The sequence below is a fragment of the Cheilinus undulatus genome, linkage group 17 (assembly GCF_018320785.1).
Source record: "Cheilinus undulatus linkage group 17, ASM1832078v1, whole genome shotgun sequence".
Classification (NCBI taxonomy): domain Eukaryota; kingdom Metazoa; phylum Chordata; class Actinopteri; order Labriformes; family Labridae; genus Cheilinus; species Cheilinus undulatus.
This window is the reverse complement of record NC_054881.1, coordinates 21,407,944-21,468,114: the sequence shown is the minus strand read 5'-3', so window position 1 is coordinate 21,468,114 and position 60,171 is coordinate 21,407,944. Positions and strand designations below refer to the sequence as shown.

Here is a 60,171-nt window from a genome sequence, read left to right as displayed (position 1 = left end):
TAAGTCATACTTTCAAGAAAGGTTTATAAGATAAATTAAAGACAATCTTTTATTTTTCCATAATTCATCCGTGACTCTGACTATGTGTGCTAAAGAGTGTGTGATTTTATTTTTCATAGAAACTCTTTAATATTGCAAAGTGGGTAACAAAATTGAAAAAAAAATGTTGCATGCAATCCTTTAATAAATGCCTTAAATTACATACATATATAAAAATCACTAAGCTTTTATTTATGCAAATTCATGAAGCCATCAAATTATGTGTAATAAGGTAAAGTGTTTGAAAAATAAAAAACATTTTGCAACCCTTAAATGCACGTTTCTGTGAAATGACTGTTTTTCCTCTGCAGGCTTTATGATAGGTTATAAGACAGATTGAGACTAATATTTATTTTATAACTTAATAAATGTGAGCTCTTTAATTATATCTAGGTCAAAAGTGATCCGTCTCATCTTGATGTTTATTTTTATCGCTCAGCCACATATACAAAGGCGTTGTAATGATCTCTTCTTCTTTGAGCGGCGGACGCTTCTTTATTTTCATTGGGTAACGACGTCATGACGTCACACACCCCCCATCAGGCTGAGCGGTGCTGAAGCGGCGGCGTGGGGACCGCTGTGTTTGTCCGGACATCAGAGTCGGACTGGTCCTACATCAGCCGACACTACAGTTTAAATATGTCGGTATACTAACTGCATTGTCTCCGGTAATACGGCTGCAAATATTCCTTTTAAAATGTAGCTCTTTGCGTCAGAGCACGACGCGCTTTCGCTTCATTTATTTTGATATTCTGTTTGATATGATTTCGGACCCAAACACGTATTTAAAGAAGAGTAACCGGGAAAAAAAGGAAGGATATCACCTATGAGAGACGACTGTTTTCAAGTAAGTGTTCATATTTGTTTGTTTTAGCTAGTAGGGAACAATAGAAATGGCGTTTGTCATTATTATTCGCTTGAGCTACTTTGCTTTGTGGTCAATTATTCAGTTATGTCGCCATTGTAGCCTTTTTTATTTGTACTTTATTTGTGCTTTAAGAGTAATAGCCTGTCTGTACATGCTTAGTAGTGTTTGAAGATGCTACTTCTGTCATGGCTGGCTGTATTAGCATGTGTACTGCTTGTCTCTTGTTGTCTAACATGAAGTCCCACTTCAGCCTCTTTGAACATTTTATTTTGAAATCCAACAGCTCAATTATAAATGGCCCTCCCTTGTTCTTGTCATATTTCCTTTTAAGCATTTAAAACATCAAATCTGATTATAGAGCCCATACTGAAACTTTTCCTTACATTAGTTTACATAAATATATTAATGTCTCATTATACAGAGAAATCACTGATAGAAAGTTGCCTGTTTCAGAGCCTGGCATCAGCATCAGTGGACTCTTTGCCTCCACAGAACCACCACACAGTCCCATCTCTCATGTGAACTGGCTGACTTGACCTGACAGACATTTCCAGAGCGATGATTCACTTAATCACAAGCATCTCAGTGTGCTCCAGTACCCAGACCACAGACATGTTCAGCAGAGATTTTTGAGCAGCAAATTACAGGACGAGAGTCTTATCCGCTTCGCAGCAGGACTTTTCGTCCTCTGCAGACGAATAGTCAGTCACTGTGGCCTACTTTTCCCATGGTATTGAACTATCGAACTGTTGGCAACAGACAGAGACAGGATACATCCAGATTCAATACATAATATTCCCTACAAGTTTTGTACCATCATAATTATGAGACCATTGTCGTATCCATCAGCTGAAAAGATGTTGATGTTGTGTTAACAGCAGTATTATTATCTTTTGGTTGAAGATTGTTTATCAGGTTTCGTCCAGGAGCCCTCTGTCACATGTTTTTCTCACACCTACATGGATGTTGGGAGCAGTTGGGGACTCAGGTGTCGTGCTCAAGGACAAAAAAACAACCGTATGACTAAAGGCCTCCTGGCTCTACCTCCTGAGCCACAGCCACACAAAAAGAAGCACAAATTGGGCTTGTGAGTTATGCAACAAGGCACTGATGTGTATCTTTTTTATTTTCTAAAAATAGCTCTTTACACTCTAAATATTGTACTTTCATTCTATTGTATCAGATCATACTAGATCAGGAGGAGGCTGTGGGAACAATGGCTAGGAACAATCTCCATCATATAGAGAGTAGGTTTTTAGGAGTTGTCATCCTTAAAAAAAAACTTTTGATTTATAAGCATTTAAGACAATTTAACTGAAAAGACACCCTAACAACTTCAACCATAACCCAACGGCAAAAGAACCAAAAAAAGATTTTGTCTTTTGTGTAGTACAAATTTAATGTGGCATCTGGTACACCCAACTGCTGACTTGGAGAGGCTTTTTATCAGGAAGTGACCAAAACTCTTATCTGTTTGTGTTAAACTAAGAATAAAATGTCTTTTACCAAAAGAAATTATGAAAAAAAAAAAAAAAAACATCAGGGCATATCCAGCGAGGGACCCGAGGAGAGCGGGGAGAGACATGCAGGAAATGGTGCCACGGGCTGGATTCCTCAACCACTTGACCACCGGTGCACCCCAACTTTTTTTTTTTTTAACCCTTTAACTTCTTAATGGTCTTTTTGCAAGCTGCTCGCAGCTTCTTAAGGAGATAAATCATCTCTTTTAAGTCCACCAGGGACATTTCATCTGTATCAGAAACAATAGAAATAATTCAAAACAGTCACAATTGGAAATCTAAGTCATTTGCTTCAGTGGAGTGTAAATGGATGTGGATGTGTTTGAATGGGAGTAGCTTATACTGATGGACAATTCTCCATAGCAATCTCTGCCATTAGTTTGAATGTGGAGTAAATGGGTAGGTGTGAACAGCGGTGTAAAAGCGCTTTGAGTGGTAAGATGACTAGAAAAGTGCTCTACAAGCTCTACAAGCCCCATTTACCAAAGGCAAACACAGATTTACCACTTTCTTTACCATGTTGAGGAACTTAAGAATTAGCCAATCAGTGAACGGGACATGTAGGTACCACACTTCCACCCCAACATGTAATGTGGTAATTATCCAATTAGAGCCTTGAAAATATCTAAAGACCTGTGCTTGGCTAACCAACCTTCTTTACAGGGCACAAAGAGTGCCGTATCCATCACCAATTGTCTTACTATTATAGTTGGCAGTCTGTCTGTTTGTGTCAATTTGCACGCCACACCGTTGCTCCAGTTGCCTTTGATACCTCTCAGAAGACTTCTTACGTAGGTGTACTGGTTGGAAACTGGTGCCATAAAAAAATCATCAATATATGCATATTTTTGATAAAATCTTTAAAATGTCACCATTCAGGGACTTCCAATGTATAACTCATCCGTTCAGGCTGACGTGCTGTGGTACGGTTGATTGCTTCACTTCCTGTATGTACAGTTGCATCGTTGCTGTGTTTCTTGTAAATCTAAGGACAGAGGGACAGACAGTGGTCAAGGGCTTAAGAATTGAAGCTGTAGCGTTCCTATAAATTACATCCCCATTACCCATAACCGATAGAGGCACAGCTTTAACTATTCTCTTCCTACATGACAGTGGAAAGCTTGATTTAATTTCTGAACCATTTATGGTTGATATGTGAACATTCTCGTGACCAATGTTTCTGACTTTAGAGAGCAACAATTTTGGTTTTAGTTGAATTAAGTAGAAGTTTATGGTTAAGAGATTCAGCCGTACAATACAGTATAGTGCTGCCCACATAGAGATGGGCTTATGTTTGATGTAGACAAGTGTGTGTAGGCCCAGGTCACCTCAACATTTTGGTTGGGATAGTTATTTCCTGAATATAAGATGAATATAAAAGTTACTAGCAGCAGACTTTGATTTGTTTACCGTTTCCTGCCATAAAAAGGAAGTTGTTTGTTGTAGCGACGTGATGATAAAGAGGATTAAGTCTTTCTGGTCATCCGCAGCAGATGTTGTTTAGGTTTTTTACACATTGTGCCCAGAGACTAATACGGCAATCTGACCTCTATGAACTGATGGCTTCACGGAAGACGCAAACCCTAAACAACATCCAAAGATGGAGACTTATTTATCTCAGTGTTGCACAAGAAAAAGACACTGCTAAAATCAGACATCAGAAATGATGTACTAGTATGTGTATGTCTAAGAGACAAGTGATTACCAGTTATTTAAGTAGCTTATGAAATCATCCTTGTAGTTTCATCTTATGACAGGAAAATGATGATAATTATTCCACTTTTTAGATTTTTGTTTGTGTGTAAAATGTGAGAGCAGGTTAAAATTAACTGAACTGATGAGAAAATGTATTTACTCTTAGCAGCGCTGGTGGAGCATCTCTGCAGTGCAGCTGCCCTAGTTACAGAGCGGCTGAGCGACGGTGGTTGGCCCAGGCAGAGAGAGAGAGAGGGAGAGAGTAGGGGTTTGTTAATGGTTGACTGAATTTGGGGGGATGCTGAGGGCCAGAAGCAGACACCAGAGCAGGACTGTGGCTGGAGGACCAGCAGCAATATGATCTGAGGGAACAGACTCTGCCCCCAGATGTGCTTAATGTTTTTATCATTCTTTATTCTTTATGAACGCTTTAATCCAGAATTAAAGATGCATTTTATTCCTCTTAAATCTGTAATGAGGTCCCTTAGGCTTAAGTAATGACACAATTACAGCTTAGAGGGTGACAACAGTGGAACACTAATCAACAGATCAGCAGATAGCAACACAAACACTTCACATGCAAACAACAAATATCCAGGGTTCATAAATATGCAGCTTTAACTGTCTCTGTGGTTCTTCTTTGCAAAATAGTAAATATTTTAGTTTAAAAAGAAAGTGCATAAGTGTACCTTTGCTTTAAGGAAAAACCATCAGTTCAACTGTCATGGGACTTCATTCTCTCAATCCCTGATACAATCAAGCACAGCACTACTGTGTTTAACTTTATTATTACATGAACATTCCCATATTGTTGAAGGAGCCCCATAAGTGTGTTTTAACTGCAGCACTTGTGACTTATTTATCACATTTTTTTAAATCCCATGTGTCTTTGCTCTAAAAGTCAGTTTAATGCCTTCTCATTTCCCAAGATAAGCACACAGTGTTTGAAGTGAAAAAAGAGGAATTGTTTGTTTCATGTATTTTGTATATATATATATATATATATATATATATATATATATATAAAACAGTATCCAGCATTGTGAGCATAATTACATAAAATGGTAATGAACCACTGATGCATTCAAAGCAGATTTCTGAGTCTTAGTTTCTTTAGATTTTCTGAAACATTAGAAACCTGCACAATATGAGGGATACTGATTGATGTTAACACATCTCCAATGATATAATAATGAAATTGAATACAATAAATAAAATAGCGTATTAAATGGGGCTGCAGTAATCAGTTCTTTTTGTAATCGAGTACTCTATCGATTCTTCTGGTGATTAATCGAGTGCTCTAATAAAAAACATTGCATTTTTTTAATCAATCACTTTTGATTTTTAAGAAAAGTAGTACTAGACAAATGAGAAAAGAATATTGGCCCCTAAATGAACTACTTCTATATTAAAAATTAGTATTAACAGGTTCTCTGAAGAAAATATATTTTTAAGTGCAATGAAGTTCTGATGACAGTTTACATTTCTTAAAGTAGTTTATATTTATTTTCCAATTTGCCATTAAAGTAAAGGCACTCTTAATAATTTCAAAATCCTCTATGTATGAATGTAATATTTCACATTCTAGCAAGAATAAAGTTTCATCATTCATACAGTTATCTAATGATGTCTGAAAGCTGAGCCTTTAGATTGCATGAATACATTCTTATTTTTTGAAGGGTGTTCACTTTTAATTTTTTTGCATGTTTTTGTTTGTGAGTTTATCCACCTTAAAAATCTGACCTTTTAGGACCATCCATTGACATGGAGAACACATTTTAAGGGATAACGCTGCTTCTATGACCTGTTGAATCCTGACTGTATGATGATGAACTTTGACCTATTTGTTCTCTCTCTTAGTCACTGTCTGTGGCAATAGAGTGTTTATATTTTATTGGTGTCAATTCATTATCAATATAAGTCTTATCAAATTATTCAGAATGCTGAAACTTTTTGAAAAATACGCTGGAATCAAGACGCCAGTGTTTTTGAATCGAATCACTCGGATAATTCCAGCAATCATTTCAGCCCTAGTATTAATTAGGGATGCAAAAATATTGGATTTTGGTTAATATTTGATATGCTGAGATTTACTAATTCATTTTGACTAATACCAATATCCACAGTGAGAAGGTGGCAAAAAAAATATTCATCCCCATGGATGTTTTACTCTTTTATTAATTTTATAAATCAAACATGGCCAAGTTCATTTAAATTTTTTTTTTACTAAAAAGAATCGCAAATAAACCTCTGCATGTCAAGGTGAAAACAGATTTTTACAAAGTAATGTCAATAAAATGAAAATATGTAATGTAAAACAAGTGATTGCATTAATATTCACCCCTTTTAAAGTGTAAAGTGACTGACCAAATTCCATAGTGGTTCAGCAGTTTTTTCCATAACATATTTGTATTTGATTGACATTACTGTAGAAATCTGATCTGATATAATAGTTGTAAATATCACTGGAATTTCATATCTGCTAGTACAATAATTACATATATTATTTATTCTGCCAATTTGTGCCAATACTAATATCATATTAAAAGCTGATAATATAAAGCATACCTAATATTAACTACAGCTCACATTTTCTATCTGCTGTCTTTCATTTTTTTCATAATACTCAAAAAGAACCACCTGGAAATCTTTTAATTACCACTAAACTGTCATTCAGTAATCTAAGGATTAATCTAAGGAAAGCATGGCTCCTTTGCTGAAGACATTTTTCTTAGTCATTGCATTTAATGCGGGCATATTAATTTGTTTAGTGCAAATTCTCATATTTGAGTCAGTAGCTTTACAGTTTTCATTTAATTGTGAAGCCCCTATTATTTTCACTCCTTCTTTAAACAAACAGTTCATATTTTTAGATTTTAGCATAAGCAAATAGAGAACTCCACCATTAATAGCAGAAAAACCTACTTGCTATAGGTGGCAAATAAGGATTGCCTACATCTTGTTATCCTTGACAAACCCCTCGTTTTCACTCAGATATGTGACTGCTGTCCGTATATCAGTAAATATATGAATGGTGCCTCCTTGTGCAGCAAGGAAGTGTGCTTCTTTATAGATGGACAGAAACCTGATAGAAACTACCTGTAGCCACAGGGAGAGGGTAGTTTATGTGCCATTCAGTCATTTGGAATATGGGTTTGTAGAATTATAGAGACAAAAACACGACTAATATTGTATGTCAGGTACGCCAATATTTCAGAACCCTTTGTAGCCAATACGGATACAAAGAGAAGTTGAGTCAAAGTTAGCTGAGAGAGGAGTGAGGAAGCAGACCATCTGGCAGTTGTTTTACATTTGGGGCTTTATTCAAAATGTTTCTTATATCTGTGAATTCTGATATTCAACAGATGCACTGGACAACCCCTACTGGTATCTGAACTGGAACTGGTATCTGCATATTAGTTACTTTGGTATCTGTTTCATAACTTTTTTTTAATCCTTTCTCTTAGGATATAAATTCGGAAACATGGAGAGAGTTTCTATGGTCCATCCTCATCCAGCAGCATGATAGGAACCTCCAGTCTCTCAGGGGACACCCTGATTGCCTGCCATTATCCCGTGGTTCAGCTTCCCACTTGGCGACTTCCTGTCCAAGCTCTGTGCAGCTCCACCAAGAGACCTAGCCGGCTGTGCTCAGCAGGTCTGACTCGAGCCGTATCCCTCCCTGAACAAGACTCTCTGAACCAGGAACACACCTTTACTGGAGGGCGGAAACATTTCTCCAGCAGCTACAGCAGCCTGAATGAGGAGCGAGCAGAGGAGGAGGGGGGCAGTGATAGCAGCGGGAGGTACGACTCCACCTCATCACCGGAGGAAATAAGTTCCCTTTTGAAAAAGGAGAGCTCTGGAGCAAAAGGCAGTCTGAGGCTGCACAACTCATTCCTGCCAAACTCAGAACTAGACGAGGATGATGAAGATGATGATAGCGATGGAGGAAATCTGCACAGATATCATGAGGACTCGTCTTTTGTGCTGCATGGAAACTCAAACTGGCCTGTCAGTAATGGTGCCAGAGATTACACTATGTCACACCAGAACATGGACAGTGAATGGGGCAATGAAGGGACCATTTTGGAGTGCTTTCAAGTTGGCAGATCTGGTAGCATTGCGTATGGAGAGCAGGACTCAGACATATTGAAGGATAACATTTCTTGTTGCACACACAGCCAACAAAAATGTTCTCCAGAGCTGTTCACAAATGGTCACACAGAGTATGTCAGTGACTCCTCCTGTAACAGCTCTGATGGTGTTTTGGTAAACTTTTGCACCATCTACAACAGGAGCAACAACCCTGCCACTCCACATGACCTCAGCAGCCCTGCTCTCCACCCCTCGGAGTCAACTGAGGGATCTGTATTTCTCAATCTCCAGCCTGTTCCTAAGACTCCAGCCCAAGGCCTCCAACATGATCATTCAACACTTTACTCTCCCCTCAAAGAAAAACAGAACATAGAGACGAGTCCCTGGTCTCCTCAGGGCCTCGACTCTAACTGCAATCTTTACTCCCTGGAGCCCCTCCCCCCAGGTCTTTCCTCACTGGAGGTATCAGATCTGACTGCCTGTCTCCAAAGCCAAGCCACGCTGGCCATGGGGACCAACCAGAAGTACTACAAGCTTGTGACCTGTGACCTTTCCTCCCAGTCGCCCAGCCCAGCCTGGACCAGCCTCACCAGCTGCCCTGAGGGTCACAACTCCGAGAGGAGAAGTAGCCCTGCCCCTTCTTCTGAGACGCACTGTGTTGATCACAAGATGGAAGAACAACACAGAGAAAACAAGAAGGTAAGCTTGGAACAAGGTCAGCTCTTCTCTTTCAATCTAGATTTACAACTCATAAATGCTACCTAAATACACTTCACAGAGAGACTACGGGGTTATTAGACAACACTTTGCACTTCGTCCGTCATCCATACTGTGTAGTGACAAACATCTTCAGTGACGGCCTGATATCTGAACTCACTTGCCCTCCTCTTATGCAACATCCCAGACATCATGTCAGTGGCTCTCTTACTGTGGATTGGTATCCATTCAGTGAAGCCACTGCCAATACAAATGGACATGGGCAGATTAGCCACCAACTAGAGCCTCTCGTTTTGTCAAAAGATGTTTTTAAATGAAACAGTGATATAATAGTTAAAAAATAAATTGAGGGTTGTACTGGTTAAATTGAAATTACAAACCATTTCAAAACAGCGCTTGATAGGGGAGTCATGACATGTCATTTGTAAACCACCGGTTCTGTGAGTGAAGAGCTTTATGAAGAATGGAAGCCAGCTCCAGTTTGAGAAGGTGTTTCCCTTTATCCGTCATGTTTTTTGTTATAATGACATAAATACAAAATGGTACCGAATGAAGAGCTGTTCTTATTACTTATTTGAGACAAATAATATGGATCTCTAAACATGCCCCTACATGTTGCAAACCGATCCATCTTGGATTAAGGCATCCCAGACCACCTCTGTTGTCTGAGCTATTAGATATCAAATAGATTTTAGTTTGCAGTGAGTTGCATCCACATAAAGCATCTAGGGTTGCTGCTTGGTATCTGAATGTTCAAATTGAATCTAAATCCCTGTTAATGCATTGTATAAAATAATATATAGGTGACACAAAGAGGCCCAAATTCTGGGAGCATAATGTTCAAGAGGGGTAATACGGGGCAATATGAGCTCTATTCTTCTTTGCAGAACTGCAAAGGTTTTTCAGGTTGCACAGGGATTAGGTGTTAACATCCCTTTTCATGTTCTGTTTTAGATTGAGACATGGGATTTGACTCCAGAATATTCACCTTTTTGTCTTTAAACATTTCACAATAAATCTTCTCCCAAACCGTATTTCTCTTGCAGACTGAATAAGATTGTCCTTCAGGATTTCCTATAATTTGCTGCATTCATTTTACCCTCTACCTTTACGAGTCTTGCAGTGGCTTTCTCTTTGCCACTCAAGTAAAGCTTTGACTGGGGACTGGCATCATTTGTATACAGAGTGTCCCATCTCAGCTGCTGACGCTTGTAACTACTTCAGAGTAGTCATACGTAGGTGTCTTGGTGGCTTCTCTCACTCGTTTCCTTCTTGCATGGCCACTTAGTTTGTGAGGATGGTCTGATCTAGGCAGATTTACACATGTGCCATATTCCTTCCATTTCTTGATGATGGATTTAACTGAACTCTGGGGGATTTTCAGTTCCTTGGATTTTTTTTGTATCCATCCCCTGACTTATACTTTTTAATAACCTTTTCTGTGAGTTGCTTGGAGTGTTCTTTTGTCTTCATGGTGTAATGGCAGCCAGGAATACTGATTAACCAGTGACTGGATTCTCCAGGTAAAGGTGTCTTTATACTACAAAAATGGTACCTTACCAATAAACACATCATATTGACCTGTTCTAAGTCCCTGCTGCAGACTTAGGGTGCACTCACACTAGGCCATCCGTACCGTGCCTGGGCCCGTTTCAGCCTAAAGTCTGGTATGTTTGGCCAGGGTGAGTGCAATCATTCTATGCTTCTGTGCAGCACGCTTCGCGGCCCCGGCACGGAAGGACGAGGTGGGCCTAGGCACGGCACGAATGCAAATGAAGGAGCACAAGCGCAGGAATGTGATGTAACGTGAAGTAACAACAAAAAGACTCATTTGAAAATGCACAGTACACCAGGCAGCAGCTGCATGCTAGAGACAGCAGGTTTTTTTTCTAGAAAGATACAGAGAACTATATATTTTGTCTCATTGTATTTCAACAAGTTACAAAGATTTTATAAGGGCTGAAGAACTGAACTTCGCACAGCTCCACTATGACCTTGTTCTAATGAATCCCAGTCCAGTGCCCATTTCTGACCAGTTTCTGGCAAAGTCAGGCTTTAACAACTGTGAGTGGATTCTTGGTTTGTGAAATAAAGCTTCTTCCCTTGATTGAGCCTCAAACAGCATCTCACAGGATAACAAACACCTTTCATCCTCAGTGCATAAAGGAGAGTGCCAAATACACGGACAAGTGTGTGCAGGGGTTAATCACACAGCTGATTTAACCTCTCTTATTATAAAATGATAATACCATACTATCATCCACTGAATTAATTTACCTTTACTTCTATTTCATGTTAATAAGAAGTGGAATTGTGGTCTTGGTCACTGACGTTTGAAAGAAACATCGTTTATTAATCCTGTGGCGTATTCACCTCCAGCTCTCATCGGATGGTTAAAATTGCTCTTGTCGCGGTAAAAAAAACAAAACAAAAAAAAACTTAACTGAACATTTAATCCCGCTCTGGACACAGACTGTGACTGTGATTGCCCTATGACATTAGAGCTTGTTTGGTGCAGCACTGAAAGGCATCCAAAAATACGCTGAGAGACGGCACAGTTCATGGTGCATAAAGGAATACCAGGGGGATTCAGATAGTATAGGAACATGCAGAGGAATGACTGGAGTAGCTCGTACAAGTTATAAAGTCTGGGTTTCATTCTGTAGAAGTGCTTGGAACTCTGATCAGGCTCAAGATTATATGCTTTGAGGGATAACTCTCCGCTATGAACTGCTTTCTCTCTCTCTTCACTGGGCTCTCTATAGCTAACGTAGCTACTGATCCCAGGTCTGGTGAAATAACCCCGGTGTCAGATCAGATATCGTATAAATCTGTTGCTATTTCACAGCCAAACAACAACACTTATGTATACGGAGTCCTCAACTCATATAAGTTCATCAACAATGGAGGCTTCGTGTGATGACGTCGGCGTGTGACGTATCTGTGCCCAGGCCTGGATGCGTTGAGCATTGCGAGTGCGGGCCAAGTGGGGGACAGGGAGGGGGTCAAACGGGATTTAGCATGGTTGGAAAACAGCACGGTACAGATGGGCTAGTGTGAGTGCGCCATTAATGACTTTGGTGACCGCGGGGAATCCATGTGTATTTACAAATGCCCAAGAATAGATGTTGTGAACATGAAACCAGCATTCACAATTTAGCTAATGAATCACATTGTTAAGAGGTTTTGTGTTAGACAGCGACAGAACAATCTTGTATTATGATGCATGTGTTTTGATTATGTAATCATAGGCAGCTCTATTTTTTCTCACCAATAGGAGAAAGAGGATCAACAAAAAGAAAAGATGCTCTCCTCTGCACAGAGAAGCCTCGCCTCGCAGTTTCCGGCCTGTGATTACCAAGAAGCCAGCACCTCCACTGAACAAGCTCCCTGCATGAAAAGACACACAGACAGCATCCAAAACCTCTCCTACACAACCTGTTCAGTGTGCCCCAGCAAGTGTAGCCCACATAGCTGTAAATGCCAAGGAACCAGCTCTGCATCCACACTGCCATCTGTGATTCTGGACCAAGAGCACTGTGATACCAATGCTGCTGAAAAGGGTAATCACTGATTTAGTTTTCATGTATTTGTTGCTGTAGAAAGATAGACAACTTCTGTTTTTAGAGCTATGTGATGCTAACACCTGCCCCTCCTTTTTTTGTGTCCTTACAGGAGCATGTTCGATGGAAAATGCAGTTATTCGCTACAGTAAAGCCCAGAGACCAACCTCCCTGCCCATCCAGCCTTTTGTCCTGGTGCCAGCAGACAAACCCCAGACCCAGCACCTGGGCTGTCTTCTTGATCAGTACATAAACCAAAAGTCCAATGGTAGCACCCAATCAGGCTTTAAGTTTAAAGGCAAAAGGAGTCAGTGCTTCACTAACCTTCAGCTCTCACCCATGGGCAGTGCCTGTCCCGTCTTCCTAGAAGCTCCTTCAAGTTCAGATACCTGCTCCACCTGCACGCCGAGTCCTGAGTGCTTCAGCCGCAGACATACGTGGAGCCAGTCCAGCAGAGGCCAAGGACGCCAGAGTCCATGCACATCAAAAAGCAGCCTGGAGCCAACGTACACAAGTCCAAAGCCCAACCAGGGACAAGTGCGAGATAAAACAAGCCCAAACTCAGGCAAAACTCACTCTTTTCTCAAAGTGACCCCAACCCTAAATCAGTCTAGCCTTGCTAAAGTCCCCACCTACCAGGACCTTATCAACCTCACCCCAAAGCAGGGGCATGCCAACACTGAGGCAAAAAGTCCAATCAAGTCCAACTCCTCATACCATTCCGTTTTCTCCAACACACCACCCACTTTACCCCTAACCACTGACGCTCATCACCCTAACCGTCAGGTAACCCTGTCTCCCATCACAACCACACAACCTGAAAAGAGGGCAGCACCTGCTGCTGATTCTGGCTTTTTTCATGGTAGTTTCACAGCTGCTCTCTCCTCAGTCGCTCCTCTTTCCTCTTTAAGCTCTCTGCTCTCCTTGGCCGCTTCAGGGCTGTACTCACAGCAAAACTCGGACTCTGCTTTTCTCAACGGGAAGTCCAGTCAGAGCCAGCACAATGAATCTTTGATCTTGAGTGACAAGCCGCCAGCAGAGTTCTGCCTCTCACCTGATACGTCTTATGAGTCCATGTCCATCAGCCATCTGCAGAGGAGAGGTGAGGAACATTCACTGCATGTCTATAAAGGCCATTTTACTCTGATGTCACACCCAGGGGTAGAAGCTCAAATGCTGTAATAATGATCTGCTGTGTAAAAATTTTGGACTATAGTTTTGTCATACAACTACAATTCAAAAAAAGATGGGGCACTGTGTATGCAATGATTTGCAAATTTCATAAACCAAGATTTTATTTACAATAGAGCATGAACAACAGATGTTAAAACAGAAACATTTTATCATTTCATCATTTCATGAAAAATGGAAGCCCGTTTAGAATTTTTATGGTGGCAACACATCTCGAAAAAGTAGGGACAGGGCCACGTTTATCATTGTGTAGCATCCCCTGGACTTTAGTGGGAGGAATGTTGTCTCATTCTTGTCTGATATAGGATTCTAGCCCCTTAACAGTCTTGGGTATTTGCCAGGTTTTTTTGTTTTAAGATATGCCAAACTTTTTCTACTGGACAGTTTTCTATTTGGCCTCTGTCCATTTCAAATGAGCTCTGGCCAGGAGTTGACTGGCCTTTCTGGATCATGTTCATATAGCTATGAAATGGTAAAATGTCTCAGTTTTAACATCTGATATATTTTTTATGTTCTATGTGAACATGAGTGCATGAGGCTAGTGCCCTGCACCGGCCCCACAGTGGGTGTCATCCACTCCCGCCAGCAGGTGTGTCAGATCCCGTCTGCATCCTGCACAGATCCTGGCAATCTGTGTTAAATATCCAGAATTACAGACAGTGCGTTTTTGATCAGAGGCATTATTGATATGTTCACTTACGCACCACTCCATAAAACTGTAGCACACTTCCATCAGCTCTCACAGAAAATAGGCTAATCTTAACTCTATCTAAGTGGTGCTATTACTGCCATCAACATTAAATGCTTAATGCTATAAGGCCAATCTGCATGGAAAGGGGTGTTTTCTCAAATAACAACATAATGGCTCAGTGTCTCTGTGCACCGCTGCATGTGTGCAGTGATGAGCCAACAACACAATAAGGGGAGCATTAAAGCTGAGCCTTTTGAGTTATTCCAGACTTTTAGTGTATTTGTGTAGCTTTAACACAGCACCACACGACCGACCTAACATATAAGAGCTACCTGAGACAGACAGATAGACAGACACACTGCCAATTATAGTAAGATTTGCAAACAATTGCATTCTGTTTAAATGTACATTTAACAAAGTGACCCAACTTTTTTAGAACTGGGGTTGTCCAACAGAGGACTGTGCTATTGACAACTGGCCCAAGTTTCAGTAATATGAAAAAAATCTCACAGTGCGTGAAATTAAGTTTCAGAATAATGAGAAATTAAGCAATAGTCTCTGCTCTGGGTTGCTGTGAGCCGGTCTGTTAAATGTGCTGAAACCACAACCACTCATGGGAGAGTCGTGCCTCTTTCTTCGTCTGACTGCTCTGTTAGACCTGCCAAGCCAATGTCTGAGCCACCAAAGCCAGAATCAGATTTTGAACTCCTCTGACCTCCTCATCTTAATCAACTGAACAAGCTGTTCTTCAAATTCTGGCATTCTAGAAAGATGCACATGGGTAATGAAGACATTAGTTAGTTTGCTAAGCTGCAGTGTTGAAGTTACGGTAACTTGCAATCGAACAAGAGAACCAAAGATGGCAAAATGCTCAATGGTTTAACATCATTGTAGCTTTAATGGGATGCTTAGGAACCCCATTACATCTTAAAGCCTCCAATTTCCATCCTCCACCCCCACCCCAGAATAGAAAGAAACTAAAAAATGAAATAAAATACTTGAATGATGGAAAAACTTTTGTACAGTCCAAATCTACAACTCACTCAAACATCATTCTAAGTCTTTTCACATGTTTACAGCAACTTTTTTCCCAATGTATTCTCTGTAGTGAGAGACCAATTTCTGATTTTGCTTTGCATGAGCCTTAAAAAAGACAGAGATACAGACAAAGAACATAATTTCTTATTTTAGATATAGGGCTTAGATGAAAGGAAATACATGTTCAGTTATTTTTACCCACTCTAGGACAAAAGCTAACATACGTTTTTAAGCGCCCCAGCTTACATTGCTAACCATACCACAGTGTTAAGGCTGGGCAATATGACCTAAAAATAAAATCTCAAAATTTTGTGCTAAGTGTGAGCTGTAGCCTAATTGTGCCCCATGAAATTTCAGATGAGTATTAAGTATTAACATTGGCATGGGGGATAATATTGTATTTTATTATACAAATATAAAGTACAAAGTTTACCTTTGTTTTTGTGTTTTCCCTCTTCCCATACAAATGACAGGCATTCAGCAAAGAAGGTAGAATGGGGACAGCATGTTTGAGATAGTCAGCATTATCCTATTTATAAAAGGTAAACAATTTTATTATAAAGGTTAAAGGAAGACAACTTGAATGACTTCACACTTGACATAGATCATAATTCAGTCACCTGACTAACATCCTCCCAGTTTGTTGATCTGTCTCTCCATCTCAACCACCCCAGCACCCATATGAAGGCTCCACTGGAGGTTTACACCTCAAATTTTGCAGGTACATCTCAAAAAATTTGAATATCATGAAAAAGTTCAATATTTGATGTCACTTATTTCAGAAAGTGAAACCCATATATTACATAGACTCATTACACATAAAGTGAAATATTTAAAGCCTTAATTTCTTGAAGTGTTGGTGGTTATGGCTTACAAATAAGGAGAACCCAAAATTCAGTGTCTCAGAAAAATAGAATAACATAAAATCAATAAAAAAGGATATTTTAAACAGAAATGCCAGGCTTCTGAAAAGTATGTTCTTTTCTATGCCTTCAATACTTGGTTGGGCCTCCTTTCGCATGAATTACTGCATCAATGCGGCATGGCATGGAGGCGATCAGCCTGTGGCACTGCTCAGCTGTAATGGAAGCCCAGGTTGCTTTGATAGCGGCCTTCAGGTCATCTGCATTGTTGGGTCTGGTGTCTCATCTTCCTCTTGACAATAACCCATAGATTCTCTATGGGGTTCAGGTCAGGCCACTTTGGTGGCCAATCAAGTACAGTAACACCATGGTCATTGAACCAGCTTTTAGTACCTTTGGCAGTGTGGGCAGGTGTCGAGTCCTGCTGGAAAATGAAATCAGCATCTCCATACAGCTTGTCAGCAGAAGGAAGCATGAAGTGCTCTAAAATGTCCTGGTAGATGGCTGCGCTGACTGTGGACTTCAGAAAACACAGTGGACCAACACCAGCAGATGCCATGGCAGCCCAAATCATCACTGACTGTGGAAACTTCACACTGGACTTCAAGCAATGTGGATTCTGTGCCTCTCCACTCTTCCCCCAGACTCTGGGACCTTGCTTTCCAGATGACATGCAAAATTTACTTTCATCTGAAAAGAGGACTTTGGACCACTGAGCAACAGTCCAGTTCTTTTTCCACAGCCCAGGTAAGACACTTCTGACGTTGTCTCTGGTTCAGGAATGGCTTGACACGAGGAATGCCGTATTTGTAGCCCGTGTCTAGGATTCGTCTGTACGTACTGGCTCTTGATGCGCTGACTCCAGCCTCAGTCCACTCCTTGTGAAGCTCCCCCAAATTCTTGAATGGATTTTGCTTGACAATCCTCTCAAGGCTGCCGTTATCCCTTATTCTGCTGCACCTTTTCCTACCACACTTTTTCCTTCCACTCAACTTTCTCTGAATATGCTTGGATACAGCACTCTGTGAACAACCAGCTTCTTTAGTAATGACCTTTTGACTAAGAGAGCATTTAAAGGATCAGGAAACCTTTGCAGGGGTTTTGAGTTAATTAGCTGATTAGGGTGTGACACCATGACTTTCCAATATTGACCTTTTTCACAATATTCTAATTTTCTGAGACACTGAATTTTGGGTTTTTTATTATTTGTAAGCCATAATCATCAACATTTCAATAAATAAAGGCTTGAAATATTTCACTCTATGTGTAATGAGTCTTTATAATATATGGGTTTCACTTTCTTAAATGAGTGACAACAAATACTGAACTTTTTCATGACATTCTAATTTTTTTGAGATGTACCTGTACATGTAAAATTAACCTGCAAGGAGTGATGAGGTCAGGGCCTAGACACCAAACACAAACAAGTTTGCTGCATAAATGTTTTTGAACAGTTGCAATGGTGAGATGTCAGACCTAACTTATTTTAATGTTCGTTCATATTTGATTAGTCAGCGAGCCTGTGCAGAAATGACCCAAATGTCTCTCTTTCTGATGCGGTGTTCCAGACCACTCAGTCCCATGTTCAACCCGGCAAAGCTGTAGGAGAGCGGTGGAGGGAGCTGAAGAAAAAAATCTGGATTTAGATGAGATGCAACCATACCACTAGGCCATCTTCACTCACATTCCATGCAATTTCTAAACTGGATTTGAGAGGTTTTAAAAATTAAAGCATATGAGCTTCCACTGACTGTGAAGTCAGAAAAATGGCATAAGTATGAATATGGTCAATTGATGTGTGATAAGCTGTATCGCTTTGTATACATCATGATGTTACATACAGTATGTATGCCACACATTAAATCTGAATGGAGTCAAAAGTGTCCTAGTAACAGCGAAGACTGGTTTCCTCCTTGATTGGATTTTCCAACCAGTGATGAGCCGTGTAGAGCAGCAACATAAACTCAGTGTGCTGCAGCAATGTCTTCAATACCCTGAAGGGGCTTCCTCTCAAACATGACCTATTTTTATCTCTCCCTGCTCAGGATTGGCTGAGCCTTCTGCTCTGTAGCCTATGTGTGAGCGACTGCAAGCTCCAGCAGAGGAACATGAAGGAGAATGATGCAGTAGAAACAGTGCTAATGATTTACAACACAGCTAACCATTTTGTTTCAGTGCTGCCATATGGGCTGTATTTAATTATATAAATGTGAACCTTTTGCTGCGGATAATTAGAGATGGAGTCATTTGTAGGAGTGGTGAGCAGTCAGTGTGGTGCAGCACTGCAGGCAGCATCAACATGCATTAAGAATTTACTGTGACATTTGCAGAGGCGAGCCTGTGCGAAGAAAGAAAAGCAGGGGCAAAGCAAGTCAATGAGGATGATGCCAAAACGGAAACTGACTCTATCATCTTTATTTCACCTTCACATTTTTATTCCTGTGCTGTGATAATGAACCTTGAAAGCACTCTCTCATACTCCTCTGCATTGACCCAGTTAGTAAGATGAAAAACATCTATTGTGTCTTACACCCTTGGAAAAGAGGTAAAAATCTGCCAGTGTAGTTTATCATTTTCACCTTATTCTGAGCTTAACATCATGTTTAAAGAATGCTTTAGTAATGAGTCAGTATCTTCAGAAGTATGTTAGAAAAAGACACCTAAGAATGTAAGAATCAACCCACTTTCTGACAGATTTTAGGACTTGACATCAATTTTCAGTGATCAATAATACAGATATTACATAAGGTGAAGATAAGCAACCCATATTCTCATATTTTTAAAGTATAAATGCCTGTTTGTTTATAGGGTTGCTGAGAGCTGTGAGCAGAGCTGTGGATCTAATCATGGCTCATTTTGGCAGCAGCAGAGATCCTGAAGAAAAGGTATGAACAAGCAGAGCTCAGCAGATTGAAAGATGTGTCACAATGGAAAAGAGCCCAAATAATCAGAAGGAAAAATTCTGTACTACAGCGTCTCTTTTCTCACTCCACAGATGCGTCTTGGTAACAGCTCTCGCAGTCCGACTATAGCTGGGCTTGTCCTGGAACATTTGTGTCCTGCGATTCAGAACATTTTAGAGGATGGGCTCAGGGATCACAAACTGGATGTGATCATTGGGCAACGCCGCAACCATTCCTGGGGCGTAGTGGAAGTCTCGACGAGGATTGGTAAATGTTCATATGATATATTATGATACAATAACATTTGAAATGATATAATTAGATACAATATGACTCAATATGAAACTATAAAACATGATTAAAATAAATTCTTGTAATATAATACCATAAAACTCTAAGATTATAAGCAGAGGTGGCCTTATGGGTCTGAGCCCACTTGTTTGTCTGATTGGTCCAATCTAAATGATTGGGAGATAACAGACTTTACTTGTTCATACTTTTATTGATTTATATGGAAAATTACAGTTTCCCAGACTTCATAATTCAGCAGAATATTATAACCATACTCGTAATTTGTCCCCCTCATTTTAAGAAGCATATCCTGCAAAAGATAACTACCCTGTAGACATGTTAGACCATCTGCTTCATGGAGAAAGATCATTATGAAATTAACAGATTTAGCCATTTCCACTGGCTGGCAGACTAAAGGCTGAGACAACTACATGATGATGCATTTTTAATAAACTGACAGTGTTGGGGTTAATGTTTTCAAAACAATGCACCAGTGAATTTAGATTACTTTTTTGTTGCCTTGCCATCCTAGGAGAGGAGATTTAAAAGTGGGTACTGAAAACACAAGGGTATACTCCTACATATACCCTGCACTACAGTGCTGGTTATAATCAGTCATATCAGGCCATATCGCACTACCCAGCGCTCCTCCACTGAGGAGGAAGATTTTTCCCACTTCCTACTATCAATATCGACAAACAGTAATTAGTCTTAGCCAGCATGAGGAAAGGATTTCTTACGCTGTCATCAAAGAACGGTGCTCTGAAAATTGATTTAAGGGTCTTTACTAGAGCAGAAAATAAACAAGATCATATTTTTAAATTGGGGGATAAGAGCAGCCTGCTTTATTCGCTCCAGTTAATTAATTAGTCCATGACTCATGAGTAATCTGCATGCAAACAAAAGGCTGTCTCTATCACAAGCCAAATTATTTAGAGAAACTTATCCAGCAGTTTCTTAAAGAACACAGCAGCCAGTAAGGAGGGGAAACAGATAAAACTTTTGATATTAAAAGCCCCAGCCTGAGTATGATACAATTATATTATTGAATAATTACAATACAAGTGATGATACTTTACTTGTGGTAATAATACACTGTTATACAATACTTAGGATACCATGATATGATACAAAATGATCAGCTGTATTGTCTGACAGCAGCTCTGTTTGTTTCTTGCACTTGCATGAACTCTGCTCTGTCTCCAAGGTCCATCTACCAGGGTCCTACACAGCCTCGTCTCCAAAATCAGGCAATGTCCACAGCTTGGCAGCCACTGCATGAAACTGAGAGCGTTCATTATGGGCCTGCTAAAGTAAGGACAGTTATCCCCTTTTTATTTAAATAACTCCTAAGAATGAGAGTAAATTTACTGTTGGTTTATCTTAATGTAATGTTTGTTATTATTTTTCAGCTTGAGAGCTTTAGAGTTCTGGCTCAGTCACCTTCAGAGTCAAAAAGGTGAGTACACATTTGACTCATTGTCTTGCTGTAATAGCAATGTAGGATTGATGTGAGTAAATTGGTCTTTCACAGCAACTACTGAATAAGCTTCGAGTCCAGGGCTGGTGTTCTTAATTATTGTGTGTGTGTGAGATAGAGAGCTTTTGTCTTAAAAATTATGAACCAGAGAAATTTTTAACTAGATGCAACTTTTTTTACTCATGATTTTTTATGAAAACAGCTCTAGAACTTCATTGATTAATGGCTTTTGAACAATTTAAAGTAAGAAGATGTTAGATTAACATGCTGAACAAAAAGGTAAAACTTGCATTAAGTTTGAAAGTCAGTATCATAAACATGTTTGCATGTTGACACTAGCATTTAGCTTAAAGTCCCTGTAAAGTGATGAAAGAAAATCTTTATTTTTACTTTGTTGTATGATAGGCAGCTGTGCTTCAAAACACCAGGCCAAATTTCAGTCATGAATAACATCTCTGAATATATATAATTAATAGCCGTGTAAAGATAATCTGATATGGATCAGTTAACCCATCTTGACGTCAGCAGTCCGAGTGCATCGGTCTGTGAAGCCCTGGATCGGTAAAAATAAGGCACGAACCGATCTTTGGACCGGTTTTAATGTTTAAGATTGATTCACTTAGGTTCTTTGGCTTGTTTTCATAGCCTGTTCCATCATGCCCTGAGAAGTTTTCGGTTATCACCGTAACAACAGCCCCTTTATTTAACATGTTGTTGGGAGTGATTGATTTGGTGACATAATCAATACATCTGAGCCCGCTGATATGATATTAAACAGAGAGGACTTCACTGAGCTGGAGATCAGCTGTTCTCCAGTGAATTAATTCAAGAATGAAAACAATCAAGAATGGTCAGATGCACAGAGAAAGGAAATAACAATGTTTTTGCGACATGTAGACTGAATACTCACATTAAGAGGAATTATGAAAGGAAAAAAAATGTATAGAAAGCTGTTTAAATTTAACTGTTTTCTATATTATTTTAACCCCTGTAACTCTCCTGTACTAGCAGACACACAGAGCTCTGTCTATCCAAATCTCCTTGTGATTTTAAATTTGTTTTAATTTGTGCTTCTTGGGAAAATTTGATATTTGACATGTACCAGTAAAAAGTTATTTTAATATTTATCTCCCAACTTAATGTCAAAGTAAGACACCTGGGTGTGATGAAAACTTTCTTCAACATAATTTCAGAATGTTAGCACAGGAGGCCTGGCATTTAGTCTGTTTTATAAATAAGATCAAATAAACTTAGATTATTATGAAATCACCTTGTTTCAAAAATACAGATTATCCCTTTATCTTTTGTGAAATGAAACAAAAAAAGATACAAATCAAACATTGCATTAAAAGTCCAACTTAGTATAGCAACACAAAAGTTCTGGAAAAAGCCCAAACAAATGCATGAACAGCAGACAGACTGCAAATATGCAAACAAGGTAAAATCAAAAACACACAAAGCCAGAAGGTAACTGCAATAAAAGATGCTGAACACTGAGTCATCACAGAAGTGCTCCCACTAGTGCAGGAGAATAATTACAGTCCCACTCTCTAAACCCAAATTAGTTGAAATTACTAATAAGCATGAGTAATCCGATTGCCTTGCACCACTTTAGTTTTTACACAAGCTGATACTAAAGAGGTCAAATTATATAAACATAGAACCTTAATTTTATGCAGTAGGCATTTTAAGTGTATATTAGTAGTCTTTACTAAAAATTATTAGTTCACATAAATAAAGTCTAAGTTGAAATAACAATGCTAAGTTTAACTTACATAAAAATATATGAAACTAGAAAAGCCCTCAGAGAGCACAGACCTCCGCCATTAGCCCTATCTCCCAATAGTGAAGAATCCTTTAGAAACATTCCTGGATCCAGACAGTGATCCGGATCACTCCCAAAATCTAATTCGCTGATTACTCCCTCCCTGGTGGGGTGGAGACATGGTGAGGCAAAGCATTGGCTTCGCTACGTGTGAACTGTCATAGTGAAAGCATTGCCTGCCGGTGCCAACAGATGCACTGACAGTCTCACCCATAGATTTTTGAAATTTTGAAATAGCCCCTCCCCCCTCTTAAAGAACTAAACATACTAAGTTATCTCAGCTTAACATGATCATTGCATTGCATCTTTCAGCTGAATAATACAGATGACTAATTTGATTTAGTAATGTCAATGTTTTCTGACAAAAAATGAAAGAATAAGTAATGACTGCTAAAAAGTTTAATTTGAAACAAAATCTGGGTTTACAGTGCACAGAGCTGTACTCAGTATGTTTACCAACCTTTGAAGGCTAATTAAATTTTTTGCATGTGTCTGCAGATGTGGTGACAACATACTACCATTCTTGGGGCTTCCTCTGTATGTCTCTGGGTCGGTGTCGGCCCCTGTTTGAGGAGCTGCTCCTCCTACTGCAGCCGCTCTCCGTGCTGCCTTTTGATCTCAACCTGCTCCTGGAGCCTCGACTGCTACAGAACAGGCAGCTGTGTTTAGATGAGCCGGGGGATTCTCCACCTCAGCCGTGCTCGGCCCTTTTAGTGACCAGCTGGCCACTACTGCAAGCTGACAGACAGGTAGAAAACAGCTGCAGCATCAAGGGAACTAATACTTCACAAAAGTCAGATCTGCATCAACAACATTATCTCGGCTCCCAGAGTCTTAGCTGTAATAAGCAGGATGTAGGAGCAATCCAGGCCAGTAGGAGTCCGATGTTAGCTCCAATTCCAGAGTGGTGGCCCAAAGAGTCAGATCTGATGGACAGCATAGCTGACAGGGAAGACTGCAGCCTGAATAATGCAGATAATTGGTCTCAGATCAGTATGGACAGCAGGCAAGGGGAGAGGAGGGGAGAAAAAGACAATGAGACCCCAAATAGATCTGTGCAGGCTGAGAGTCCATGTCAGGGTGGACTGCGCTGGGCCAAACTGTTTGGAGCAGCTGATGTTCCCACCCGGACAGAGACGGTTTTTCAGAGTCACATTGGAGCTCAAACCAGAAGGTAACAAAGGTTTCAAGATTTTAAAACACAACATGACTCTCCTTCAAAAAGTAACATCTCTTTTTATTTCTTCTTAGGTACAAGCGACCATCACAGTGGCTACGTTTGGACCGGTCACAACTTGGGCTCTTGGCTCAATCCATCAGGTCACTGAAGATTGGAGGAGCTCCAACAGACAAAGACTGCTAAAAAGAAACACCCCTGTGGGTTTGCCTTTATATTGTACTAACAAGAAGAAGTCCTTAATGCATGAAAACTGTGCTCATCACTGATCAGAAAGCACATAAAATACAGGAGCAATGATGTTGGCCGTGGCTCGTAGTCATTGAACAAGCTTATCACTGAAGGCTTTTGCACACCAAGGAAGATGCGAATAAATGGCATGAAATTTTGAATAATTCAGAGTGGAATTTTTGAACTTGTTGTGCCCGTCTATTCACACCAGGAGCAACAAGATTTTCAATTCAAATTATGTACATTCTGCAAAACACTCCCGCCATGAAGGTCTGCACTGTTTACTGGTAAACAGAAATACATAAGAACAGCAAATAAATAAGAAGCATTTGTATTTTTTTCCTTCTGGTCCCTGTATAGCAGCAATGCTGGTGTAAAAGCTTGCATTGATAGAATACAGGTAAAAAAAAAAAAAAAAAAAAAACATATGTGCAAAACACGTCTGGTGTGGAAAGGCCTTAAGTGTTAAGGGCCCTTGCTTGCTTTCCATCATTCTAAATCAATTTTGCTACATCTATACCTTGACTTTTAAAGGATGAGGAGCATGATGAGTTTTTAACTCCTGTGAGGAGTTTTTAACTGCATACACAAAGACAGAAATTCATACCCATGCCTCTACATAACCTCTAAAACAAATAAGACCATCAGCAACATTTATAATCTCTCTGATGTTACTTCTAATGTCTGAAACAGCTGTCACAGGGTAGGAGTCAGATTAGGCAATAGCTTTATTTACATTTTCCATGGCACATAATCAATGTTAGTGAGACTTTTTACTGCAAAAAGAAAGTAGAAAAAGATTTTTAAAATGAGAAAACACTTCTTATTCTTGTACAGGACAAGATCAGCAAAGACATATCACTCTGTCCACAAGGGGCGCCATAAACCACACAAACTAAATGTTCCTAACAAGAGCTTTAAATGTCCAGAGAAAGAGAGAGAGGTGGGATGTCCTGGTTTAAACTAAAGCCTGAGTTCTGTACATCAAGACTGTGGTATCTTTGTTTGTCTTTCCAGTGATCTCAGTAACTATGGACGTTAAAAAGGAACCAGGTTGCAGCATAAAACTTAAGGAAAAGGCTGTTACATAGAAGGAAGGATCCGTAGCATCACATGCAGTAGCACAGCTGCCAAAGACAACTTAAAGTTCAGTGAAACTATTCAATCTAAGCATGTCTTAGTAAATATTTCTTATGCAAACATAAGGGGATCCATGTCCAGGGTTCTACATGTGTTTCAGAATGAACGAGGGTGGCTAATTAGCTGGTTTAAGCCTGAATCCCAAACTCCACACTTACAGGCCCGTGGATATTGAATTGCGATTCTTGGAAATGTGTGAATGCTGAGTGATGTCCCATTGTGAAATGATTAAGTCCATGAGTGCTCTAATGAAGATCTCAGTGGTATTTATGCACTTTTCATGAATCCATAAATCTCTAGACTTTCCTATGGACTTAACTAAAGCTTCTGATAACTTTGGTGATATGAAGGTGGTAATAATCCTTCAGATAGACCAGTCAAATGTAAACAAATATTTAGGCAGCACTAAATAAACACTGAAAAGTCATTTTCATTTAGGTTAAACAAGCACGTATTAAATGACAATATGCATATTTTTTTATTACTGTGTTGGTTCTTTAAGGTGAAATGCTAAAGGTGCATGGCCCTTCAAACAGAGATTTTCTAGAAACATCCCCAAACCAAGTGTCTACTATCCAAGTTCAAGGCACAAAAACTCCTAAAATATTGCAGCAAAAACTGGAATGGCAGTTTAAATGTTAGGCTTGCTGATTTTTTTTTCAGAAGCCTGGAAAAGGAGACAAGATACTTTGTTTAAATAGTGTTTAGTTTGCCTTCATTTTCCTCTTTTGTTCCAACAAACAGACCTTCTATGCACTCTGATTCTGGATAAGTGAAATGATTGGTGTTATGTAAGCCCATGCAGGCTAGCCATAGGATTATATGTATGACAAGATAGAAATACTTTAAAAATTCAGAGTATAAACACAAAAATGCTTTGCTAGCTTAGTCTAAGACATCTGCTGAAAACTATACCTTCTCTACTAACAAATTTAGCCACTACATAATTTCTCATGTATTGTATTAACTTGTATAGTGCCATGCAACCTGTCTGTATGTGTACAGCTGATGGAGGGGACAGGAATGTTTATCAGGCTAAAGTTACCATATGAAAAGTCTGCTAGAAATATCAAAAAGCAGTTGTTGATGATTCTACAGGTGACTACATCAGTCGGCCTGATTCAAGCTGCAATGGCGTCATTCCCTTTGCTTTAACTGTCCTCTGTGACGCTCTCAGTCTTGTAGCGTTGCAAATCCTTGGTCTGAACTGGACTTTAGTGTAAAATGAGCTGATATCTTGAATAACAAACCTTCATAGCTTGGCTTAATTTTAAATTTTGAACAGCTGCTGCAACCGGCTCCTAGTGTGTCTGAATCCTGATCTAAAAAATACCTCCTGGTTGTTGTTTGGTCTGTGTACTGTGGTAATTTGTGCTTAAAGCTCCTGTGGGTGTTTTTTTTACTGGTTATGAAACAGACTGAAATTAAAACTGATGCTGCTATATGACCTACCAAAGCCAACGAGACCATCCAGGACAAATCTAATGCTTTCTATAAAGTTTTAATGCTTGAAATTGATGCTGCAGTGTAGGTGTCAGAAAGACAGTTTACAGCTTGCTTTTTAAAGTAAAGATTCTCAATAAGTGATCCATTCACTGTTTAAAGCAGGGGTGTCAAAGTAAATCACAGCTGGGGCAAGATTCTAAAATCAGGTCTAACCTGAGGGCTGAACATGGTTAACATTTAATCCTAAACTATCAACCTCATTTTCATCAGTAATAATTAATGGGGAAAGAACAAAACTTAGCACTGATGTTAAATGATTTTGAGGGACGAAATAAGGCAAAATGATAAGTTTAAAGACTCAAAATCTGAGGTAAGAAGTCAAAATTATTAGTTAAAAACAGTTAAAAGTAAAACACTATTTTAAAAGTCAGGATAGTGTTTTTAAAAGGCATATATATATGATGTAAAGTAGAAATAATGCGTTTTAGGGTCAAATTATGAGATAAAACAAAATCATGAGTTTAAAAGGTTAAAAGATGAGTTAAAATTTTAAATTGTGAGTCTTAATGGTGAAAATATGGGATTAAAAGTCAAAATTAGGAGTTGAAATGGTCAAAACCTGGGATAAAATTTGAAGTAATTAGTCAAAATATGAAATAAAAAGGCGAAATCATACATTTAAGTTGTAATTGTAACATGCAAAATTGAAAATATGAAATTAAATTTAAATTACTTTCTTTCCCACATTCCTGATTTTTTATGTAATTATTTTTACTCTACTTTTTCACATTATTATGATTTAACCAGGATATTTTAAATCTTTCAGGTTCAGTTTGCATTTTTATACTGCAGGAATTCTGCAGATCTAATACTAGTAGGCCAGTTATCATGAAAATATGATGTGATCTTGCGGGCCGGGTTTAACTGTACCATGGGCCAACTTTTGACCCCTGGCCTTGAATTCGACACCCCTGGTTTAAGCATGATTAGCATTATTGTCATAATCTCCCTTTAAACATGTACAAAGTAAAAACAGCAAAGAGATAAGAAGTATACTTTGTCCACAGGGGGCGCCAGAGTCAACCAAACCCAAATGACCTCACAGGAGCTTTAAATCAGCTGAGATCAAGCTTTCTGAATGCATTCAGAAATAAACAGTTCTTGATCTCTTATCCAGTAGTTATCTCAATGCATCAGGACCAGTTTCTCCTCGTAACTTCACTCTGGAACAACCAAAAGTAAGGTGCTTTTATTACCTGTTCTCCTTTGTATTCCCTGTAGATGAAAGTCAACCTTAAAATGTGACCTGCTGTTGCCTGTTGGGACATTATTGTGGTGCAAACCCTTTCGTATCTCATGTCAATATCCACATAGCTGTACCTTTTAATGTTTGGACTGGAAAAAAGAAGCAATACACGTTTAACAGTGCCAAATATTCTGCACACCAGCCTTGTGGACTGTCAGTGACGTTTTATTGACAATTACTTGATTTCTTGAGAAAATTTGCAGCATGGATTTACTGTGGATGCATGAGTAAACAACAATACTGTAGTACTTTGTAGATCTTGTGATTTTTCTGTGAATGTTTTTATAGCGGTAGAGTTAGGTTTTGGTATATTTCTGAAACTGAAACAGAGTGTTTTATTGTTTGTTGAACTCAGTAGGATGTCTTCCAGTACAGTGAGGTTTTGCAGTTGCACAAATATAAGCCACCTGCTGGCTGTTTCAGGTATTTCAGTATGTGTCAGGTATATTTTGATAGACTGGTGTGTAGATGAGAAGGGAAAACAAACAAAAAGACGTTCTCTGCATTTGTGAAATAGAGAATTTTAATGTTCTGCAATAATGTGAAGTCTGTGAAATGATTCGACCTAGCATCATTTTCTCTGAACCCTTCCTCTAATGCCCGGTGACAATCAAAGTCTGTTAATAAAGACTTAACATACTTACATGTCTTGTTCTTGTTATTATCAAAGAAAGGTACAAAACATTTTTAAAAATGTGGGATATTGTGTCAAATATAAATACATCAGGATACAGTTATTTGCAAATTCTTTTCAACTATTTAACTGATAACAGTACAAAGCCCAGACAGCATGTTGTGAACCTTAAGATGTATATCAAACGAGAAAAGGAAATTTCCACTTTCAATACTTCAACAGTTAATGTTTTCAGACACTTGCAGAGTGCTAGAAGAAAATGTGATGAAACAGTGGTTAACATGCTCCTGTCCAAATATTTTGTCACATGTTGCAGGGATCAAATTCAGAATCTGTTTAGTGATTAAACATTAAGTATTTTGTTTTTGTGTTGTATTCGAATGAATATAGGTTGGGAAGGATTTGAAAATCAAGGTTTTATTCAAATTTTACACAATGTCCTAACTTTTTTGGAACTGGGGTTTCTAGGAATGTGTTTGAGCAAACTTTTAGTTTCATGAAAATGTATAATCTCTTGCTAGTAACAAGGCTTGAGTCACAACTAAATGTTGCCAGTAACAAACATTTTATTGATAATTTTATGATTTGTCCTTAAGGAGCCTCTTGATCCCACTCTTTTCCAGTGCATTCTGTGAAAGCTGGCCAAATGATTGTCCATACATGAACCTGTATCCTGTAAAAGGCATGAAGTTAGTTGAGCTCACAGTTAAGTCATTCAGAAGCCTTTATCAGACACTGATACACACCTGGAATGTGTCCTGTGAATGACGGTATCACCCCCCTGTCTGATGGATAGATGGTGGTCGTGGAACCGTCCTGTCTCTGGGATGTGCAGCCACTCCGCTGCTGTGCCCCAAACTGGATCAGTGCCTGGTTGGTTGTGACTGGGTAACCTTTACCCACAAGGAAGCGGGATTTCGGCACATGTCCCGTGAATCCTTTAGAAAAACATCACTCAGTTAGCTGCTGGAGTTCTCAAAGGAAAGGGTACAAAAATAAGCACAAGGATTCTCTCTATAATATTCTTAAAAAAAAAAAAAAAAAAAAAAAGATCATTAAAGGCCTTTTCAACCCTTTTTCTTGTATCATTTTCATATTTTTGTTTGCATTTCCAGCAAGTTGTCATTGTAGCTGCTGAACTTTAGAAATATGTCTCTAATAGGTGATGCCTTCCGAAAAAAAAAACAATATTTTTAAATGATTTCAGATTGTATATTTTAGCTAATTTTAAATAAAAATTTATGCATAAAATTACTTAGATGTAAAATAAGAACATGGTCATTCGGTGAGAATTTTGCTGAAATCGAAGTATTGTTTAAAAAAATCCTTTAAAGGTCACATATTATGCAAAATACACTTTTTTCAGGCATCCCCCCCGATGATCAGAAAAATCCATTCCCTCCCCACAGCTTTTGGCAACTGTGTGCTGAAACAAGCTGTTCGCAGATTTTCCCCTCATAGTGTCATGTGGGGAGTTAGCACCGCTCCCGGTTCTGTTGGTCCCCCCCACTTGGAAGAAAGTTCAGATCAGGAGAGCCACATCCATTAAGCCACATCCATTTACTGAGAGGGGCGGGGTCAGGGGCGGAGTCAGACAGCTTATTAAAGTTTAAAGCCACAGACACAGAAACAGCTCGTAGTAAGCAGGGCTGAAACAGAGGGGTGTTTAGACATGCAAAAATTCAATACTGGAGTGTTTTTCAGCAACAGACTTCACAGGCACGTTTTGAGGGCCTCTGAACTTGCCCTGGGTGAGCAGATGGTTGAGTGGTTTAAGGTGAGCACTACGTATGCGGGCGGCCCGGTTTCGAGTCCGGCCTATGGCCTTTTGTTGCATGTCTCTCCCCCCTCTCATCCCTGTTTCCAAGTCTATCCACTGTCCTCCGCTATCTAATAAAGGCCCCCAAAAAAAACAACTTTTCTTAAAAGTGTAAAATATGTGACCTTTAAACGTTAGTCTGCACACGACTATTCTTGAATTTGCAAGGCTATGTTCAACTATGCTTTAACCCCCTTTAGACCCCAATGGGGGTCTCTGGTCCTCTGCACCTTTATTATTATTAACATTTTTTAAATTTTCCTTTATGTTTGAGGTCGTTTGAGAACCCCTGCTCTAGCTGTTTTGAGTGAAGGTATTACTTTGAACATGTTTGTTTTTTAGTCAGTCCCTTTGCACAAAGTGTGGTTTTCATTCACAGCTCTCAAAACTGACATTAAAATAGTTGCTCAGTACTGACAGTGGCTATTGGCAGGTGAAAATTTGATTTTTTTAACATCTTAGTTGTAAGATATTTCCATCAGGAGCAGATGGGGACAAAAAGAGCTAGAAGCAGTGGAACACGTATGTACACAGTAGATATCTCAAAAGGAAACAAGTGTCATCAAAACTTACAAATACCAAACAACTTTACAATAATATGTCTAAATTAAAGTGGAAAGATCTCCTTTTTGATGTACCTGACATGAAGCACTTGTTCGGGTCATCATCATCCATTAAATAAGGTTGTCCGAGGGGGGCGAAGGGCTTCGATGGCTTGTAGGAGAAGACTTTGTCAGAGATTGGCGTAAAAGGCAGTCCTGGTCTCTGAAAAAAAATATATATATATTAAAGCTTACATGAAAAAGTTTCTCCAGAATAATTAAGGTGAATCTCAGAGATATCATGAGTAAATCTATAGTTGGTTCTGTGAAATCATATCACTTCTACCTCTCAGTCTTTCATTTAAGCTGTATTATATTACAGTGAACTGACACTACAGTCCCACCATGGATAATTAAACACGAGTGAAGCTATTCAGAGGAGCGTGTCAGCATGTCTAAATGAGAAAAAGAGGTTACAGCAAACTGTTGTCTGGGGTAGCTGACCACAGCTGGCAGGTCTGACGATCGTCGTTTGAGCTTTGCACATCTCTCCTGGTAAAACTCTGTCAGCGCTTTACGACATGTTTCAGAGTAACTGCTGGCAAAGTAGTTCTGTTGTTTTGGAATGAAGCCTGAAACAGCAATAAGTCACAAAATTAATGTTTTGATGCTCACAAAACATGACATTTAAAAAAAAAGTTTTACTCCTTTTACCATAGAGAACACGTTGAAGTGGTTTTAAATGTTTGCAATGACAATTTTATAGAAACAACCGGAACACTGTTGAAAGAGTATTAATGTTTGTGATCTTTAGCTTGTTCATTATGAGAAATTCATCCATGAAAGAAAAACAGTGGTTTACTGTTTAGAAGTTATGCCTTGTGGAGTAGTTTTTATTGAACAGAGTCTGCTATTTAAAATGAGAAGCAGACAGCTGAGGTGAGAAGAGCTCAGCAGCACAACTCATTACCTTTTGATCATTTGTTATCTTTTTGATTCGTTTCAGAATCAGCTTACTGTGTATTTAAACACACTTACATGTGTGTGAAAATCGACAGCAGTGATGTAAAATGGCTTCTCTGGCCTGTTATACTTAATTATTCAGTTGTGGAGATGGATTATTCTCATGTTTCCAGGGTCTCATGGTGCTATTGTAGAAGATGAAAACTCACACATTTAAAGGTTTAGTGCCAAATTTCAGTTATATCCATCATAACTTTAAATACACCCGATTTTGTTTCAGTGCTTTTCAGACTCCAGGGCAGAACTATTTTCCAGTGCAATGTTGAGCTCTTTTATTCACTCCACCTGTTTAAGAGAATGATGTCTACCTGTGTATCCTAGTATCATCTTTAGTGTCAGAGCACTGTCAGACTCTGGAGGTGGGTCATGACCCTCAGTGAGGACCCAACGTCCGGAGGGTTTCGCCTCAGGACTGCTAAGCAACTGGTGGGTAAGCCCGCCATAAGACTTCCCCATGTTGTACTTGAGCTGTGGGCAGTATCCTGTAAACCTGAAAACAACATAGAGGAACAGTAGCTGAAGAGCATTGCTTTTGAGTAGGTAGGGTGTATTTTTATGGTATACATCACTTTTTTATTAACTTACAGTGTTAGGTGGGCTAAGGTAAGTTTAGTTATGAAGCCATTCAAGGCATTGTGCAGGGTTAAAAAACAGAATAACAGAACTATTTATTTAAAGATAGTAAATGTTTACAGGTAACAGTATGCACCTTTAGGATGTGTCAAGGGCTAAGACAGCTGAGGTCTGTCTAATGAATTTAATTTTAGAGATTTAAAATAAAATCTGAGCAAAAAAAAAAGTTTGATGTAAGGAAGAAAAGATCATTTCTGCTCATTTTGATAACATATTATGGCAATGAAAGTTGCATTTTATTACTGTCTTTGTGTACAAATTAGAAGAACAGTGTTCTATAAAACTGCCCAGCAACAATAACACATGCAAACAACCCAAATATTTAAACAATCTCTGATATTCAGTCTTTTAGCATTTTTAATGACGATGTTTTCGTTTTAACACTTCATATTACGTATTTCGTGTCAATTTAGGCCACTGTAATGATTTAAATTCATCAGCAGTCGACATTAAACCTTGTGCAGCAATAATATTTGACAGTTATTTATGCATCTATCATTCATCAGAGATAGAGGAGACGTGAACTTACCCCGGGATGTAGTGTGGATCAGGTGTCATGAGAAGTGAGCTAAATTTCGTGGCGTATTTCTCCATGTTGACCCCGCTCAGGACAGATGACGGTCGACTTCCTGTGCTCGGTGTTTGCTGGTTGCTACAGAGAAAGAAACACAAACATAGAGATGGAATCAAGTGTTATTAAACTGACGTATATACCGAAACTTTCCTTCGAGTACAAACACACTTATGTAACTACAAACATAAGCTACTGATTAGGTTTTCACGTTCTGTAAAGGAAAGTTTAGGAGCGTTTCTGCTGTTTGACACAAACTACATCACCTCTAAACAAATCATTTTATATTTATTTAATATTTTATACATATTTAATACTTTAACTAATCATTTTAGCGTTAAGGGCAACGTAATCGAAACGTTTTTCTGTAATAAATGACACAAAAGAAGATAACAGAGACGGTGAGTACTTAAAACAAGTTTTCTGAACGTTTAAGAAAATACATGTTGAAATTTCAGAAAGGATGGGTAATGGCGCCCCCTGGTGGCTTCATGCGACTCATTTTGAAGGAAATAAGCCAATAGCAGACAGATGCCACCACTTTGCAGGCCCAGGATTTCAGAGAAGCTGAGGCCAAGTAAACATACAGCTAAAATAGCGGTTGTAAAAGGCTACAAATGTAGGAATAGCGTTGAACAAAACATAAAAAGAGTATTAATTACTTGGCTGTAAAGTCACTTTAACATATCAATGTGCTACACGTCTAACCACAAGTTGAACGTTTACACATCTATTATCATTTCTTTTTTCCATTGTATTAAATTATTGTATTTTTTACCTTTTATTCTTCTGATAAAAAAGAGAGTCAGGTTACATTTTACCAAGTTTTTCTAAGAGAAAAAAAACACACAAAAAAATACTACCAGATAGTGTTAATTTTGTTGAGTTAAACTATGGCTAAAAATGCTGTTCCACTACCTTTTTTCAATGATGAAGTCCAGACTGACAAAAACTAAGTTTCCTTTTTGTCAAAGAGACTGGACTGTTGAAATCCATGATATTGCATGTGTATGTAAGGTAAATCAGTATCTTCATCTGTGTATTTTAATAAAGTAAAGCGCTGATAGTGCATAAATATGAGTGTTTTACATTTATATTTATTTAACAATAAAGAAGTTAAAAGGAAATGAATGTTGGTACTAAAAGTAAAGACTAAAATTTAAGGACTTTTTTTTTTTTATAAAATCTTGATTAAAATGTTTTTGAGTTTTTGTCAACTAAAACTATGAAGAATATATTTTAATGTCCCTGCAGGGAAATTCCATCCCACAGTTACTAAATCAATAAATACATCAACACTAGCTCTAACTATAAACATTTCAGTCAAGACTAATATTACATTTAAATTATATTCCAAAATTAACACTTAAACACAAAAGAGGCATTTATTATTGTGGCAATATTCAATAGGCCAGATTATTTTTCTTATTCCAGTTACTGTTCAGTTTCATATCCTGTGATAATTTTTCCCTCTCAAAAGTCAAACTCTCTGAATGCCACTGTTGTGTGTGTGTGTGTGTGTGTGTATATATATATCTATATCTATCTATCTATCTATCTATCTATCTATCTATCTATATATATATATATATATATATATATATGCGTGTGTGTGTGTGTGTGTGTGTGTGTTAGAATATGGTGCTTATGTGTTAGTTAGAAATAAAACTAGTAGCTATAACACATAATACAAGAGGCCATTTAAGAGACCTAAACAGATGTGGGCAGACTCACTCCAGATACGTAGTTTTTGTCTTCGAGGATTGTGAGCCAGCTTTTGTGTTTTTAATCAGATGACCCATTTCGTCAGCTTTCACCTGGGGAATGTAGATCAAATCAGCAGACAGGACAGGAGCGGCCATTCTTCACATTCCTTCACCTACATAAATGTTGGTTTGTTGAAATGACGACAGCATTTAGTGTTTCAGACTCTTATTACAGCTCCTCCTTTCACACGTACACTGACACCTTATCACTGCAGATACAGAGAGGAATTTGAACATATACTACCTTTATTATATACTGACATTTAACTCTTTATGGCAGCTTGTTACTTTATCTTTGATAAGCAGTGATTAAATGGTAAATAAGCGGTAAATACAAAGTAATTAGAAGGTCAAGAAGTGGTCATGAGGGTCAATAGAAGGTCAAAAGGCAAAAATGACTGGAAAAATAGGTAAATAATTGGTAAACTAACTACTCTACATTTATTCTTCATTTTATCCCTACAGTTCTACACCAGTTTAATATACTATATGTATACTTTAACATGTAGCATATTATGAGAGTACTCTGTAACAGGTTCTAGGGATCTATTCAGATCCATTAATAATAAGAAAAACAGAAGGAACTGTGAACATGCATTTCGAGCACAGGCTGCCAGTTCTTTAAGAGGCATATGTGTACTACCAGAACTTGCTTACAGTCACGCCATCTTAGGTATACAACTGGTACATATGAGGTCAATAAGGTGTCGATTTAAGTTAGATAAGTTGTAAATAATTCATTAAAATATGCAGTAAATAATTGATTAATTAGCAGTAAGGGGTAAACTAGTAGTTAATAGTAGCAGTAAACAAGTGATAAATAACGAGTTTAAGTGGTAAATCAGGGCACTAGTTTAGCTCAGTTGTTACTATATATTGATGCAATCCAGTGAAATGTTTGTTCTTACACTTATGACCGTACCACCTAAAGTAAGCCTGATCTGCTCCGTGAAGCTGAGCAGTGTTGGGCCTGGTTAGTACTTGGACTTAGCACTGGGAAAACCAGTCCCAACAACGGGGGGGGGGGGGGTTAGGTTTTTGACAGCTCTTGAAAAATAAGTAGTGATCAAGCAGTCAATAAAGCGTCAAAAAGAACTGGAAAAATGTGAGCATACAAATAATAAGTTGGTTTTAAAGGATTTCAAACACCTTCAGAGACATTTCTGTGCATAAACCATATTAGTTAAATTTAGGCTGACTCATCCAATAGTGTGAGTTAGATTTAAGGCACAGCCATGAAGAAATAACCCTGACAAAATAGATATGCATAACTGAATAAATGAGCAAGGATTTAAAGGAGCTGTGTGCTCAAATCAGACACCTTGCACACATTATGCATTTGCAAGTGTTTCCAGCTTTTGTGCATGACATTTCTCTGCACTTTTACATCCTGAGAGGAGAAAACTGTTTTATGATTGCACAATTGTCCTGTGTTCCTGTACATGATTGTTTGCCTTAGATAAAAACATCTCATATGTGGGAGCTTCTTTCCTGCATGTCATTCCCCACTCTCTAATCCCTGTTTCCAACCCACTGTCTATCACTGTCTATAAAGGAATTAAATGCCCAGATATAAACCTTGCTTTCTTGATTTCTTACAGGTGTACAGACAAGCACAGCATTTCCCCTAACCCAGCAGATGAGTCACACTTTCCCAGTATTCAGTGACAGGAATGAGCGGGTATGAACACGCAGCTGTGACAGGACAGATGCTGCTCAGAGGCGTGGTGAAGCAGCAGAGGCGGATCAGAGAGATGTTTTGAATTCTATGCAGCCAGTTTACTTCAGCTAATGACTGCGTGGGTCGTCTGCACTGCGGCTCATTTTTCCTGTTGTAGCAGAGGTGTGAGGATGAATCTGTATAGGAGTTTTGGGAACCTTATGGAGTCCTGGGTGACTGAAGGAGGACCGGGTTTGGACTCAGAATGGCTGGGAATAAACAATGAAGACTCTCCCAATTCTTCCTCAAACCTGCGCTCAGAATCTGTGGACTCTGGAGTGGAGACAGCCAGCTCAGAGACATCTTTTCCTGCCACATCCCGCTCTGCTTCTACAGATAACACAGAAATAGACGCATCATCCTCTCAGTCTCCTGTCCTCTCCTCTCCTGTGCTCTCTTCTTCCTCCTCTTCCTCCCCTCATCTCCATTCCAGCAGGCCTCAGGGGGACTCCAATGCTTTTCACCAAAAATTGGAGCTCACACTAAAGAGGACTGATTCTAAATATCTAAAGGAGAACTCACAGATCCCTTCAGTGGATGAGGTGCTGAGGCGGCGACCCAAACGGCACACGTCTGATATAGTGAGAGCTCATAGGTCAGAGAGTTTTGGCCTAAGGACAGCCAACCCATCAGTTCCCACCAGGCACATGTCAGAAATATTCAGACGGCCATCGTCTCTGAGCTGTGACCCGCTGCAAGCTCAGGCAAGATCAGAGGTGAGATCATGCACAAACCAAACCTTGTTCAAATATTTGGCAGAGGAGATACAAACATTTGTGTGATTTGTGTTTGTTTCTATGTGAAACCACTTCCAGGATTACATAAGTTCAGCAGGAACATGTGTGGTCTTGCACAGCACCACCAGTGCATAAATGTGAAAGGAAAGAAAGTCCCACTGGTGTGACAGGGTCTCTACTTTTACTGTAGTTAGAGGGTTGCAACACAACTTGCTCTCACATTCAAAGTAGGACAGGCATGTCATTACTCATAACAGTATCTCTTTCATGCTCACAACCCGTCACGAGTCTGTCTGTGGTGCGAGGGATCATAAACCAGTCTGCCCAGGTGACTTAAAACCCACAGGTATGACAGGAATGGATGGAGACGTGAGGGAAGTGAAGCAGTCTGTGGGGCTTTTGTGTAAGAATGGAGGACTCTTCTTAAGTGGAGAAGAAAGCCTTGATTTGAAATTAAAATTTAAGCATTGAAAACTACCTAGCCATTAGACAGGTGGCTCTCAGCTGATCAGACATCAGGATCTAAATGTGACCTAAAAATGAAACTGAAACATTTTTCTTTAATAGAAAATGCATGATTAAACAGAGTCAGGACAACACAAACATGATTGAAAAGTGCGTAGGGACAGAAGGGCATGTTTGCATTTTACTTTTACTACATTTTCCGAAGATAAATGGACATTTTAGTAATTTCTTGAGGAAAACCACCTTTGTTTTCCAAGAAAAGAAGATAAATATATTTAAATCTTGTATAACTGATGGAAATATACTCATTATCACAGGTTAACTAAGTTGAATAAAAAAGATGGATTTCTGTCTGATCAGGGCTTCTGTACATCATAGACTTTTTGCTCCCATTTGCTGTGAGTTTGAGTGCTCATGGTGACCAACTAGGTAGCTCTTCAAGCTCACAATAGAGATGTTACAGCTGGATTAATAGTACCAGTGGTTTAAGTTTAAACAATAGTCTTTGGGTGTGTGAATTACTTTAAATATGTTCAGACTTTAAAAGGCTTAAGAGGAAGGCAACACTGAGAGGCCAATTGCAAATAGACAGTTATTAAGTTTTAAAGGCTTGACTTAGTTATGCCATCTAATTATACTTAGATTATCCTGTTTACCCTCCCTGTTCTCTCAGTCTGTTGTTATTCTCAAAGTTCAAACATAAAATGTTTGTGCACAATGATCATTTAAATAAGTAGAAGAGGTTATATGATGTGACGTGCTTTAATGTAATCCATATCCCAATTTCATTAACATTAGACCCCTAAAAGAAAAAACATATATACAATAAAACATATAAAACTGAGGAAACCATTACAGTTATTAGTACCTTTTAATTAGATACTAAGAATGGCAATTAGTTGTAGTATTGCCCTTTCATTAGTCATTATGAAGCACTTACTAATGTCCATTGCACTTAAGTAATATTACACAAGAGGAAGTGTGGTAGTACTGAAAATCAGCGCTGGCAATAAACAACATAAGACCCTTCTCCATTTAGCTACAAGCAATCATAGTGACTAAGACCCTTGGAACCCCAATCAAGTCTTTGCTAATTTTGGTTCGACTGCAAAATAAATGTAGATCTGAACCCTCTTATGCACAATAAAGTTACAGTCATCTATTTTTCAGGACAATCTGGACTATCAGAATATGTGTGCTACAAAGAAGTCAGATAAATGTATCAAAAGTTTTATGACTAGAAAGAGAAGGTAAAATAAAAAAAAATGTAAATTATATCTCATAGAATTTTATACAAATCACACCCAGAACAATAGTGAACAAGCTTTTTCACATCTGTATTTCGGTCAGGACCACGTTGTCAAGAAACACACATGATTTGCAGCCCAATTTTCTTCTCTTTGTCAGCAGTTATTAATTTTGCTCTTATAGCTGTAATTTATATTTCGCAGTGTGTCTGTTCTGGGATCCCCCTGCCCTTCCACGAGCCTATGTGAAAAGCATCAAGCAGAAACAGCACACGTTCCTGCCTTTCCTGTGCCTACAAGGATAGCCTGAGGCAGAGAGAGAAGCAGCAAAAAACCCAGAGCAGAGCAGGCATCAGTGACAACAGAATGACACTGATTAAGTCAGAAGTAGAATAAAGGAGGAGCTGGGGTGGAGGAGGGTTGCAAAAACTGGCTTGTAAAGAGGGAGCAGCAAAGCTTAGCCAGGCTAGAGCAGTTTAAATATGGCAGCAGGAGTTTGACTAGCCAAAAGCGTAGGGCAGATCAGCTGGTCATCAGCTGCTGAGGGCCTGTGTGGGATCAGCTCGTCTTAATTGTATCTCAGCGCTCGACTTCATGGCCTGCCCCAACTAATGCTTTATGCTCATATTTTTTACTACAGGCCTTGTCTTCAGGAAGTTGCTGTCTTTTACTTCCAGTGTCAAAATGGAGGACTGATAGCAACCCTGCTATGTTTTTATAGTGAAAAAAACTAATAGTCATATTATCATGGATTAAGCAATGTATATTTGTACTATCAGGGCTCTGAATAAACACCAGGCTATGTGCAAAAACATGCATGGTAATAAAGGGTTTTACCATTTTCAAATCTCCAATAATACAGTAGTCACCACTTACATTTCCCAAAATGCTTCTTAAAGCTGAGAAATATGTTTTTGACATTTAAATGTAATTCAAAAGAATTCAAATGATGATGTGAGGATTTCCTCATGTATTGATCTGTGCAGGTTCTTGGTGATGAGAAAAGGAAAGACCTAAGCCCTGGTCTCTGCTACCTGGAGCAGGTGTGCCAAATGTTGGAGGAAATAGCCAGACAGCAGATGCACAGCCGAGCCCTACAGATGGAGATGGATGCCCTGCGGGAGCATCAAGAGATGGAGGCGAGCCAGGTGAGCAAATTCACGTTTCGCTTCTTTGCAAAGCAATTAAGAAGCCGTCGTACTTCCTACACTACAATGGGTTCATAAATAGGACACTGGCTTGTCAAGCTGGGTGTGACAAGATGTTTTCGAACAGCTGGAGGGTTCATTAGAGTTAAACAGCACTGTCTTTCTCATTGCTTGGCTCCTTTTCAGCCTGCCGACACCTGTCAGAATGACTCCAAAGCTGCTGAAGAGGATCCCATGTGCAGTCAGAATCAAGGAAAAGCCAACAGCTTAGACTACAGACGGAAAAGTCATCCTTATGGGCATTTTAGACAAAGATCAGCCTCAGACACCACCATTGCATTAATGCATTTAAGTGAGTCACACTGCAGTTTTTATGTTTACTTCCTCTGGTCATGTATTCATATTAACACACCCAAATCTCCCCAGAGTTGGGACAAGGTGTAAAATATGAATTTGAAATAAGAATAAGTGACTTCCAAATCGTTTGAACCTGTATACAACTGAACTGAACTGATTGGATATATAAAGGACACTTCTGATAGGCTCAGTCTTTCACAATTAACAACAGTGCAAAGTTCTCCACTTTGTAAAAGACTGTGAGGGCAAAAAGTCAAACAGTTAATGAACAATGTTCCTCAATGTGCAGTCACAAGGAACTGAGAGATTCCGACATCTACAGTCCATAAAATCATCAAAAGATTCAGAGGAACGTCTGCACATAAGGGGCAAGGCCAAAAACCAATACTGAATGCCTGTGACCTTTGATCCCTCAGTATGTCAAACACAGTTTGTCTCTGCAAGCAAAAGCCCTACAGCAATAACATCCAGAAGCGATGTCAAAGGCGAAGGCGTCATTAATACTGAGAGGTACATACAGAGTTAAGAGCACATCCAGACAACGCATTTTTCACAGATTAACCTGTTTATCGCAGTAATGCTATGCTGAGCTAAGTCTGCTTGAGTTACAACAGCATGGCTTCACAATAAAAGAGTGTTGGTCTGGCCCATATACAGTCCAGACCTGTACCCTGTTTAAAATGTATGTTTCATTATGAAGCCCAAAATAGAATAATGGTGACCTTGCACTGTTGAGCAACTTAAAATGTACATAGTGCAAGAATGAAAAAGAATTCAACTTTAAATACTTCAAAAATTACAGTCCATAGTCTCCAGGTGCTTTCAGCAAGTTTATAGAAGAAAAGGTGACGTTAAGCATCAGTTAACATCCTCCTTTCCCAACTTTTTTGAAATGTGTTGCAAGTATCAATCTAGAATGTGTGTATATTTTGATAAAAACAACAAAGTTTATCTCTTTGAAAAAGAAATGTCTATTTTTTGCTGTGTTCAGTTAAACTTGGGTTTGAAAGAATTTGAAAATCACTGAATTCTTTTCTTTATTTACATTTTATACAGTGTCCCAACTTTTCTGGAATATGTATTTCAATTCATTTAGGTTTACGCTTAACCAGTTTGAAAAATAATCTTGTGTTTGGTGCTGTCATACTGTTTTCTTGCCACAGAAATGACGAATACAGACTGCAGAGGGCAGCACCTGACTGAGAAAAGCCTGCAGGAGGAGGAAGTTCATAAAGAGCAGGTAGAATACAAAATCCTTCAGTAATAACAATCTATAATTATTTTAAGAATATAAACAGCAAACTAGTACTTAGATCAAATTCTTTTAACTTGAAAGATCAGACTATTTTTCTTTCATCTTTCTCATATTTTTTTAAATTCTAAGTTCATAAATATGTAATTGTTTCTTTCAGGAGTCTAAAAAAGACGAGTCTAATGTTCCTCACAAAAACTGGAAGTTAAAATTGGGATCCTTGAGAAGAGAGGGCTCAGCTTTGAAAGGGTGAGACATAAAAAAGCTCAAAGGGTGCAGTAGTATCTACCTCATGTGAAGCATGATGCTCTGAGGAAGTGTAAATGTGTGTGCTGCTCCAACATGGCAGCCGGCCGAGCTGACGCAGTGATCCAGAGCTAATGCACAGTAGAAGCACAGGCTTCACTGGGAGTACATTTTTAGTCAGCACTTCTGTTCCTCTTGAACATTTTGTCCCTTTTTTCCTCCAAACCTAGCTTACATACCACTTCCAGCTCTGTCTTACCTCAGCTCTAAGTGATTAATTTTTTATCTCCATAGCCAACAGATGCAGCCATCTGAAAGGAACTCGGCCCGACGACGCTTGAGCCAGCTGTTCAGGAGGAGCAGGAAAACTCTGCCTGCATAAATGGAGCACAGAGTGTTTGAACATTTAGGTTTCAGTTCAGAGGAGGAGAAAATGTCTGCTGCTGTAAACTCACTTTTTGTACAACCCAATTGATGTAGCAAACTGCACTGTATAGCCTATTTATTGTTTGCTGTTTACTTGCCTTTTTTACTTAAACAGACTTGCTTTAATATCTCTATGGTAAACTACATTTTCCTATTACAGCAGCAAATTTGCAAGTTATTGTGATGTGCACCACACAGTATATTACACTAAATGTCAATTACTATTTTGTAAATTTATCAAGCATTGGAAACTGTTATAAATGTTGTCTCTGTGTGTTTCTGTATATAAGAATAGCATTATTTATGTGCATTAAACAACTTAATGTCTGAAACTTTTATAAATTTGTCCACTGACTTTTAAAAACTTAAAGCTTAAGTCTGGCAAGAACTACACAATAATCATGCTGATTTTTGGTCTGATTGTCCATTTCTGCCCAAATGAATGAATTCCAAAGATTGTCTTGACTGATCTTCCTGTGGTGTGTGATGTGTTAAAAGTGATGTTTCCCTCTCCGACCTGCTCTATCAGCACCTCTCCGAATATCAAACATGTTCAGTGTTTCAGATATGACATCCTGTTGTGTGTGGGGGAACAGCCGAGCAGGCATAAGCAGGGTTGTTAGGGAGAACAGATCCACAGCCAATCAGGTTGCTGACAGATGGAGGAAGCACAACAAACACAGCTATTGTAGTGATAGTGAACATAAAGTATAAAGTGAAATTATTGGCAATTATTTCCAGTAAAATTATTGTCTAAGGCTCAAGACATCATATATTGTTGTGAGCATCCTCTTTGTGCTGCATTGTATCACCTGGGCAAAAGATTAAGATTACCAAGAGCCAAATCCAACAGTAAGAAAAATTATTTAATCACTGAAGCCATTATACAACTTAATTTTGAAAATCATCAAATATAAGGTTGCTTTACTTTTACTATGGATGTCTGAAGATGCCTTTTAAAGATGACTCTGCCTAAAGATGTTCTTTAAAGTATTTTTGGATTTATGCATTTCACTGTTGCGTCTGGGTTTGTGTGGTTGTTTCCCATGTTTTCTTTACTAGCTTCAAGCAAATCTCCCCAGAGGACAAGAAAGTTACAGTTGAAGTTGAGATGGACATCAAACATGGAGGGCCAACTTGTTCATTTGTGGGAACAACACAAATGTGTCTTGTATATACACAAGCTATCAAATTAAAAAGGGAGGGAGCTGGACTGAAAATGCTACTGCACCAGATGTTGCTGATAGCTAAAAGCTAGCCACATTTAGCTTGTTTACTCTAAAGTCAACTCTACCATGCAAGATTTTGAGTTTTGACCGTGGTGACTCTATGTAGTTACTGGTGAATTACTCAGTTCGTGTGTGGGGTGCTGTGTTCGTCACATCGTTCCACACCACAGTCTAACAGGACCTGTGAGTGGGTGTGGCTTCAGCTCATGCCCACGCTGTCCTAGAGTAGATTTTACAGCCTCATTTTTGATGATTTTGAAGCTTAATTCTATAAAATTAGATAAGTTTTCGGGACTGAAAATTGGCCTGATGGTTCATGACACAGTGGCCTATCATAGAACAAACCTAAAATACAGATATTTTATCACTTTATAGGGACTTCAAACTTGTCATTCATTGTCACTATGTGTGGGGTCTCTCACTTTTAAAAAACAGGTGAGATCTCAAAAGTCTTTCAGTGTATATCAGGCTTTAGTGGTTAGCTTGTGCCCAATATGATATAGTGTCGTAGCTATACTTCCAAGAGCAGGCTTAAATCTGACCTGTGTCTCCTTTCCTTCATGTTACTGCCCACTCTCTCTCTCTTCCTGAAATATTGATCTGTATGTAAACAAAATCTGTGTATAGTAACGTCATAGTGTGATACATTTTCAGTGTCATGGTAAACATAGGAAAGCCCTAAAACTGTCCCTGGAATCTTTAAAGTATTAACTTTATATGACCCTCTGTTTAAAACAGATATAAAATTACTTAATACGATTGATGCCTGTTAAGAAAAATTGTGCCAGATTAAGATTGTGTGTTGCCTGATAAAATGATTCAACAAAAATTTTTGATGATACATTTTTCAGTTAATTGACTCATCATATGATACATTATTTCAGATATAGAGCAAATTAGTGGTGCAGGAAATGCCTTAGATTAATGAGATTTTAATGGATTTGGCTTTTTTGACATAAAAAATAATCTTAATTTGACTGTGCTCATTTTAATTGCTAAAAACATTTTTGAATTAACAGATCGTCCCCTAGATATTTGGATCACTACATTAGTATTTACAAAAACATTTATCCCTGTTTTAACTGCCCTTATTCAACTCCTAAGAAAAAAATGATGAATTTTAATGATTAATATGATCGATTACCTCTCCACTTGAAATCTTTAACTACAATTAAAGGATGTATATCTTAGAGCCCTATGATGATGAATAAGAAAAATAATTCTGCAGCCAAATCTTGTCTGCAATGTGACAGATAACAGGCCACAAAGACTTATTTTAATCTTTTATTTAATCTTTATTCACCTAGGTTGGGGGGATTTACCTCCCCTGGCATTCCCATGTAAAGAGATGTCAATGACAAACACGTCCAACCAAACGAGAGAGGGTGAACAGGATTCCAGTCCATACATAAAATACATTTATTTACTATTTATCGAACCATCAGCATCCATTAGTCCCACACAGCATCCATCTGTGCTATTAAATATATAGAGATAACATCTGTGTAAGGATTTATTCACTGTATGTGAGTGTGAGGGAGGTGGGATTGGCAGAAAGGGTTGAGCTTATAGACGAAAGTGTTGGTTGGGGGGGGCAGCGTCGAGTCATGCCTGCAGTGTCCCCCCTGTCTACATGATGCCACAGGAGGACAACGGGTTGGCGATCTGGCAGGTGCAGGCTGACTGGCAGTACTGGCGCACAGTCTGGTAGCAGCTGCGGTCAGCGTCCCCGCCCCACTGCACAGGCCCGTTGGGGTCAGAGGGCAAGCGGCTCAGGATGCTGGTGTTGATGGCCAGAGCAGCCAGGCCATAGTCAGTGAACAGCACCGTCTCGCGCCGACACGTGGGGCAGGAGATGAACTTGTACTTAGGACACGACTCATAGAGGATCTGCAGGCACTCCTCGCACACCGAGTGCAGGCAGGAGAGGATACGCGGACGCTTGCCGGCAAAGTTGTAGGTGTGACCGCAGGTGGGGCAGTCCAGGGGCTCGCAGGGCATGACGGGTCCCGAGGAGGAGGAGGAAGAGGTGGAGGAGGACGTTGAGGAGGAGCGCAGCACGTACTGGTTGACGATGACGTCTTCCATCTTGTAGTGGAACTGGTGGTAGCAGATTTCGTTGGCACTGGTTTTGCGCTGAGCCAGGAAGCTCTGCTCCCTGCGCGTCACGGGGACGGGGGAGGACACAATCGACCTGGGGGTCCCTGTCATCTCCAGAGCCAGGTCACTGCATGCCTGGTTGACGATGATTTCTCCCTCGCCTCCACCATCCCAGGCCACTCTGGGGGGAGGGGCATAGCGTGGCTGGGTGACGGGGACAGGGCACTCTCTGGGGAACTTCTCCGACTGGATGATCTTGACGGTGTCCATGGGGATGGTGACGGGCTGACGCCGGAGGCAGGACATTCGCACAGTTTTTGGAGGTGAAAGAGAGAAAGGCTGTGGCTCAAATCAGCACTGGACAACCCTGCCTGGTTCTGGGCAAGGGGAATAAATTATGCTTTGTTTTTAAAGTCAGCCATTAGAGGGGACATGAGGACGGATGGTTGCCTCCATGTTTCCCTCAGGGTTCCCCCTCTGATGTGTGCGTCTGTTAGCCTGAGTCTTTATGAGGAGAAGACAGATAGAGGAGCTCAGCCAGAGCACCACAACCTGCAGCTCTTACTCTGTCACTGCTGATATGTACAGATGATTCAACAGTCCAGCTTACAGTTTCTGACCAGTGTTGACAACTTAAAGGTAGTTTTTTGTTGTTTACTCACATATGCTGATGATCCTGTGCTGTCTCTGAAGCTTATTTGCAGAAAAGTATATTCATACACCAGAACAGTAATTTAGCACAAAGATTTGTTCTCACTTAGTGATAACACTAATAAATAATCTCATATGCATACAGATGCTCACATAAATACATAACAGTACAAGTTTCTGCTTTCACAGATGGAGGGTGTTGAGTTCAGGCAGTTCGCAAAGGTCCAAGAGGTATTGTCTGAAACGATATCCTGTGGCCTGCCAAGGAAACTCTTGCCTTCTCAGACTAGCCCTTGCATGTGTTTCTTACTTTACTTCCTGTTTTTGGCTGTGGGTGTGTTACACACCAGCTCGACTGTGAGAGTAAAAGAATAACCTCCAGTCCTTCTCTTGGTCCCGTTTGGTCAGGTGACTCTGTGTCTGGGTGGCTTGTTGATAAGAAAAAGGAGGGAGGTGCCCTGTAAGACTCCAGAAAGCTGTTTTTATGACTCCTTCGAGCTCCAATACTCCTGAATTCCTCAAAGGTGGGAGTAAAGATTTTTGATTTGACTTTCAGACGGTCCTCCCGGTAGAGCAAAAGATGTGATAACAGTCTGAAGGATGCCTCTGTGCTTGTCTCCCTTTTTCAGTGACTCATGCTCAGGATTCCTTTGGTCCATGTACCTGTGAAAAACAAAGAAAAGACTCTTATAAATACAGATTATTGCACATTGTAGCTATAATTACTTCAAGTATGTAAACATATTATATGTGGCATGACAGGCTCAACTTCTTACAAATATTGCATATATATTAGGCTTAATATAAGCTATTCAAAAATATGCTTTTGTGACAAGGTGAGAATCACAGCCAATCATTCTGACTTGGCTTTAAAATTCTCTGCTTTGAAGAGTTGTAATTATAGATGTGATGGATTTTGAGATGCATATATATTTATCTGCAAGGAGGTCAGATTCCTTGTAATCCTCAAGTATACTGTATATGTCAATGGAGGCTGCAAAGTTGGCTCATGAAAAACATTTGTCCTATCTTCTTTGGCATACTGGCTTCTGCCGGTGTTTATAGATGAGACGATTAATAGGTTGCTTTATGCGCTAGGCACAAAGAAAATGCCTTTCCTCTGAACTAAATTAGCATGACAAAGTCACAAGACTGTTGATACCAGATGTATTTAGGGCTGGTATCAAAACCACAGCACTCTAAGTCATCTAAGATGAATGCATTTCTGAATGCTACATTTCTGTGAAATTTATGGATTACATGAGCATTTTTTTACAATCCAATTCAATTTATTCTGATCGGAGATTTTAACTTCTCTGTTCACATGGACCCTAAAAGATGCAATCCGATATAAATGCATCATACATTTGATCTGAATAAAACTGGTCTGACATGCGAAATATTGTCCAAGTACTCAAATCTACCAAAATTTGCCACAGAAGAAGAAATTCTTCCTTTCGCCTTTTTTGTAAGACCAATTTGAGGCTCTGGGGGCCTGATTCAAGATTGTCACCAGGGTTGTCCTGATCCCCATTGTATGCATACGATCAGAACCGATATAAGCACTTTCAATTGATCGTAGATCAGCAATTTGATCCGATCAGCCTAGCCGATCATTTACATCAGCTGTTGTAGATGGAGCACTTTTTATGACAGGCAATAAACGCAGCAAGCTGTAGCAACATTAGCATTCTTGTGTTTAAAGTGTCAGCAGTGCCGGAAAAACTTCAAATATGAGAGTGAAAACAGTCTAATGGCCTCTTGCAGCATCTGTAACACGACCGTTTCATGAGCTGGTAGCAGTAGAGCTATGGTGTACCATCGCTGTCAAAAGTCTGTATGCATAACTTTTACACTTTGTATCCGTGTTTGAAAACTTTGTGTGTAAATGAATGCTTTGTGCCCCCCAAAAATATGGTTTTGTATATATGAGTCAGCAAATTCCAAGTGTTTTTATGTGAGTATGAATCTAAAAGCTACGACTTCAAGCAGTCACAAATACAAATCTGATTTCTATGCATGCGAACTCGAGTCTTTGGGTACAAGGTGAAAAGCGTTCAAATGACGTCACCAGGGTCACGGGCAGGTCGTAGGGAGACTAATCGAGCCCTGATTCCGCCGATCGCACATGCCAAATGATGACTGACAACAGGGACGCTGCTGCTGCTGCTGCTAGCTCTGACTCGGCATCACAGGTAAAGTAAATAACGTGATATTTTATTGACATTTTCAGTATTATTTTGATAACATCACTTCATAATAATATAGATTTTTTAAACACATACAAGTTGTAGCATCAGCCCACTAGGTTGCAAGCTAAAGTTTTCTCATATGTAAAACGAGCGGTCAAGCCCTCAGTGTGAAAGCGGGAGGTTCATAACGCTTTTCGCCTCATACCCAAAGACTCGAGTTCGTATGCGTAGAAATCAGATTTGTATTCGTGACTGCTTGAAGTTGTAGCTTTTAGATTCATACTCACATAAAAACACTCGTAATTTGCTGACTCATATATACAAAACCATTTTTTGGGTACAAAGCAATCATTTATGCACAAAGTTTTCAAACACCGATACAAAGAGTCAAAGCTATGCATACAGACTTTTGACATCAATGGTACACTATATAGAGCAGCGGTGAACTCTACAAATTTGAATCGTCCTCTCCAAACTAAACATAAAGTGGAATACGTTGACTTCACTATAGCAACAGGCAGCTTCACCGAAGCAACACACTCTTGACTTTAAGAGGAAAGACAAGTACCCTCGAGAGAGCGATAAAGCCAAAAAGATAACAGAGAAAGTGGTTGAATTCTTCGCTTTGACAACCATCCCATCTCCGTGGTGGAGAATTTGAGTTTTTGTCGTCTTCTTCTTATCGGGACTCAGTATCAGCAGATATTCAGTATCAAAAAATTGTATCAGAGGCCAAAAATGCTGATCGGGACAACCCTAATTGTCACTAATGATTATTTGTCCAAATAATCCTCAAGTGCATTTATTTTACATCCTGACTGAGTCAGAGCTCAGCAAAAGGTAACTGTTAATATCAAACATGTCTGATATTATTGATTCCAGGTCAGGTTGCCTAAAACAGTATACCCACAAGAGCCAAGGAAAGACCGGGTACCATCACCAACCATACTTTTACAGCTCACAAACATAAATACAACAACACCTTCTTTTTAGCACAGAATTCACCAACATTCTTTAACAAATATTTTGTTTTTCACTGCAGAAAAACGTCCGCCAGGACAGCCAGCTGCAGATGTTGATTATCTTTCATGCTGTTTTAGTTGTTTTTTTGGAGTCATGTTTGATCCTGTGATTTTCTGTGAGATATCGAGACAATGTGACAACAAGCAGAAGGTGTATGGTCTTGTGGTCGGGCTGAATAATCTAATGTGTGCATTCAGAGGACTGTAATGTAAAATCTGCATAAACTGTCGACATGTCTGTGGTCACCCATGTTTTCAAAATCAGTTTAGATTTGAAGGGTGTGGCTGGACTTAGTGATGGTGTCCTCTAGGTGAATTCTAGTGAGAGGTATATGTAATATCCTGCCTCCATCCTGTATGCAAACAGATACACAAAAGTGCAGCTCTGAAAACCTATGAAGTCTTATTTATGTACAAGCGTATAAAACATAAAAAACGCACACTTCAACAATGCTGTTGAAAGTATTTGAGAAAATATTAGTCATCTTAGTCTGGGAACCTCTGCTCATATTCAACTATTCATTAAACTTATATTCTAAAATAAGGGCTGAAGAATAAATCTAAATGTTATTGTAATTGCAGCATGGCCTTCTGCAATTTCAATGTGACATTTGTGTCAAAGGTCCATCTCAAGAACCATTTTTATTTACATTTTTTACAGCAGAGATTTTCTAGCACACATTTCATACAAATGTGGGAATAAACTCTCTGTGCCAAAATTGCAAAAAAAACAAAAACAAAAACAAAAAAACCCATCAGTCATGTTTATTCCCCTCTCAATCACAATTAATAAGTTTATCAATTTAAAAGAGAGTAATGAAAGTTTTCATTATTCTTTAAAACCACAAATCATATTGATAAGTCAAAATAATTACAATATTTTTCAAAATCATCAGGCCCATTTAAACATGTTTAATTTCACAAATTTACAACCGCTCTAATGTTGTGTATGAGTCCATTAAATATCAATTAAACATACGTTTGCCGATCTTTGTGGGTGTTCTGAGAAGATGATACAACTGTTACTCACACTGAAAGACCCTCTGTAAATCTCTCTTAGTCTAGTGTTTTGGTAAATAGTGCAGTAAACAGCAACTTTGGCTAAATGTAACAGGAAAATATTTTAAAACCAAAGCGTGCAGCGATGTCCGGTTGGAGCAGGTGATTGTGACACATGTGGCGTGCTGCTCTTGTCATGTTTCCTGCTTCCTGTAAGCTCTCTGTCATTTGTCAATTGCGTCAGTTAGACTCAAACATGCGTGGGAACAGGTTTCAAACTACATGAAGTGGTTTGTGGCGTACTGTGTTTGTGTGGGCTTATAAAAAAAGACAAGTGCAAGGCTGAGAAACATTCAGTTTGGTCAGAACAATGGCTGCCAAAGAGCAGAGGAGGGAGGATGACACATCTTTCATTCTGTGCATGGCTGTCAACAGTGATGATTCACTGGAGGAAGAAAAAAAATGAGCAGAGGAGGTGACCTACATGGCGACGGAGAGAGAGAGAGAGAGAGAGAGAGAGAGAGAGAGAGAAAAGATAGAAAGAGAAGACTGGAAGAGTGGCGCTGGCCCTGGTTTCTATTTATGGTTTGTTTATCTATGCACGTCTCAGTGGTTTCCTGCCCCCCAACCCCAGCTGAAGATTCACACCGAATGAGAGAGCTGTACCTAACAGGCGGAAGTGCTTTAGCCCATTACTATCACGTGATGCACCGAGCCATATTAGGCAGGCAGGCAGACAGACGTTTGTTGCTTCTTCTTTATCCCCTCTGATGAATCTGTTGACATGTTAGTTCACGGCACACTCAAACACACAGAGCTGTTAGCTAGATTCACTCACAATCTCACCAAATGTGTTCCTCTGGCAGAGCAGCGCTGCAACAAAAATAGCCTCTTTCTCATCCTCTTGCTAACACAGTATGCTCTCACACACCTTTGATAAAGCTTGGCATTTGCAACAAAAATATCATGTTATTTTTTTATCCAAATGCCTCAATCATTACATAATAATAGGGTAGGGCTTGTTTACTTATAAAGACTCGGATCCAATTTATCAGCATGTATGATCAGGATATATTTTTTTATTTTAAATCATCACACACACTGTATTATTTTAATAACTATTTTCCTTTTGGATTTGAAAAAAATCATCCAAGAAATTTGACACAAAACACAGGAATATTTAGGATGTTAGGAAATGAAATACATCAGGGATCGTGGTGATAATACTGGCAGATATGAAAATTTCTGCCGATATTCACAACTGATATTTTGGCTATAAAAATCTGCTCATATCAGCTGCTGGTTTAGCTCAGTGGGTAGAGCAGGTGCCCATATACAGAAGTTCCCAACACACTGGTTGTAGGATTGATTCCTGGTCTCCTGGTCTGTTTGATGTATGTCTTCCCGTGCCCTTTGTCCCCAAAAGTCCTGACTAAACAAAGGGAAAAGCCCCACCCAAAAAAATCTTTAAAAATATGCCCCTTATACTCAGTATCAATATCGGTATCTGCAAAAAATAATGGAGAAATTATCGGCACATTGGATATTGGTAGAAATCTCATGTCAGCATCTCTAAAATACACCACAGTAGCCATGGTCTATTACAAGTAAGCAAAACAAAACACAAATGAGATACAGCAGAACAGCAGACTGCAGCAGCAGCCATATTACAGCAGCCATCGTGACAAGAAATGGACTGTTACAACTTTAATAATTAAGCAATTTAGTGCTCATATTCAAGTCTATAAACTTTTACAGGCTCAGCATTTTAAGATTAAAAAGAAAACAAGGTTTGTCTTGCTAGTCTGTAAATAAGATTGGCCGACAGGATACCAATCATACTTTGTGTTTTGATAAGCTGCCTGTTTAGTTAGTCCATCTATTTAGCTTTATAGTGAACTGAGGGCTCATAAAAATGGGCAGTATTATCTGATTAAAGGAGTACAAAAATCATCCTTATTCAGTCAACAAGATGCTTTGACTTACTTTGTTCAACAGAGCAGTGCAAAAACCTCCTAGGAAGCAAAGCAACCCTAATGCCACTCATTATACAATATGATGATTCATTAACTGTTAGTTTATGTGAATAAGTCATCACTATTATCTATTCAAATGGTTAACAATGCTAACAGTCTCACAATTAAAAGGCAAAAGATTATCCCAAATGCATTACACAAGCACTGCAATCATTCATACTATTAAGAAAACAAATTTATCCTCCGAACAACTGCATTGTAACTGTATTTATGAACATTTCTCACCAGTCCAAAATGTTATTTTCTTAAAGTTAAACTCTATGGGAGTTAATTTGTCTTCAGCAAATTTTCATTTTACCAATCTAAACATCGTAATGTATTGCAATGTCACCTTGTTTGGTTAGCTAACTAGCAGCATAGAATTCTAGGCCTACCACTTCTCGCTAATGAGACTCACAGTGAAGTTTCAGGGCTTTTACAAGGGCTGCTTTGTGTGGTGGAGGATGACTGACACACAGGAGCAGTAGATGATTTGACATATTTTTGCGGATGTGCTTAATACTTATTGGCTGGCATTTCTATTAGCCTGTACAATTACAAAACACTGCACATTTAGTGTTTCTCCCAGGCATAAGCAGCAGAGTATTAACCACAGGTGACTATACCACCTATCACATATTTTGATTAAAAAATGTCTAATTATGATAGGTTTCTAGTCAACTGAAAAATCTCTAACAGAAATGCATCTTTTTTTGTGCTGATATCAGAGACAAAACAGTGTTTTGTATCCTTATTAGTTTAGCAGGTACCATGAATGACAAGACATACATATATACGTGTGTCAGCTGATAAGTTTCTTAATCATGTTTGGGTGATTTCAAACCAAGTTGTATTCGCATGGGATTATTATTACCTGTGGACATCTGGTAATTTGTGAATTACCCCCTAATGTCAGTATTTGGTGTGATGCATTCGCACAGGATAAGCGAAGTCTGTAATGTACTGTAGGAGACCAGTAATGTATAGAAATTTCTGAAGGAAAATATAAGGGTGCTGTATGAGTGCAGCACTGAAAATGCACAGCAAATTTAATTTCTAAAATAAATACATTAAAATGCAATGTTGTGCACATTGCATTCTGCAGGTGACGTTCCCTTCATGTGTCCTATACAAACTGATAACCAGAGTTTCCAATAGACAATATGCGCTTAAGCTTTTTCAACTATTTATACAAAATTGTTTTAGATCTGTGGAAAGCTACCCATGACTAAGAAACTAGTGAAATATCTCCTCTAACTGTCCCATTATGCATTGAGGTTGCGTAGGTCACCTTTGTGTATCTGCAGCTAATCAGACCAAGGTTGTTATAGTTAACTAAAACTAACTAAATAACTAAAACTAAAATTCAAAAATCTTTTTAGTTGACTGAAACTAAATAAAAACTAAGCTTTACCAAAAAAAAAAAAAAAAAAACGAAAACTAACTAAAACTGTACAGTGTGCTTACAGTTGGTAGTGGTAGTTTTATGTCTGTAGCTGTATTCAAACATCATCATTAAGTAAATAAAATGATAAGTGAAGAGTAGCCTGTTTGAATACGTTTTTAAAAATGTATGACCCTTACTCAACCCTGAAATCTATCTGTAAAAAACTAAAACTTGCACTAAAACTAATAAAAACTAAACTGAAATGTAGCATTTTAGCAAAATAAAAACTAAACTAACAAAACAGCGGTCAAAGCTAATTAAAACTAAACTGAAATCAAACACAGAAAGTAAAAATGAAATAAAAATAAAAACTTATGAAAATCCAAAACTATTATAACCTTAAATCAGACAGAGGAAGGAAGAGAAAGTCAAGCATCCCCATCCTATTAATATACAAGAAAGGGAGACGTTTAACATTAAATATGAACCTCTGCTGTTACTTTAACAGTTTTATGATGTTGATGATGTTGATGCTTTTCTTCCTCTATAAATTTGGGATCGTTATGCATCCACACTGATAATGGATCAGGCACTTGCTTTACCTCTCCTCAGACCTGTGAGGGATATCATGTACTACTTCGATTGCATAATGCGTTATGACCTTTGTGCAATCTAAGGACAAATCCCCACATTTACTGTATGTTTCACTGTCCTTGTGCTGATCAGCTGTTGCTGCCTTACCACTGAATGCTGAGCGACACATTTCAAATCATAAATTGTGTTATGCATGAAAAGTAGGGCTAAATAAGAATGATTTAAGATCAGGCACTTGCAAAGAGAAACTGTAGGAAGCAGAGCAGAAGCGCTGTGTATGAAGGGAGCAGCAGTGTGCACACACACATTTGGACAGCAGAGTTTAAATGAGTAAGTTAAGTCAAAGCCGGAGCATCTCTAACAGAAATGCATCTTCTCCTCAAAAGGGAGCAGGAGAAGCTGTACAAAACATATAACTACCTAAAATAAAATAAATAAATTACAGAGATTCTGATTCACATGGGATAAGTATTACCTGTGGACCTCTGTGTGCGCTAAAATATGGTAGGTAATTTGCCCTAGAATTTTTACTCCCCAAATTATAGACATGGTTGATTCGCACAGGATTAAAAACACAGACTGCATGATTATTACTAATTACCAGAGGTCCCTAGGTAATACTAGTGCCATCTGAACAGGACATTAGAGACTGAGTACATTTGATCCAAAAGTCCTTTTTTTTTGTTGTTTGTTTTTTTTTAAGCCACAGGCCAGACTTGAACTCAGGCCACCCACGTACAGTACATATAGGGTGCGACCTAACAGCTTGTCCATTTGTGCTCCAAAAATCTGGCTCATTTGAACAGCGTGAATACAAATGTATAGTACTAAGGCACCATGCCCAAATCCACTTCAGCAGGTGGTCTACGGCACAAGACCATTCATGTGGACTTGGGCACAGCATACAGGAGATGTACAACTGTGCCCGAGGTACACAGGACTCTTTAGCAAGTAGACTTGGCAATTCTAAGCGTCTCCTATCTTCTGTAAAGGCTCTTCAAAACCCATTGTATTCATGCAGCATGATTACCATTATTACTATGAACACTATTTTATCTTCTGAGTTTGGTGATAGTTGGCATCTAGAAAATAGTCTGCAGGATGGACTTCATTGTGTGCATGGAGCATAAATAAAGGGACACAAGTGATTGTTATGGACAATTCCTCTTATTTCTGTCAGATTTGCAAACCAACTACACGCATACTTCCACCTACAGTATTGGACAAATTACATATACTACGGCATGGAATCATATAGACCAGAGAGGAGAAGGGGAGAAATTGTGCTTGGGCATCATATGAAACAACTGTGGCTAAAACGGTGGGATAATAAACATAAGCTTCAGTTTGTACCTTTTGCAGTAGCTTGACACCCGATGCTTTCATTTGTAATCAAGAAATAACTGAATTTGTTTGTGGTTACAGTAGATTTTGAATTCTGATCAAGACATACAACTACTACTACCAGTAATAAAACTATTTCAAATGTTCAGCTACTGAGGATTTAAAGAAAACAACAAATATGTTTGAGATTATTGTGAAAACAGTCTCACCATTACATTATCTGCAGAGTTCAAACAAATTTAAGGAACCTTAAAAGTGTCGAAACAAAACATAAACCAGCTCATACATGCCAGTCAGTTTTTGGGTCAGCCTAAATGGTCTGTTAATATTTGTACTGTTAATACTTAAAAAACTAGGTCCCGCTCACACAGATAAAAGTCAGGAGACTTTTTGTGGACTCAAACACCTCCAGAAAATATTTCTGCCTTCTTGTGGTGAAGTTGATAAAGTAGCCAGAGAAGCTTTTGAGATTAGGGAAGACGAAGCAGCTAAAATTACCCTCTAATTTGGTGACAGGACTATGAAAAGGGCTGATAAGTGATGCAGGCAGCCTGCTGACGGGCCAGCTTTGGCGCAGCCTCCTCCTAACTGATGAAGCCCTCCCCAGTTATGTAAGAAGCTCATCTCCGACCCAGCCACCACATTAACACAGTGCTGCAGCTCTCGCACAGTCCTGACATTGTGCATGTGCGTATACATAACTCTGGATCTTCTCCCTGCAGAGGAATTATAACACTAATGAAATCATGGCAGGCATTTGACCTCGTCATCACAAGCAAAAGGAGGAAGAGGAGAGCTGACCACAAGGATGTCAGAGGAGTCTATCTCAGCAGCAAATTCCTCATTCCATTAAATACACACATATCCTGGTCAAAGTCACACAACCATCTAGAACATTCTTACCCTTGGACGACTCCCCATCACGTACCCGGCACCACCCTGGCATTCCAGCGAACGCACAAACAAGAAGACAGGAGCCTAAAAGGAGTATTTTTAAATGTGTATGCTCTCTATCATTCTAGATTGATTTCTGACGGACCCACACCTGAAGAGATATGCAACATTTCTACCCTTTCACACTCCCACAATGTTCCTCTGCCTTTTCACTCATAGTTTCAGGACCTCATGATCACGCTGGATTGATTCCACCTGTTCAGATCGAAGAGCAGGAAGGGCACCATGTTCTGAATGAGTCATAAAACCCCGCATCAGTCTGTCTCCCTGCTCCGCCTGTCTATCTCCTTTCTCTCAATGGAAACCTGTCTCTCTTTCTCTCTCTCGCTGTATCTATCTCTCCATCGATGCTAGCATTCCGTCAGCCTGCACAGAACACACGGTCCGGTCTTTGTGCCCTTATACCACATACCAACAGTATGTCAGGTATGCCAGCTATGTTGAGATGTGTATCCACATTCATGCCTCGGCTGGTAAAAAGCATCGCCTCATCTCTCCTCGGACCTGTGAGGGATATTAGGCTGTATTTTGATTGCATAACACATTATGACCTTTGCGTGATCTGAGGACAAATCCCCAGATTTACTGTATGTTTCGCTGACTGCAGCTTCTCTCAGGATAGCGATTTAGAGAAATAATGACAATGATTCAAAAACAGGAGGATTAGTATCTGGTGCATGTTGTACACCATGAAATCATATATGCTGATAAGGGGTGCTGCGCTGTTATGCTTTATAAATGTTTGTTACAGCCTTGATTTCAAACTTCACATGCAGAAATGACTGTACGTTTTTTTTTCCATCTTTTTTTGTTTACATATGTAAAACAAGCCATGTTTTCATCAGGCTAACAGATATAAACACATATGTATGAGCTCTCACTTTTACATATACAACCAGGCCATCAATCTGTTATTGCATGCAGTTATTACATAGACATGTGTCTCATGTTTGTGTTAATGCATAAGTAGAAAGTGCTCAGTATGTATGTGAAAAGGTCTTGTTTTTAATAATTCAGCCTGCTGTCATTCATGGCACACATCGGCCATTTTGCCTCGCAATTCATTACAGGCAAGTGCTCTTTGTTCTCAACCGTGTAGCTCTCACAGCAACATGGCAGAGCTGCTCGCATGCAGGCAGGAAAATAAAAGCAATAACCATCACTGCCCTGCCTGACAGAGACCTCATGGATAATTTAAGAGGGACAGGTTCATCAAATACCCAGCTCTTTAGTAAATACCATGGTTTGATTGATGAAAGGGATTGATTTGTCCTTTAAAGAAAGGCTGCTGGTTGTTTTCAGCACTTTTTCTGGTGGTTAATGTTGTTCGATCTGAGATTCAAGAGGTGACACCGTCCGTGGGACAGAGGGTGAGGTGGCCAAAATATTTGGACCGTATGAGATGGAGCAGCTTTTGATGAGGGAGGGGTGAGGAGCAGTTATGCAATCGCAGCATGGTGTACCCAGCACTCTCACTGCAGCGCCGATGTATGGCCAATATGGAGATGCCTTAGCGCTGCTGACAGCTACAGAACAGGCAGTTCCTGCCCTGTCCCTATCAACCCGACCCCTCCTCCTTCCTCACTGTCTGTCTGTGCAGGAGTCTATGAAATGTCATAACCGCTGGAGACATGACACCCTGAAGATACCATCTACATCCAAACTTGCACATCATCACAGTCTATTCACAGGTTCTGACCAGACAGTGGTCAATGCAGATAAGCAGCTGTGAAGGTGTTTCACATAAATGAATTTATATGTGTCCTTATTCATTCATCCATGTGTTTGTATCTGCAAAATGGACGGCCATGATGCAACAGCAGTGTAAACCCCAGCTAAACGTAACAAAGCAAAAAACCTCCGTCTTTTTCTTCTGCTTGCTCAAACAGTACAACAAAGAACAAAACAGCTCAAAGGAACCAAAGTAAGAAGATAAGAATCATTCAGGTAGAAAATATGAACATTAAAAAACATCTTTTAAATCATCTGTATAAATTGAATGCAAAGCTAGTCTCATCCTCACCTGTCTGCCAACGCACTCGTCTCATTCCAGATCTTTCTCTCCTCCTCGCTTCTGTTCCAGTTGTTGCTGTCAGTGTTGCTGATGCCACTCAGTCTCTTTGTTCCAGAGGTATCTCACCACAGGGAGGATGCTCTCTCCTGTCCATTCGATTCTAGCAGGATGAACGGCATGCAGCGGCGACTGGAAGGAAACATGGAGGAGATGTAAGATGGAGGAGGCTGTTGTAAGGTGGATGCGTCATGTCTTGGGCTGCTTCTGTTGCATCCTCCGTTTCTCTCTCCTCTCCGGGTACCTCTGCCCTTCACTCTCCTACTCCTGCTCCTTCTCTGAGCAGTGGATGAGTGTCTCCCTCTGGTCTCGCTCTCTCCATCACTCAGATTATTTCACACAGCGGTCTGAGTTTATATGCTGTCTCTCTACGTGTTTGTCCCCTTCTGTCTTTCCTTGTCTTCAGGTAGAGCCTCTCGTCTCTTTCTGTTATCTCTCCTCTTGTCTCAGCTTCTCATCATCACTCCTCTTTCTCCTTCTCCGCCTGTTCCAGTCAGTGCACCTCACAGTCACACATGCGCAGTGTTTTCACACATACATGCACACTCACACTCACTCTCCCTCTCTGTCTCTGTGCCTCTGGCTCCCTCCTTATGCATGTAGCTTGTTTTGTCTGCCCACCCCTCCTCCCTCTTTCTCTCTCTCTTTTCCTTTCTCTCTCTCTCTTGCTCTCTTTTCTCACACACTCTCCCTCTCTTTATCTCTCTCTTTTGCTGCTCTCTCTCGCTGCAGCACACACTGCAGTGCCTCTGCAGGCAGGATCACGTTTTCTAGTTGCCAGAGAAAATATTTCAGCCAATGAGGAACAGTGAAAATGCAAACCACCCCACCCCCTTCCAATCTTAACACACATATGCACACAGGCACATATACACTCAAGCATGCACATTTATAATCAAACACCAGCTCCCACAGCCGTCTGGGATATGAAAGCTTTGCACCGAG

General features: G+C 39.3%; 4 protein-coding genes across 5 annotated transcripts; 2 read left to right on the top strand and 2 right to left on the bottom strand.

The window, feature by feature from the left end:
* Window positions 1–640: 640 nt before the first annotated feature.
* Window positions 641–24,527, top strand: LOC121525504 (iporin). Its single transcript, XM_041811538.1, has 10 exons — window positions 641–886; window positions 7,590–8,919; window positions 12,215–12,500; window positions 12,613–13,602; window positions 19,092–19,168; window positions 19,279–19,453; window positions 20,685–20,790; window positions 20,890–20,936; window positions 23,281–23,956; window positions 24,034–24,527. Exons 2-10 carry the CDS (start codon window positions 7,645–7,647, stop codon window positions 24,143–24,145), a joined length of 3,744 nt encoding a protein of 1,247 aa, XP_041667472.1. The 5' UTR covers window positions 641–886; window positions 7,590–7,644; the 3' UTR covers window positions 24,146–24,527.
* Window positions 24,528–28,649: 4,122 nt separating this feature from the next.
* fam166b (family with sequence similarity 166 member B) lies at window positions 28,650–33,831 on the bottom strand. The gene is made up of 7 exons (XM_041811645.1): window positions 33,748–33,831; window positions 33,263–33,385; window positions 32,409–32,590; window positions 31,555–31,709; window positions 31,174–31,300; window positions 29,463–29,654; window positions 28,650–29,389 (listed from the first exon to the last, which is right to left on the bottom strand). The coding sequence occupies exons 2-7, from the start codon at window positions 33,325–33,327 to the stop codon at window positions 29,295–29,297; spliced, it is 816 nt and encodes a 271-aa protein (XP_041667579.1). The 5' UTR covers window positions 33,328–33,385; window positions 33,748–33,831; the 3' UTR covers window positions 28,650–29,294.
* A 3,523-nt stretch (window positions 33,832–37,354) lies between these two features.
* si:dkey-106l3.7 lies at window positions 37,355–42,851 on the top strand. 2 transcript variants are annotated; one of them, XM_041811798.1, is made up of 6 exons: window positions 37,355–37,506; window positions 40,226–40,387; window positions 40,574–40,739; window positions 41,908–41,984; window positions 42,157–42,245; window positions 42,537–42,851. In XM_041811798.1, exons 1-6 carry the CDS (start codon window positions 37,438–37,440, stop codon window positions 42,622–42,624), a joined length of 651 nt encoding a protein of 216 aa, XP_041667732.1. In that variant the 5' UTR covers window positions 37,355–37,437; the 3' UTR covers window positions 42,625–42,851. The 2 variants fall into 2 exon arrangements, with proteins under 2 accessions (XP_041667732.1, XP_041667733.1); XM_041811799.1 differs by lacking the exon at window positions 42,157–42,245 and having other exon boundaries at window positions 42,537–42,615.
* A 2,338-nt stretch (window positions 42,852–45,189) lies between these two features.
* On the bottom strand, window positions 45,190–59,900 carry rnf208 (ring finger protein 208). The gene is made up of 2 exons (XM_041810232.1): window positions 59,179–59,900; window positions 45,190–47,311 (listed from the first exon to the last, which is right to left on the bottom strand). Exon 2 carries the CDS (start codon window positions 46,301–46,303, stop codon window positions 45,527–45,529), a length of 777 nt encoding a protein of 258 aa, XP_041666166.1. The 5' UTR covers window positions 46,304–47,311; window positions 59,179–59,900; the 3' UTR covers window positions 45,190–45,526.
* Between the last annotated feature and the right edge of the window lie 271 nt (window positions 59,901–60,171).

Excerpts from the sequence above, each read along its gene's own strand:
- LOC121525504 (XM_041811538.1), top strand. The coding sequence starts at position 7,645 with ATGATAGGAACCTCCAGTCTCTCAGGGGACACCCTGATTGCCTGCCAT. Across the intron at positions 8,920-12,214 it reads AACACAGAGAAAACAAGAAG|GAGAAAGAGGATCAACAAAA; the intron begins GTAAGCTTGGAA and ends TCTCACCAATAG. Across the intron at positions 20,937-23,280 it reads TCACCTTCAGAGTCAAAAAG|ATGTGGTGACAACATACTAC; the intron begins GTGAGTACACAT and ends ATGTGTCTGCAG.
- fam166b (XM_041811645.1), bottom strand. The coding sequence starts at position 33,327 with ATGGAGAAATACGCCACGAAATTTAGCTCACTTCTCATGACACCTGAT. Across the intron at positions 32,591-33,262 it reads GATCCACACTACATCCCGGG|GTTTACAGGATACTGCCCAC; the intron begins GTAAGTTCACGT and ends TGTTGTTTTCAG. Across the intron at positions 29,390-29,462 it reads ATTCACAGGACACATTCCAG|GATACAGGTTCATGTATGGA; the intron begins GTGTGTATCAGT and ends TGCCTTTTACAG.
- si:dkey-106l3.7 (XM_041811798.1), top strand. The coding sequence starts at position 37,438 with ATGTCAGAAATATTCAGACGGCCATCGTCTCTGAGCTGTGACCCGCTG. Across the intron at positions 40,740-41,907 it reads CATTGCATTAATGCATTTAA|AAATGACGAATACAGACTGC; the intron begins GTGAGTCACACT and ends TTCTTGCCACAG. Across the intron at positions 42,246-42,536 it reads GAGGGCTCAGCTTTGAAAGG|CCAACAGATGCAGCCATCTG; the intron begins GTGAGACATAAA and ends TTATCTCCATAG.
- rnf208 (XM_041810232.1), bottom strand. The coding sequence starts at position 46,303 with ATGTCCTGCCTCCGGCGTCAGCCCGTCACCATCCCCATGGACACCGTC.